General features: G+C 36.1%; 3 protein-coding genes across 4 annotated transcripts; 2 read left to right on the plus strand and 1 right to left on the minus strand.

Annotated features, from left to right (window-relative positions):
- Positions 1-10165: 10165 nt before the first annotated feature.
- On the minus strand, positions 10166-13210 carry LOC107787398 (SNW/SKI-interacting protein A-like). 2 transcript variants are annotated; one of them, XM_075220061.1, is made up of 2 exons: positions 13031-13210; positions 10166-12302 (listed from the first exon to the last, which is right to left on the minus strand). In XM_075220061.1, the coding sequence occupies exon 2, from the start codon at positions 12269-12271 to the stop codon at positions 10478-10480; it is 1794 nt and encodes a 597-aa protein (XP_075076162.1). In that variant the 5' UTR covers positions 12272-12302; positions 13031-13210; the 3' UTR covers positions 10166-10477. The 2 variants fall into 2 exon arrangements, with proteins under 2 accessions (XP_075076162.1, XP_016464446.1); XM_016608960.2 differs by having other exon boundaries at positions 10166-12305.
- A 1435-nt stretch (positions 13211-14645) lies between these two features.
- On the plus strand, positions 14646-27586 carry LOC107787399 (dolichyl-diphosphooligosaccharide--protein glycosyltransferase subunit STT3A). The gene is made up of 23 exons (XM_016608962.2): positions 14646-14840; positions 14980-15042; positions 16947-17002; positions 17108-17179; positions 17365-17470; positions 17623-17673; positions 18043-18138; positions 18266-18325; positions 18425-18538; positions 18767-18853; positions 19751-19854; positions 20010-20105; positions 20870-20990; positions 21091-21171; positions 21259-21378; positions 21471-21692; positions 23375-23518; positions 24524-24710; positions 24794-24891; positions 25943-26022; positions 26116-26203; positions 26980-27069; positions 27151-27586. The coding sequence occupies exons 1-23, from the start codon at positions 14718-14720 to the stop codon at positions 27208-27210; spliced, it is 2319 nt and encodes a 772-aa protein (XP_016464448.2). The 5' UTR covers positions 14646-14717; the 3' UTR covers positions 27211-27586.
- A 28519-nt stretch (positions 27587-56105) lies between these two features.
- LOC142163504 (uncharacterized) lies at positions 56106-56477 on the plus strand. Its single transcript, XM_075220798.1, has one exon. It carries the CDS (start codon positions 56106-56108, stop codon positions 56475-56477), a length of 372 nt encoding a protein of 123 aa, XP_075076899.1.
- Positions 56478-71668: the final 15191 nt, after the last annotated feature.

Consider the following 71668-nt stretch of genomic DNA (forward strand, 5'->3'; position numbering starts at 1 on the left):
AAATTTAAGTTCATTCCGAGTTGAATTAATGTGGTTCGGCACGAGTTTTGGAAATCGAAAGTTCATTAAATTTGAATTGGTGTGAGATTCGTAGTTTTGACATTGTTTGATGTGATTTGAGGCCTCGATTAGGACTGTGTTATGTTATGGGACTTGTTAGTATATTCGGACGAGGTCCCAAGGGGCTCGAGCATGTTTTGGATTGGTTCGGATCATTTTTGGTCTAAGTTGAATTTTCTGAGGCTGCTGGTTCTGGTGTTCCGCGCCTGCAATTGATATTGCGCAGGTACGGTGGTCGTAGAAGCGGAGCTGGTATCGCACTTGCAAAAAAGGGTTGTGTTTGGAGCTATCGCATATGCGAAAAATTGGGCGCATCTGCGTCGTAGAGGCGGGAAAAGGGCCGCAAAAGCGACGTGAAGTGCAGAAACGTGTGTGGTTTGTTGCACCGGTGTGTAAACAGAAGCAGGAAAATTCTGCAAGTGCGATGGGCTGGTCTTCAGTGTTCTTCCGCAAGAGCGAGATTTTGGTTGCCAAAGCGACGCCGCATAAGTGCAATTTGGTCTGTAGATGCAATCAAGCCTGGGGCAGAACTATATATCGAGATTTTTGGTCGTTTATTCACATTTTGGGATTTTGGAGCTCGGTTTGGGTGACTTTTGAGATGAATTTCAGCACACGAATTGGTGTAAACGTTCTTGACTCGTTTGTTATTATATTTCATGAATTAATCTTCGTTTTCGGCGTTTAATTATTGATTTTTACAGAGGAATCGGAGGAATTGTCTATAATTTCATAAAATAAGTTTCGAGTTTTGAACACCGATTCGAAATCGAATTTGAGTGAAACTAGTATGGTTGGACTCGTAATTGAATGTGTTGTAAGATTCCGTGAGTTTTGTCGGATTCCGAGGTGCGGACTCTAGTTTGACTTTTTGGTTGACTTCGGGGTTTTGATCAAAGATTCAACCTTTATTATTTAGAATTGTTTCGTTAGGTATTATTTGATGTATTTGAGTTGCCTTTGGTTAGTTTCGAGCCGTTCGGAGGATGATTGAGCCGGATGGCGCTTCTAGTGTATCGAATTGGCTTGTTTGAGGTAAGTATCTTATCTAACTTTGTTGGAAAAATTTTTCCTACTAATTGCTTTTTTGTTACATGCAGGGGTGATGCATATATGAGGTGACGAGTGTATATGCATGTGCTAGGGTTAATCATGCTCGGGGGTAAATTATATGATTAATTGTGCCTTATAGAATTACGTGACCTTCTTGTTTCATGTCTCACTTGACTTCTACATTACTAAGAATATGAAGTTAAATGTTAGAAACCGAGATTTAGCTTATTATAACTTTATAAATTTGACGGATTTTTGTGAAGCCATTGATATATTAAATTCGGTCATCACTATATTTAATCATTAATACATTGCTACGACCGTCATTCTTGAGATATTGGATTCCATAATTGAGTTAAAGATCAATTTTGAGACTTGTCGAAATACTTGAACAATAAAGTACTTGAGGAAGATATAAGCTGCGAGTGATGTTCATTTAGAATACTTGCTTAAATACTCTCCTTGATGTTATTCATACTTCCTACCTTGATTGTCAATGATATACATATGCTTGGTGAGGAAGAGTGTAAAGCACGAAGGGTGATGTTGTGCCATTGCATATACATTATCATGTGAGGAAGAGTGTAAAGCATGAAAGGTGATGTCGTGCTATTTTATTTACATTATCATGTGAGGATGAAAGTAAAAGCACGGAGGGTTATGCCATGCCGTTTCATTTATATTATCGTGTTCTCACTTACATTAACGTGAGGATAAGAGTAAAAGCTCGAAGGATGATGTCGTACCATTTTATTTATATTATCGTGCTTTTATATTATCATGAGTTCATGGTACGAATGGTGTTTCCGTACATGCGAGGACGAGGGACATGCATTATGTTGTGATATCTTTTCCTTGTGTATACATTTATGCCTTTACCCGGAGTTGTTACTGTTGCACCTGTGTTATCTACGTGACTTGTCGTTGTTGTTCCGTCTTTGTCCTCTATCTCGATTGTTGTTATGTTGTCCATGCCTTCTATCTGTTTAACTTGTAAATATTATGCCTTCCTTCTTGTTGTTATATCTACATCCATGTCGTTTCTATTTTATTGCACTTTAGTATAAGCCTTTTATCATGTTAATCATTCATGCCTCTATTTGTTAGCTCATAAAGATCATGCTTTTCCCTCTTATTTGTTATATCCACATCTATGCCTTCTACCATGCTAGTTAGGTGAAATTATGTTCTTCTTTCCTAATTGTTGTCATTACTCCTATACCTCCTACCTAGTCTATTACTGTTGTCCATATGTACTGCATTGTTCATTATTGCTACTTGTGTATTTTCTACTTTGTCATTAATATTATCAGCATTTCTTTCACCTGGTTGGTATTGTTATACGTATACTAGTGAGGATAAGATAAATGCACGAAGGGTGTTGCTGTGCCATTTAATTTGACGTCTTGAGTATATTCCTCACACTATGAAAGTATGGATTTACTATAGTGATTTGCTGGTTATCGCTCTAAGGAAAGGACTTGTCGTGATATTGAGGAATATTAACCATGATTTCTTCTAGTAATCATTTACAGCTTCGCATATTTGTTTCCTTGTACCATATTATGTTATGTTCTAATATTTTTCTATTGTTAGTTGACTGCATAGGTTATATCCGAGAGTATCTTTTAACTAAAAAGTTTCGTCACTACTTCATCGAGGTTAGTCAAGCTAGTTACTGAGTACATAGGGACGGTTGTACTCATACTACACTTATGCACCTCGCGTGCAGATTTTGGAAAGGAGTTGCGGTGGATGACGGGGGCTGACTCTGAAGATGTTCGTGCCTTCTGGATGTGGCTACCACATGTCTCTAAGTAGTTCTAGAGTTGAATTCTGTTATGTACAGTTCAAACATAAGTTGTATTTATTTCATATACGTTTTTACAATAATCCAGTCTTAGCAGCTCATATCTTGTATTGCCAGTCCTTGGGATATTGTATGCAATCCAGGTATATCAATTGTTGATCACCTTTATTTTATTAGAATTGTGTTAACTGTTAATTGCCTGACCTAACGGGTCGGGTTAGGTGTCATCACGATTAGTGTATCTTTGTTAACTGTTAATTGGCTGGCCTAACGGGTCAGATTAGGTGCCATCACGACTAATGGATTTCGGGTCGTGACGGCTAGGGATGGAAGTGGGTTAATCCAGACCCTCTTCGTCGAAATCAGGGAAAAACTAGAAGTGTGAATGTGGGTTCAACTTAACCTAATAATAATTTTTGCTCGAGCAATATATTTATGTTAAAAAATTCATCAGAATATATACAAATATTAAATTTTGATCCCAGTTATTAATACTTGAAGTTATCATCCTAAAATTCGAAACCCATAAAATTGAAATTCTAGCTTCGGCTCTAGTTGAAATACAATACTAATAATTAAAGTCAGACATCTCTATAACATCATCGCCATATAATAACCATTCATTATAAAATTTAAGTTTTTTGTTGGAACCAATTTTCATGTTATGTTATGACATATGTTTTATATAATAGCACTTTATTATACAACCAAAAAAATATGAAACAAACAAGGCTGTTATAGAAAGATTTATCGACACAATATGAAAAGTGAATGATTATTGGCTGCATCGATCTTTCCGTTGTGGTACTTTTTTCTTTATTACTTTTGCTCTTTTCTTTTGCCAGGTCTTGACCATTTCCTGGACCATACTCCAAAAAGAATTTTGAAAAAAGATTAAAAATATAATAACTTGAAAAGTTTACTTTGATTGGAAAACAAAATTGAGAAAACATGTGGTTTCAAGTAATTGACTAATAGCCCATTTGGTCAAGCTTCAAAAATCAGTTTATTTTGAGAAGTTTTTTTTTTTAAAAGTGTTTTTCTCAAAAGTACTTTTGGTGCAGTTTGTGTTTGGTTAATTAGTTTGAAAAGCACTTTTGAGCAGCAATTAGTGTTTGACCAAGTTTTAAAAAACTATTTCTAAGTGTATTTTTCATAAAGTGCTTCTCAAAAAAGTACTTTTGGAGAGACGCTATTTTTTTCTGTTTCTCCTTAAAAACACTTTTTTTCCTTCCAAAAGCTTGGCCAAACATCTCAATTTTTGGCCAAAAGTGTTTTTGGCTAAAAAAAAAGCACTTTTGGCCAAAAAGAAACTTAGCCAAACAAGCTATAATTCTTCTTGTTAATATGTACTGGTATTGTAAAATTTGTTTACACTTCTATCAGTATATAACTAAATCTTAATAGGAAGAATTTAAATTTTGTGCACGAGAAGAACAAACTCTAAACTATTCTTTACGTCATTAGAAGTTGTAATTAGATAAAGATTGACATAATTAACATCTACTTGTCTTACTTAAACTATGGGCTATCAGGTCAACAAAACCTACCAAGTCTGCTAATAACAGTTATAGACATCTTCTAGTTGTTTGTAATTAACGTTAATATTTTAACTGAAGCTCCAAAGACTCAGAAACAAAGTATCTCTGTTGCTGCATCAGGTTCCATTAATAAATTCAGCCACTAGCTATAGAATTGAGTGTTTTGTTAATTTAATTAATCATTAAGCAAATAAAAGTATCTATTACTAATAAATAACTATACAGGGTGTTTAAATTAAATTAAAAAGATCACTTCCTCGTGAAAGTGAAGTGCTATTGGAAGAAACCTAATAGATGCCTACACTCAATGTTGTGGTCTAATAGTCAATAAAGTGAGGAAGAATCACGAGGTCAGAGTTACCCCGAGGCGGAGCTAGGATTTGAAGTTTATGAGTTCTGAATTCGTCACCAAACCCATAGTTCATCGTAGTTACTGGGTTCGCAATTAAATATTTATTCAAATTTTATGAATTTTCTAATACAAAGACATGGTTTAAGCAACAACTACTGGTTCGTCCGATCCCGTAACTAATGCTCTCCCTCCACCCCTGGAACTACCTAACAGATATCGAATTAAATTGGTCGAGCTGCAAGCAAGCTGATTCGGACAACACGGTCACGAAAAAAATTAAAGAAATGACATCAACATCACTAGGGCACTTGATGTAACAATAATTCATGTTGGAGACATTGCTTTGTGACTTTTGCTTTAGTGAGGAGCAAACTGCAAAAGTATGTTTTGTTTAAACTCGATTCTTACGTGATTGGTCTGGTTAGTACTTATAATACTGTGGATTGTTTTCTTTTGGAGATACCAAAGATCCTAGGTTTTGTCATTCCACCAAACGGATATTTATTTTTGGTAGGTCTAAAATAGATACTACTTGATTAGTAATACTAAACCAATTTCTTTTTGATGCCTTCCCAAACCCTTCTAGTTAAATCTTAATTTTCTCCTTATTCCCTTCCTTGGGGGTGTCAAAACCTTTTAAAAATATGACCAAATCGATGGAACTGACTTTAGTCGAATTGAATTTTAGGTTATTCTTCATAATTGTATATATGATATGGGCCTATAACCATAGTGATTAATTAGGGAGAAATTTAAAAATAGCCAGATTTATAACTGGTCGTTAAAAACTAGCCCGGTTTCAAAAGTAATCGAAATTTAGCCACTTTTCATGTAAAGATAAATCTGTGCGAAAATACTGTTCAAAACCCGAAAAATACGCCAGTATATTATACTGGAGTTCCAGCATAAGTATGCTTGAACTCCAGCATAGTATACTGGAGTTCCAGGATAAGTATGCTGGAATTCCAGAATAATATGATGGATTTCCAGCAAGTATAATTGTCTAGTATAATATACTGGAGTTTGGAGCACCGGTGCTCCAGTCTCCAGTATATTATACTAGAGTCAGCAAAGTATACCGGTCCAGCATAATATGCTGGAGTTCATACACAGGTGTACCGAACTTCAGTATATTATGCTGGACCGATCTCTGTTACAGCGAAATAGTAGCTATTTTTCATTGACTTCGTAAACACTGACTATTTTTGAATGATCAGTTCGAAAACTGGCTATACCGTGCTATTTTTACTAAAAACTATGTATATAAAATATCTAATTTTATGAAAAGACCATGAATTCACGTTCTTCGCCCGTTGACGTATATTATTGGTGGTCACGGGCAAAAGACATGTTATTTTCAGGGTCTTTTTCTTAGTTCTCCCCAAATTAGTTCTTGGTAAACCTCTTTCTCCCTTAATGCATGCTTTCTTATCACCCATCAATTAACAACTAGCATTCACCCCCTCTCTTAATGCAGGCCTTCTTATCACCAATCAATTAACAACTTGCATTCATAGTCTCAACCACGAATATATTATTTTTCCAATTTCAATCCTTTAAACTTAAAGTTTTAAACAAATAATAGAATTTTGATGTTGAGTTCTTTAGTGAAGGCAACCTTGGATCGACAATAAAGATGTCTTCCATGCATGTAACCTATAGGTCACGAGTTCAAGTCCTGAAAACAACTACTAATGCTTGTATTAGAGTAGACTGTCTGCATCACATCCTTAGAATATGGCCCTTCCCCAGACACAAAATGCTTCGTACACTGGACTAACCTGCCAATATTGAGTTCTTTAGTAATGGTGTATGTTTTCATTGATCACCACGTCTCACGCATAAAATTGCCTCTTGGGTCCTCAATGAAAGATTGGTCACTTGGAACAAATTGCAAGTGCAATAACTACAAGATGTAAATGATTGATTGAAGGCGAAAGTATCATACATTTGAAATTGTGACTAAGTGGTGGAATAATTGTGTGGGTATCATACATGTGTCATTCTGGCGAAAGTGGTTGAAGAGCTATTTGAATGCACCCGAACAATTTTTTTGGCTACAATCTATACCATAATTGAAGTTCAAGTCAAACAAAAAAGGAACAAATTTTTAATTTGGAAAATATGTTTGTAAAACCTTTAGAATTCAAGTTTCTTTTAAAAAAATATACCTTGCAGTTTATTTAGGGGTGGTAATTTGAGCCCAAATTCATCCAACTCGCCCAACCCGTCCAGAGATTAATCGATTGAGCTACAAACATTTTAGCTCATGGGTTAATTTGGGTTGAGCCCAATTTAACACATTATTTTTATAGCCCATTCTAACTCATTAAGCAGCCCAAATACAACCCATGAAACTCACCCAAAACAAAGAGCTCTCAATTTTCTGTTCTTTTGTTTTTCTGCACTACTCACCCTACCCCTCCCTCTCGCGCAAACCCTCTCAACTTTATTTATTTTTTGTATTTTTAATTTTCTATTTTTTTGTTTTTCTGCACCACTCACCCCCTACCCCTGGCAAACCCCTCAAAATTATTTTTTTTACTTTTTTTTTATATTTTTAATTTTCTGTTTTTTTTCTGCACCACCCACCCCGCAAAACCCCCCTCCCCGAAAACTGTTTTTTTTTACCTTTTTTTGTTTTTTCAATTTTCTGTTTTATGTTTTTTCGTTTTTCTACACCACTCACCCACTCTGACTCCCCTACCCCCACCCCTACCCGCTAAATATTTTTTAACTTCCACATTTTAAGGTAAAAGGCTTTTTTATGCAAGATGAACATAGTTCTAAAATATGGGTCAAATTGGGTGCGTTAGGTTCTGACCCATTGTTTAGCCCATCTTAGCCCAAGTACACTTTGGGCTGAGTTGGGCAATGATCCATTTATTGACTTGCCCAAATTCAGCCCAATCTGCCCATTTGCCACCCACAAGTTTATTATACGGAAAGTGACCTATAAGAAGTTTACACCTGGCAATTACTTCATCGTAACCTTTGCATAGTTTCTTATGCTTCGATATCCCACAATAGCATTTAAAGCCAAAATTTTTAAGGTTTTTAACATGGCCTCTAGACCAAAAATAATTACAATCGTTAGTCAAATATATAAGATTCATTGAGTTCTTTATGGACGTACATTGTAAATCGAAATTGTAAGATAAACGGATCAAAAAATTGGAAATCAACAAATTATAGTACTCCACTTTTCTACAGCTAGTAATATTGATGAAGCTTTTTCTATGTAAAAAACCACTGCATCATTATAAACGAGGAAATGATCTCCTATGATCGGTTATAGTTTCAATATTTGAAAACAATCCTACAAAGATCTCCTGTGCTTTATTTATTTACCGATCTCTTGTGTTATATTTTACGACCCCTGTGAAAAAGGGCATATAACTGAAAGAACATCTCTAATGGGCCTTAAAACTGATCTCCTCTCATAAATTTGCCTCTATATGTGAAGAATTTTTAAGGGACTGTTGCACAAATACCCGGCCAGATTCAATATTTACTTTTTAGCCGGCATATATAGTTATATATTGATTATATACAGTTATACATATATTATTCATCTGTCAGCTATTATTAGTTTAAAAAATTAGGCGGGCAGCTATTTAAGTTAATTCTTCAATTTTGGAAGCACTCAAGTACTGAATGTAGATTTCTTTGGTCATTCTATAGTGGTATTCTGTTTATTTCTCACATGTGTAAGCTAACACATTAGATAATTCCAATTATGCATATTTCTTGTATGAGCAATTTTGAAAAAGAAAACTTATTCCAAGTTCCTCACCTAAAGAATAAAAGTTTAAGAAGTGTGAGCCAACTGTTTTTGTCATGTTATAATTGATCCTACTCTAATGAATTCTAATATATTAAACTTGCATTTGAAATGTCATATCTCTAAGCACTTCATCTTTAGTCTCAATACAAGAACTGTTTACAACAACTATTAAAAAGCATGAATAATACCACAGCTAGTAGCCGGAACAACAACAACAACAACAATAAATCAAGTGAATTCCTACAAGTGGGGTCTGGGGAGGATGAGATGTACACAACCTTACCCCTACTCTGGAAGGCAGAGAGGCTGTTTCCAGAAGCCCCTCGGTTAGCTAGTAGCCAGAACCAGAGAGTTAAAACAGTCAAGGCCAAAGTAGTTTTTCAGTTTATATTTATCATAGTTGTTTGCATCTGGTTGCTGTATCAGATTCGAAATTCTTACAATTGTGATCGAATCAGAAGTAGGATCACCGATGAAGGTGATTCTCAACATGAAGACACAAACATTATGAAGAAATCTGAATATGTTGTAAATAGGGCAGAAGTAGAATTTCAGACTAATGAAACAGAAATTTCTAGCTTTCATGACGAGAATGGAATTCCAGAAGAGGTTCGCAATGTAAAATACACGATGACTGAGTTGGATAATGAGCTTAAGATCAGTATGTACCTGGAAACAACATTAAGTTCGGATGGTGAACGTGTAAAAGCAAGCGTTGCTACCTGAGAGATCAGACAATTTAGTTTGAGTGAGAATGAGTTGAAAGAAGACAGGCATATTGTTATAACAGGAAACAGAACTTTGGCAAAGTATAGCAGTTATTGATACGGAAACTGGATTGTAGATTGCTAGAGTATCAAGAACAGAAAGATGACAACACTCTATTGAATCATATTCTGTCAGTTTAACCAACAAATACATCAGGTTACAGCTGAGAGGTATGTCTAACCAGTAAATACATGAGTCATTGTACAAGTATAATAAGGTTTGGTAATTCTAGTGCCAAAAGGTTTTGTGCTAGCAAATTTTTGCTACTTAACCCATTATTCTTTTCTTTTCTTCCTTTCTTTTTGTGGTACAACTCTATTGCCTTGCATAGGTTTTTGAGTGGTCTTCAACCATTTTGTTCAATAAAACAACCTTTCTGTTTGATTAACTTCATTTACTCAGTTGATTATGCCCTGAATCATGATACAAAGATGCCATAAAAACTTGCACAGGGTATTTACACCAAACCAAACAATTTAACTTTAGTTAAAATTAAAGTGACAATAGATAACGCTTAATCATGATTAAGTGATAATATGTGTATAAAAGACATACGTCTTATAATCATTGATTTGGTATAAACATCCAGTATGGATAAATTTTTCCTGAAAAGATACCTAGGTCACATGATTATTGTGCAAAGAGCGAGTTCCTTTGGACCAAAAGATCATTAAGACGAAAGCAAAGGCCTTACACCAGAAAACACAGACAATTTGCACTAAAAAAACAAAAAAATTCCCTGAAATTTCACATATCCAAACAAATTTATATATCCAACGGTCAAAATCACATAATTTAATTAAGCGATATGTATTCATCATCTTCCAATTCATCACTGGTTGTCAAGGAGGAAAGCAGTTGCAGCAATAATTGAACATGTTCCAACAGCCTGAAGATTGAGAGGATGACTTAAAACAATTTTAACTTCACACTGCAATAGCGGAGATATGTTACAACAGCATGAATATCAATAGTAGAAGAGTAATTTCATGCTGATGCAAATAGTAAAATGAAAGACAACTTGATGTTGAACTTCTGCAAGGCATTGGCAGAGATGCAGCCAAGATGGATCCAGAAAAATAAGGGCGCTATCACGGGAAGAGAACTCAACGGCCCTTATCGAAAGCAATACGAGTTCTGCTAGACGTTTCATAACCATCTCGCGTGGTGCCAGCACTGGCCCTCATGGTGCCTCCACTACCAACACTCGACATGGCTTTCTTTCCCTTCTTAACCTCTGTCAAGAACTGGTCCAAACCAAATGGATCAGCTTCCTCAACTTGCTTCTCAAATTGCACAGGTCCATCTCTTGTACTAGCCCTCTCGGATGTTCCAGCAAATGCCTTGTCAGGCTTAAAGCGATCTGTCTTCATGATCTTGTCCAGCTGCTCATCTGAACCTCCATAAATTTCAGAATCAACATCTTTCTTCGGTCTGTATAGAGTAGAAAGAGTGGGCTGAGCAGTAAATAGGCCCTTGTCATAGACGTTGTAGGCATCATCAGTTGCAAATCCAGAATCCATGCCTTTCTCCTGGTTAAACAATCTCTGGTCATACATGACCTCTCCTCTTGATGTGCCAGTAGAAGCCATCCCAAGAGCCACTTTTTCGCTGACATCACGGTCTCTATCTCTGGTGATCTTACTCTTCTTACCCATCGCAGCATCTTTTGCCTCCAATCTCTTCTCCCTCTCTCTCTCCCGACGTCGCTCCTCACGTATCTTGTCTCGCGGTAATCTCGCCTCCCTGTCTTCCCTTGACTCTTTGGGGTGATCTCTTGGACGCTCATAATCCACACTCATATCATCAACATTCATGGTGTCTCTCTCAGAAGGCACAGGTGCAGCAGCTGGGGGTGCTACACCAGTTCTCTCAGATCTTGCCTTGCGGGCCAACTCCCGAAGTTCCACTTCTTTCTTTTCCTTCTCTTTCATGATCATCTCTTTCTGAACCTTTGACCGCATTGCAACTGCTTCTCTGGCTTTCTGTTCTGCAACATACAGAGCCTCTGATAGTTTTGCAAAATTATCATTGATCTGGACCTCTTGAAGTCCCCTGCCATCAGCAGCAAGACGCTTATCCAGTGGGATCGTGTAACCTTTGGGGTTCTTCCAGTTTGATATACAAGGCGGAATTTTCCAATCCTGCTGGTCCTTCACTGTAACAGGACGAGGAGGAGAATGCATAACAGGCACAGGTGGAGAACCAGAGGCCTTAGGAACCCTTTTGTGTTTGAACTTCGGTGGCTCTATCGGGTCCACAGGCATCTCTACCATCCTAATAATTCTCTCCTTTGCACCCGAGTTAAAAGCTGCCGATTGCTGGGAAGGCTTATACTTAATAAACTTGGAGTCTTGAGATTGTGTGGGAACATTTTTGGGTTGTGCAGCACTCAACCGCACATTTACAATCTTCTCAAGTGCTGCCTTAGTCTCCTGCATTGTCTCATCGATTACTTTCTGCTTCTCGTCCAAATCCATCTCTTCTTCATCCTCGTCCTTCACAAACTTCGGGATAAGATCCTTGTGCTGAGAATAAACAATTTTCTTTGTGTTTTCGCCCTGCCTCACAATTGCATCATATCTTACTTCACCATGCTCGTCCACGGTAACAGGCAAAGTCTTTCCCCCAGCTTTCCAGTCTTTCTTTCTGCCCATATCGAGTGGATACTGAGCGTAATGGATTTCAGGGAATGCTCCTCCATCCCCAAAATCCTCGAGCTTAGATGGCTTAAAACCAGCCCGTTTTAGATAAGAGGGCACCGGAGTTGCCTTGATAACAGCAGATTTCTCTGCCTCAGTTGCACCGAACCTATTCTTGAACCACGGGTCATTTGTATGGTCATAAAATGTACTGGTAGCTGATTTTGCTGCTGGGAGAAGTTCCTTGAGAGACGCCATGCTGAAGACCCTGGATTTAAAATTCCTCCACCTACTGTACAGAGAGAAAAAGACAGGTACAAGTCAGTAGATCAATAAACTATATCTCAATGAACCTTAAAAAATATGCCGCTGATAAAAAGGAACCAACTAAATACTAAGTAGTACCAAATACCTAAACTTCAATATCACCATAAAAGGGGTTAATTACTTAATTATCGAAACTCTAACGTATTAACCTTAGCTTAACAACTGGTGTTGATGGATTGATTGGAACAAAGAGATATTATCAGGGAAACAGACGTGGCAACAACAACAATAACGCCTCGGTCCCAAACAAGTTGAGGTCGGCTATATGAATCATCACTGAACACGTTACTCCATTTAAACTCATCTGATGCCAAAATTATGGGCATACAGAAAAAAAGTATTCGATATTCTGTTAATTTTCTGCACGTATAAACCTATGAAAGGTTAAATCCCTACTAGGAAGCAACGGACCTACTGTAATAGTGCTAACGTCTAAAACTGCTTAAAACACACGAAATACTGATAAAGATTCAATCTTTTGGCCATATTCACTATTTAACTAGCAAAAATACAAAGCACTATACAAAGCATATTTGAGGCTATTATTTATGCACCGAGAGTATATACAAAGCATAAGATCTAAATCACAGTTCGTAATTCACAAAAATAATTGAATAAAAAAGAGATTAGGGTTTCGGCCTGAAGAGATGCGCATAGAAGCAAATACAGGGAGAGAAGAAAGGTGCTTACAATTCGATTTCACAGCTGAATTCGCCGGAGAAGGAGATGAAGGAAAGCACCCGCCGGAGCGTGGAGTGAACTCGCCGAAGAAGACGTCGGAATTGTGAGTACTATTTAATCAATCGGAATTTGGATTCTCCTTTTCGAAGCCGGTTTATTTTCGGCCAGTCCAACTCGTTTGAAGGAATGGGGGTTGTAGGTTTGAAATATTTATAAGGCCTACTTTATCCTATTCTTTTTTTTTTTCTTATATAAAAGGGAATAAGAAATTGACCCATTCTACCTTATATATAATTTCTCTAGTAATTGATACTATAAAAACATTTTTTTAATATTATTCCAATTAGGAGAAGTTATTAATGTAAGAAATATTAATTATGTGGCACTAATTGCATTTTCAAAAAAAAAATCCAGAATAAAATTTTCAATTAATTATCTTATTTGGTAAAAGATTTAATTATCTTATTCAAGTTAATGAATTAATAAATTTCATCCAATAACACAAAATTTAAGTGTTTTGTTATATATGACAGAAGTTTTATTTTATTTATTAATTTTTTTTACGAGAAAGTCACATTTAGTGTTTGATAATAAGAAAATATTTTTCGGGGATTCTTATTATTGTTGCATGGTACGATCTTCAATAACAAAATAAATAAATAATAACATAGTATGAGAAAAACATTTTATCTTCAATAAATGCTATTAACAGGTACTGCATGGTTAACCAAAAAAAAATTGATTCAAAGATGAAATAAATCAATAAAATCTGAAATAGAGTTTGAAAAATCACAAACTCTCATGAAATATATGCAGTTGCAATTTTAAGATTTGACCGAGGAGTTTCTGTAATAATACAAAGTTTTAGGAACCAGGTGCAATTTCACTTTCTGCAATGTAACATACTTTTCCATTTTTACCCCGGAACCAAAAGAGTAAGACAATTAAAAAAGCCAAGTAGCACTACCGAATAAAAGACTGCCACGTTGCTGTATGTCCGAGGAAACCAATTGAAACATTCGAACCAGGATGGGCGAAAAATATGGTCTCTTACATTTGGAAAAAGTTTAAATAGCCTTTTAAATATAATCTGAGCAATTTGATCCTTTAAATTTGCAAAAAATCAGCATTTTTAGTCCTTATTAAATATTTAACCGAACTTTTTTTTTAAAATTTAATAAGAAATATTAAAGAAAAGAAGATTTAAGGAGATCTCACATCCAGAGGTGCATTGCAATTTTTCCAGTATTTGGTCTATTTTTTTTTTTATATTTCGGTTGTATTTTTTTGAGGTGTAATTTATGCTATTTTTAATACTTTTAGTGTCTAATATAACTTTGGGTGTTATAATTTTTGGCATTTGATGGGTGGTATCTATTATTAAATTATTTCTTTCACAATTTCCTTTAAATTTAAAATTATGAATCTGTTAAATATTTGACCGAGACTAGAATTGCTCTCAACTCAAAAGGTCAAAACTGTTCAAAAACATACTTAAGGGACCAGTTTGTCATTTTTCACCAAAATGGCGATAAGAAATTAATGGCTTAATAGACATTTTAGTTAAATCGGGAGGACTAATCCGTCTTTTCAAATGTCAGCTTCTACAAAGTCTCCTCAAAGACCAAAAACCCTGCGCGCAACTGTACTGTCACTCTCTTTAGCTCCAAACTCCAAAGCTTTCAGTTGGCCGTTAATGGCGGCCTCTTCAGATACCGTAGTAACGCCGTCAAGCCTCCGTCAGGCTTTCGGCAATGTCTTCTCATTATTCATTCTCATTCTCATCGGTGTTCTCGCTTTCTCGATCCGTCTTTTCTCCGTAAATTCCTTTAATTCAAATCTGTTATTTGAAGTTAATTTCCTAGCGTGTAATTTAGATCTGATTTTTGATTTTCTTATTTTCCAGCATTTTTACATTTTCATTTGATCACGTGTGATTGATTTGTGCTTTTTAACAGGTGATTAAGTATGAAAGTGTTATTCACGAGTTCGATCCTTATTTCAATTACAGAGTTACTCAGGTTTGGCTTTTATTCTTTATTTTTTAGAAAAGTGTAAAGTAATTAATTTTATTTATGTGGTACTATATTTTTTGTTATTTTGTTTTAAATGATGTACTGCAGCATAAATGTACTTATTAGAGTGATAGAGCGAGGACTGGATCGTACATTTTGGCTCCTTTTTAGAGAATGATTACAAGAACTATTTGAATTGAGCTGAATTTAGGGTTAAGGATGCATGAGAAGAATTTAAACGATCAACGACAATAGATCCGATGACTTGAAAAAATGAAATGTATAATTAGGTGCAATATAAGCAGGTTGATGCATTTACGTTATGCATTCAAGGGCACAGTTACCCTGTACTTGTGCTGGTGGAGTAGCATGTTCCTAGTGGAGTACACTTAAGCTGGCCCGGACACCATCGTCACAAAAAGAAGTGGATATACATTATATATTGTCATTGTTTTCTGTGGAGTGCTTTGATACGGTATTAAATAGAATAAATGTTACTAAAGAAAACATGAAGATAGAATACGTTATGTTTTCTATCCATGATCATTCAATCAACTATGCCTCAATATACGCGTTACTTAATGAAGAACCCTTTTTTCTCCCCATTTTTTTTTTTGGATTAACTGAAACTAATTCAAACTCGGTGGATAACCAACGCAGCTCACCCATCTACCCCCTACACTTAAATACCAGATATGGTCTTCTTGTGGGGCGGTTTCATTGTGATGTTCTATCCCAATTCAAACTTCAAACTCATGACATGTGCCTAGCACACATCTCGTGTTGTACTACGTTAGTAGTACCTTTAATGTTAACCGATGGCGCTTTTCTCCACACTCTTCTATATGCTACAATATCTTCTCAAGGGTATCATGGGTGAGCTTTTATACCATACAAAGTTAAACCCATTCAAAAAATGTTAACTTTATTTTTGGATCTATTCTATTTGAAATGTACTATGATATTTCAATCCTGTCTCAATAACCTTGCCCAATCCTTGGACAGTTTAATGGGATGGGCGAGTAATTAGAACTACATTGACAAATTTTAGTGGCATCCTTGCGTACTATCATTAATGAGAAATTTGCGAAAGTTGTAGTGTTTTTGATTTACTTCCAGGATAGACAAGATGGTAGCTCGTAGAAGATTAAATTTGCTTTACTTACCATATCATGCGAACACCGTAAAGTTTTCAAAGTTGATAAGTCCATTATGTATATTTAGATGCCCTGGAAAGCTACATAAGTCATATTATTTGGTCAATTTACCTTCAGTAGGTGTTTGTTAGAATGTCTAGTTCTGGGCGCAAAAAGTGGGACTTCCTTTCCAACATTTACACTATTATTCATGGAAACCAGTAAATTGGGTACTTTAGAAGAACTGGCAAGAGAAAGCTTATTTCCACTTTGGAATTAGTCAATTTGTAAGTTACATGAGCTTTTAACTATAATAATATGTTGGTATAGTGCAGTTATTCGTACTAATTTTGACTACCCAAAAAGAACATACTGATTTTGGGAAGTATGGTGTCCGTTGATACTGAATTAACGTTGGAGTAGGTCAGATGAACTTTAGTGCTCCTTCTGAGTGTTTTGATAAAGCAATCCTGTAAAAAGTTTGTTTTAGGTCATCACTTTTTGGATTCTTATGCTCTAGATTTTTCATATTTTACACTGTCAATTGTGGTGCTAATCTTGGATCTCTTTGATCATGAAGCTTTGTTTTTGCTGCTTACTCAATTAGAATTTTATCTCCCTCGGAAAAGTTCTATCTTGTCTCCATTCTTGTAGAGCATTTCCCTGGATGATAATAATTATCATATAATTATTGTTATTTTACTAGCATTCATATTAAATGTTTGTCGGTACCACAAAACAATCTGAAGTATAACCACGCTTTGCCAACTGCAGTTTCTGACAAAGAATGGAATTTACGACTTCTGGAATTGGTTTGATGATCGGACCTGGTAATTTCGATTGTAGGAGTGAATTAGTTATTCCACACAATGTTGTCATGACTTATAAGTTCTTAATTGAAAATGACAGGTAATTAAGTTTTCCTTCTCTGATAGGTACCCACTTGGACGAGTGATTGGTGGAACTGTTTACCCTGGACTGACATTGACCGCTGGCACCTTGTGGTGGTGTGTATTATGGATCATTATTCTTGAGCACTCTTTTCTAGTTACCAGTCTTCAGATTATGGGAATCTTTGTTGTGTTTAAATTTATGAACTGATCAATTCATCCACCTCGTTTTCCTTATCTTTGAGTGTTATGATATTCAGGCACCAAGGGAATAATGGTTTTATCTATATATTTATTGGCAGGATACTTAATTCTCTGAATATTCCTCTTTCTGTGGAAACTGTTTGTGTATTTACTGCTCCTACATTCTCTGCCTTTGCTGCTTGGGCAACATACCTTCTGACAAAGGTTCGTTATCTGGCTTGATTAAATCTTTTTTCACTTTACCAAATTGACATAGATGCTTCTTGTTGCTTTTGTTCTTTTGAAAGTGTAGCAACCTAGACAAATTTCTCTGTTGTGAAGCGAGAGCTCTAAGTCCTACGACTCTGCTTTTGTAGGAAGTTAAAGGGCCTGGGGCTGGACTAACTGCTGCAGCTCTATTAGCCATGGTAAATTCTTTTGCATGCATTTTCATTTGATGATTCCAAAACGTGAGTTACATGACCCTTGGATGGTTTTTAGCTTTTATGTTGGATGCATTGGGTTCAGAAAGAACACAAACTATTGGGTGCGTGCCACTGCACAAATGTGTACTCAAGCCCTCAGCCAACTTTATTATACATTCTTTTTAATCTTCATTATACCTTTAACTTATTATACTCTTTTAGGACAACGTAGCATTTTTCTTTGTCAAAAAGAAAGTAGCATCTTGTTTTGGCTTTACAATATATTTGGTAGTCTAGACTTACCTTTTATTCGGGAAAAATTGCTTGTCCACTTTGTTACAATGGTGAGTTTCATTTTCATGCTGCCTGCAGGTTCCGTCCTATATATCTCGATCAGTGGCCGGAAGCTACGACAATGAAGCTGTGGCCATATTTGCCTTGATCTTCACTTTCTATCTCTATATAAAGGTTCAGTCATGTTCAGCTTTTAACTAAGTTGTGTTACATGCAATATTTCCAGTGTCTATCCTTCTATCGTTAAGATTTTGGCGTTCCACTTTTATTTTGGTGGAATGATGGTGATTGTTTGGTGCAGACACTGAACACGGGTTCCCTCTTTTATGCTACTCTAAATGCCTTGGCATACTTTTACATGGTAGGCATTTACTTCCTCATGGTGATTGCTTATTTTACCTCATTCTGTTCTTTACTATATCTTTGCTTTTGAATTTATCGTAGTTCCATGTTCTTTCAGGTTTGCTCATGGGGAGGATATACCTTTATTATCAACCTTATTCCAATGCACGCCCTACTTTGCATCGTAACAGGGCGCTATTCTTCACGGCTTTACATTGCCTACGCTCCATTGGTAAGCACTAGTACCTGGGAACCTTATGCTTTATTGATAACAATTTGCAGTGGTGATTCCAAAGTCAATTTGTTTGCAAAAATATTCATAAAGTTTTGTGTCATCTTAAAAGGAGTGTTTTAATGAGTAAATTTCCGCATTAAAATCTTCTGGTCTCAATACATTGCCATTTACAATTTTCTACAAAGTTGAGTTTGTTTTATTCTTCTAACTATCATACGGCTGCAGGTTATCTTGGGAACGCTATTGGCTGCTTTGGTCCCTGTTGTAGGTTTTAATGCAGTCATGACATCAGAACATTTTGCTTCATTTCTGGTAAGGTTCATTTCTACTCTTTTATCTCAGTAGTTCAGTCGTGGTCGAGCATACATGATTGATGATGCATTCTTGCATATTACCAGCCTACTTTAAGATATTCTCAACGTACCACATTCGTCGAGATTAGCCTTGGCTGTCCTTATTTCATTATTGAAGTGTGAGGATATTAGAATCCTCAGGCTGAAATCATCCTGTTGCATTGGGATTGCATGGTTTTGGGTTGTATGATTATGATTGTAGTGCTACTATTTCATTACCACTGCCTTCCTCTCCATCCAGTCCCCACTTTCTTGCTTAGTAGATGTCAAAATTCTATCTACTTAATGTAAAGCCTTCTAAACAAATAACCAATACATTTTTCCATTTCATTTGAAATGCGGCATCACTTGATGAGATTAAAAGTTTAAATTCATTGAAAGTATAGACTACTTCTACTTTGGTCCCACTCACAATTAATAATATAATAAACTTGAACTACTTCAACCTCTTTCTAACTCAAACTAAGGCCATTTTAATATGTTTGTAGGAGCATTAGATTAAACACATATACACTATACCAGTCTATGTCTTATTCTACTATGCTTTGTGATTATCAGCTTTTATAAAAGGGGCAGATTAGGCCTAGTTTTCGTCTTTGTTAGAAAAAGGAACTAGGAAGTTCTTTATCTTTATGAAAAAAGATTGCTGGAATACTAGAAAAGTAGCTTAGTTGCCTTTATGGGGGTGGAATAGTTAAATGGATGACAGGAAACACTTTTAAATGAAAATGAATGATTATATTTGTGATGATATCTAGAATACAAACCAATCTGACCATGTTTGCAATTGTTATGGACATTTCCGGGTCCTCATTAAATTAACACGTGCGCTGAAATTTCTGATGGCTGTGTACAGGTGTTCATAATTCTCAATGTTGTGGGGCTTGTCTATTACATCAAAGGGATTCTCACACCAAAAATGTTCAAAGTAGCTGTGACTCTTGTTATATCTGCAGGCTTGTAAGCTCCTCTAATTTATATGAATAGCTTGCTATACTCATGCCTAGTGGAGATTTAATGAATTTAATTGGATCAACCCCTTTTCAATAATTTATTTCTGTTTTTGAATTCTGTTATTTGCTCCGGTGATGATTGCTTCTTTTTTCGTTATTCAGGATTGTTTGCTGCGCTGTGGTAGCTGTGCTAATTGCACTTGTTGCCTCTAGCCCAACAAAGGGATGGAGTGGACGAAGCCTTAGCCTGCTTGACCCGTAATCTCCTTGCTTTATGATTCGTGTTGTCATCTTCTATGGATACTTTACATTTTCTTTAGTTTCCTACTGCAAAAAGAGGACACAGTGATTCAAGTGAAAAGCGATCTCGTTTTTGAATTTGACTTTAAAGGTGAAAAAAAGAAGAGAAAATAGGAGAAAAAAGCTTTTGCTATCTTTGTGTTAGGACTTAGGACTCCTCTCCAAGTATGCTTTAGTCTTCTACTTGTTATCATTGTCTTCTTGTACTTTGTTTGCCATTCAATGACTCTTCGTCTACTGCTGTGTCTCAACGTTTTTCTTTGCTAGTGTACAATCCTCTTCTGTTACTGTTTTGAGAACTTACCTTTCTATCGGCTTGTTGAAGTAGCGTTTTATTGATGTATTTTTTGGACTGTTGGATGTAGAAATTAGTAATATTAATGGGATTTTTGATGTTATAAGTACTCAATTCATGAATGATCTGTAATTTTTAATTTTCCTTAAATTGTACACGCACCTTCTTGCTTGTAACTAAAGCTCTTGCTTCTAGTCGCTCTTAAAAATCTTGGAATCTCTACTTTGTGCTTTTCGGGCTTTTTGTCCTTTGTTAAATTCTGGGGGCGCTGCTTCTAGGAGATTTAAGATTCCACAATTCTGACTAAAAATCTCATTGATTCTTATTTTGTTATGATTCTGGTGCCATTGCTCCTTTTATACTTATATTCGCCCATGCAGCGTACTGAAGCAACTTTCTGTCTGTTCTTGTCTTTGAATTGAGACAGAACTTATGCGAGCAAGTATATACCAATTATTGCCAGTGTTAGCGAACATCAACCACCTACTTGGCCTTCTTACTTTATGGACATAAATGTATTAGCATTTTTGGTCCCCGCAGGCATTATTGTAAGTGTCAATTTTCAGTTCCATTTATCTTGACTTTCTCATGTTGTTAATTTTATCTTTCTCTAGGCTTTGAATCAATCTTTCCTTTTGCCATGTGCAGGCATGCTTTTTGCCGCTGACTGATGCTAGCTCCTTTGTGATTCTTTATTTAGTGACTTCAGTATACTTTTCTGGTGTTATGGTAAGGGATATCAAGATTTTCTGGTTTGTTTTTTCTATTTTCTTTAAGCTTCCCTTTTGAGCATCATTCCATTTGCTGAAATCACAGGTCCGCCTAATGCTTGTACTGGCCCCAGCGGCATGTATAATGTCTGGGATTGCTCTGTCATCAGCTTTTGGTGTTTTTACTCGATCAATCAAATTTGCATCAATTGGTAAACAGGTTGATGTAAGTGTCTTTGTTGTTCTTTAGAAGGTTATGCCAATCGTTAGCTATTTGATAATTCCGAACTAATACTTGTCATTTTGTTCGCTATCAAGGCAGGGGATACTGGTAATGGTGTTACGCAGAATGATGTGGTGAAGCCTGATAAAACTGAAGAACCACCAAAGGAAAAAGCTTCAAGAAAAAAGAAGAAAGAAAAGGAGAATGTGGAAAAAACTCCTATTGTTGCTAAAAGTGAGAGGAGGCTTTTGATGTTACCCATGGAGGCTTCTGTTGTTGCTATTCTTTTACTTATGTTGCTGGGTGCCTTTTATGTGGTATGTACCTTTGCTCTGCCATGATGAATTACCTATGTACCTTTTACTTACTACATTCCCATGTAGTAATTCCTTTATTATGTTTACATATACTATGAATTAAATTCTTTTTCTTTCCTGTCTGATAATGATACCATTTTTAGAGGAAACATGTCATAATAATTTTGCTTGGTTGAGGTGGTGCTTTTGCCAGTAGATTAATTGTTAAATAAGCGACCATTTTTTAGTTCTTTTAACGGTACAATTCTTGATTGCTACCTTTTTCTGTTGATTCCCTGACAAAGGTACTTGGAGAAAGCAAGCTCTTAAGACTAGTCAAGCTTCAAATTCAATAGCTAGATGATGGTCCATGCCTTAGGTCAGGGTGTCGCATTACTAATATTTGGAGGATTCTATCCCACTGCTGAAAACAAACTCTTTTTCTTTTTTCCTCGAGAAAGGAATTTTCCCCTCATTGCTTGGCAATCTGGATGCTATCTCCCTTTTCATTCATGTATCAGCCATCATTTTTCCTAGTTGCTGTTTCTGAGAATATAAGGGAAAGAGTGGATAGGGAATTAATGCTGACCTATCCTGAATAGGAGAAAAATAGAGATCAAATTCTATACAGGAAGTCCTTCCTCAGTACAAGTTAGTTAACTTTGGTAGTGCATTCCTTTATTGATAGATTGCTGCTTTAAGGCTGATGAGTAACTTGGATCAGTAAATTAAGTGCGCATACACGCATATGCGCACACACAGACATTGGTGAGAGAAGGGACTGTAGGATGATTGAATTCCTCCGGACACATGAAAACAACCCAACAAGCTAACCCAACTTAGCTGTGGCTAACAGTTGCTTTCAGTGGGAACTCTTCCCTGGGGATGATTAGGAACATATGTCCTGGGTTGCTTGCATGCTTTCCATGGGAACTGTGCTCTTGAAATGATTAGGAGCATATGTCCTAGGTTGATGATCCCTGCGTGAGCTACCTTTTTGTTTTGTTGATAGCAATATAGAGATAGAAGTAGCTGCAAATGAAGGATGATCTATTATGTCGGAGGTACACTTCTTTTATGGGTATATGTCATAGTAAACTAATAAAATAAATGAAAAGTTCCAGGAACTCACTGTTGGCATGTGCTGCAGTCCTCATTTCCTAGTGAGGGAAACATCTTAAACTTACGGCTCAGGAAATGACAAAAACAGAAAGCTCTAAATTCTTTTTTGTATGTACTTGCTGAAATGCAAACCTGGTTTTAAGGCAAGAGGAATACAATCTCCTATAGCAATACATAGTCTGTCAGTTTGTAGATGAAATTTGATCTGTCTTTGATGAATATCTCAATTTGATGACTTAGAACAAATTGCTTGTCCCGTTCATGTGTTGTGTTAGTTTTAGTTGTACACAACTATCTCAGCGCCATCCCAAACTGAAAATGGGGGGGACACGGCATCTCAAAGTAAGCACAGATTACATGACAACAATTCAGCTGATAATTGTTACCTAAATTCCATAGGAATCAATGGAAATACCTTATGCCATTTGCATTTCTTCAAGTACTCATATTCCCTTGCAATGTAGACCTTTCTTTTTTAAAAAATTCTCCGTTATTTCTTTGTTGACTTTTTTGAGAAAAAGGTAATTGTATTATAATTTTATTTCTCTGTTGACTTGATCTATAACTAAATTTCCATATAGGTTCATTGTGTCTGGGCAGCTGCAGAAGCTTATTCAGCTCCATCTATTGTCCTAACATCACATTCGCATGATGGACTTCATGTATTTGATGACTTCAGAGAGGCTTATGCATGGTTGAGCCACAATACTGATGTAGATGATAAAGTAAGTTCTATTGCACAAATTTCTGGTTTACTTTTGGAATGGATGTGGTGACGGAGCAGTTATTTGATATATAGTGGTGCAGTAGGATATTGTACTGGTGGCCAAGAATTTGCTTAAAGTATATTTTCATATGGACTCAATTCAGCTAGTAATTTATTATATTTGCTTGTCTGAGAGTTTGATGTCGCTTGGTAATTTGTACCAGCTGAAAATATCTTTTTAGAATATTCTTAGGTAACTATTTAACTTTCTGAGATTATTGGTGGAATACTAGCCAAGATTCTATTGGGGTTTGTTTTCCAGAGAGATGGAATACTAGAGAATGTGTGATCTGAAGATTGTTGTTCAAACCCAGTTGGCATTCGATGAGTAATTAGACCCTCACAGCTGATATTGGAACACGAATTTGGAGTTGGCTTCATAAATTAATGCAAACCTTTGCTGCCAAAAGTTTACATGAAGCATGCTCGCCGTAAGGAGAGGCGGAGTGCAAATTGGGGCTCCGATGACTTATGTAGTGCTTTAGTGGAGCGCTGAGGTGTGCATCTTAGCAAAAACCAGCCAACCTACAATTGTTTTTTTAGTATTAGATGAATTCATAAGGTCCACAGATTCCTTCTTGAAATTCTTATGAAGAAGGTTCCTTCTTGAGAAAGAAGGCACACAACAATAAGGCAAAACGATATATTTTAGAAAATGCTCTGGATGCATATGTTAATGATTGGTGTGATGCGAAATTAGAAATACAGTGTGAGCAAGCTAGTCACTATATCTAAATTTTAGAAACTTAAACTTGTTCATTTGAATCAAAATTGAATATAGTTTTATATGTGATCAAAATGGTTTTTTACTTTGTAAATTATACTTCGTTGCTTTATTTTCAATTCTTTTACCCAAGTAATTATTCAGTGTTTGTAGTTATTTTCCTGCTACATGCATACATAATATATGTGTGTGCGCGCGCTCAAACACTGATGTATGTGTCATTCTGCTAACTCTTTTCAGGTGGCATCATGGTGGGATTATGGCTATCAGACGACTGCCATGGCAAATCGCACTGTTATTGTTGATAATAACACCTGGAATAATACACACATTGCAACAGTTGGTACAGCCATGTCCTCTCCTGAAAAAGCAGCCTGGGAAATCTTCAATTCTTTGGATGTAAAATATGTTCTTGTTGTCTTTGGAGGTTGGTACTCCTAATGTTGCTCAAGCTCAACCAAGACTTCTTATTTTTTAGCCTTCAAGTCTAATGCCTACCATCAACTTCAGGTCTTGTTGGGTACCCCAGTGATGATATCAACAAGTTCCTCTGGATGGTTAGAATAGGTGGGGGCGTCTTCCCTCATATCAAGGAGCCTGATTATCTGGTGTGTGATTTTCCTTTACCAACTTCCTTCTTGGCCTTCTGATTGACTGTTGTTTGTTTCTGAACTTGATGTAGTGGCCATTAATATTTTACTTTGATATGCAAATATGAGCATACCTGTAAAATATTACCCCGACGTTTCAATTACATGACATACTTTCCTTATTAGTTCGTTCAAAAAATAATGACACATTTCTATATTTGAAAACAATTTAACTTTAAATTTACCATTTTACTCATTTTACCTTTAATGAGAAGCTTGTATAGTGACACCAATGTCATGAAATGTGTAATCCCATAAGTTACAAATCTCTTATAGCCTCACAAATATTATGGCATGTTTAAGACCAAAAGTTTGAAAACTCTTCCTTTTTTTCTTAAACTCTGTGCTGTGTCAAACTACGCCATAAAATTTGAAAAGGAGGGAGTATATTTATATGACAGCTGAGCAGTACTTTCTTTTTTCTTTGGGAGGGCCCAACAGACTGTAAACTTGTGCTGTATATCCCATCAAGATTTTTTTTTACCATGGAAATCTCTGAGAATGTACCCTGATCTTTGATGGGTAGTTCTTTTGTTGCTTTTTTTTTTGTTGATAAGGTAAATTGTATTAATCAAAAGGGAGAAAACTCCCGTATACAAGAAGTATACCAAAAAGTAGAGAATAGTTCTTTTGTTGCTTTCTTGATAATATATTTTACGAGGCCAGTTCTAGGCTGATTAAGGATTCTTCCTTCTGGAACATTCACAGGCTCTTGTTTTCTTTTTGTTGAGAATGAACATTCACAGGCTCTGATATCGTTATCATAATATGTGGTTGCCTTTCTTTAAGTTTTAACCCGTTTTTGAGCCATTTATGAATTGTTTATCAAGTTCATGCTCTTGGTCTTGGGCTGTAAGAGCTACAACAATGTTTCTCAGCGTGTTATTGTGCATCAAATATCTGTTATCAAGTTCTTGCTCTTAGGCACCAAGAGCTACACAATTGATGTTTGAGTTTATCTTGGAATCATAGTTTCAATTCCATTAATCATATCCTTCTTTCTTGAAAGAGAGACGGTCAGTACCGGATTGATTCTATGGCTACTCCAACCATGCTGAACTGCCTTATGTACAAACTATCTTATTACAGGTGCTAAATTCTTGAGAACACGCCCGTTTATTTTTTGGTGGCTTTTGGGCATGAACATCAAATTATTCACACATTCTCTATTTTGTGCTTTAGGTTTGTGGAGACTGATGGGAAGGGTTTCGATAGAGTTAGGCGGACTGAAATTGGAAAGAAACATTTTAAGCTCACCCACTTTGACGAGGTAAGCATTACAGCATATTTTTATTTAAAGCTTGCCTTTGTAGTAAATGAAGTAGTGCAGTTTGTAGTTGTGAAGCTATGTTGCATTGAATCTTTGCAGCTCCAAAAATGCCAAATGAATTGTCTTCCAATTATAATTTTGATTTGTGGGCTGCGTGGTAGAAATTGATTGTGAAACAACAAAAGTTTGCTAAAGCATTTTTCTGCTCACGACTTATTTGCTTCATCGGGCTTATCACTGGCCCTGTTTGTATGCTTTCAGAGGATGGGTGAATAGGAGCTCTGTTAAGGATATTTGTCCATCCATACCCCTATCTTTGGAGGTAGAGAGGCTGTTTCCGATAGACCTTCTGTTGAGGAAAAATGTTTTAAAAACAGATTTGACTAACACCCGCATACATGAAATAATCCGTTGATGAGCTATTCAAGATCATATGGATATTATAAAATAGTCTAATAGATGAAACACGGAAGTGCATAGGATATTTTTATTAGTACTTAGATGTATTTTAATGTTATTGCTCCATCCATATGTCAGAATTGTCAGATAATAATTCAAGAATCAATGATTTCTGATATTCCATGATCATCAGTAGATAACACTTAGTGCAATGTAGATTCTAGATATTATGGAATATCATGGAAGGGGCAAGGATGTTGGCTGTATAACCTGTTTACAGGTGTAGGAATTGCAGAAAAATAGTCCGTGCATGACTTGCATTTGTTCAACCTTGTGTGGACTACTTGTCATTTACCTTATATACGTATTTTATGCAGGTGTTTACTACTCACCACTGGATGGTCCGGATATACAAACTAAAACCCCCTAAGAACAGAATACGTGGAAAGACAAAGAAGTCTAAATCGGTATGTGTGTACTCCTCTGTTTGACGAATACATGCATCTTTAGATATCTGAAACAAGTATTTTTCTTGTGAAAATTGGCAGAAATCTAACTCAGCTAGCTCGAAAAGAAGTGCAACACGAAAGAAGAATCCCTGGCATTAAAGGGCTACTCATAACGAGCAACTTTTATTTATCAGCTTCATGATAGGAATTCTTCATACGATGAGCTTTCATGTGAAAAGGATTGTGCTAAAACGCTGCATCTTTTTTCCTCTAATGTACGTGAAATTATCCCATATTCTGTAGTCCTCTTACCTTTTCCTTCAAGTTTTGAATCGCCTTGATATTATATAGAGAAGACATTTTCCCGGAGCTCCTTCCTGATATACTTGCAAGGAATCACATGTATCTATTGCTCACTGGACCAATTAGTTTACTTTCCAAAATGCTCATCTGAGTCCATCACCTTTAGTTGTAATTGAGACTTTTGAAGTGTTAAAACTATTCGGGTGATATTAGTGATAGACATTTTTTTATCTCTGCTACTCTCAAGTAGAAGTACTAATTTTTCCAATTTTCCCAGGCTTTAGAAGCTGTTTTTTTTTCTTTTTCCAAAATACAGTTGGTGTTCTAGTTTACACGCACTTTGATTATCCCACTGCGTACTTGCTACCTCTCATGTACTGGGTAACTCTGCCCTGTTATTACAATATGTTTGTTTTGTTTTCTGGTTGCCCCCCCCCCCACCCCCACCTACTCTAGGCTCTGTCAAATTCGAATGAATTTATTGGTCTTCGACGATTAAACAGTTGTCAAATATAATTTCCTGCTATAATTAGAAGTGTGCCTTATTTAGGACTCCCCAATTATATAAAGAGGATCTCATCCATTTGTAAATCATTCATGATTGACTCAGAAGAATACATACATTCATTACTTTCTTGCTATTTCATTTTACTGTTCATTAGAGCTGCTTTATAATTTGCTATTCCTATTCTCACACCTCGAGATAGGGGTGTTCATAAAAACCCGAAAAATCGAACCAAACCGAAAACCAAACCAAACCGACCAAAAAAACCGATAATTTTTGTTTGGTTTGGTTTGGGTTTGGTTTTAATTAAAAAAAACCCGAACCAAACCGAATATAGGAGTAGCAGAAAAAAACCGAACCAAACCGACTATAGGAGTAGCTATTTCAAATTTATTATTACACCTATATATATGTATATTATTATACAAAGTTTCAAAAAATTTATGGTAAATATTAATAGTTTGCACTTTTAATATAGTTCTTTACCTTTACATTCTAGTTTGATTGGTAGTTTTTTTTTTTTTTTTTTAGTGTAAGAATCCATTTCGTGTTAAACATAACATATTTTTAATTGAGTTCTTAAATTATTCATCACTATTTGATTCAATTATCATCAATATATTTTGGTAAATAATAAATTTTTCAAAGGGCAACTGATTTAATGGTGTTACATTGAAAATGTGGTCGCTGGAATATGTGTTTGGTAGTGTATGTCTTATATTTAAGAAAAAACTGACAAAAAACCGAAAAATCGACATAAACTGAATCGAGAAAAATCGACTTAATTGGTTTGATTTGGTTCTAATATTTGAAAAACCGACTTGGTTTGGTTTTTTTTTAGGGAAAAAATCGATCCAAACCGAACCATGAACTAGGGGTGTACAAAGGAAACCGACAAACCGCACCAACCCGATAATCCGAGTCAAACCGAGAAAAAAAAATCGACTATGGTTTGGTGTTGGAAAAAAAAACCCGACCATAATTGGTTTGGTTTGGTTTTAACTAAAGAAGGTCAAACCGAAACCAAACCAACCCGACATTATGTATATAGAAATTTTAGATATATTTAATCTATAAATATACTTATTGTGATGTAATTTATAAATATTTCTTAAAAGATTTCATAATTTTATCTTTTGAGGTATTATTTCAAGGTTGGACTTAGAACTTTTGAATGTTCCAATAAGTTTTCTAGCTATCAACACTAGTAAATTAAATAGTGCTAATAAAAGCCCAAACCAAAATTTAATCAATACTAATGCTAACAAAAAACATTCAATTCAATACTACGAACGTGAATGTATTGAATATCTATTTTTTGTTTTGTAATAATTTAGATAAAAATGCATAACCTATTTTTATTTTTTCTTTAGCGTTTAGTCATGTAATTAATACTCCCTTGTTAGTCTACTTATTTTAGCATAACTTAGTACTTTTAGATTATGTTTATTTTTATTATGGCTCTTTAACTAACAATATTTGTATTACATAATTTTATTGTCTTTATTGTTGAATATTGTAGGATAATGCCATGACATATCTCATATTTTGTATTGTTTTCTTGAAAAATACTTTATATAGTTGTATCTTACTAGGACTAAAGAAATACTTTGAGCACAATTTATATGTTTTGTTCTACGAAGATTTTACCGGAAAAAATCCAAAAAAATTCGAATAACCCGAAACCCGAGAGTGAAAAACCCGACTTTTATTGGTTTGGTTTGGTTTCAGATTTAATAACTTGACACAATTGGTTTGGTTTGATAATTGTAAAATCCGAACCAACCCGACCTATGTACACCCCTACAATGAACACCCCTAATCCTAAGCTTTAGCTAATGGGCCAAAAACTTAAAAGAGTGTTGCACTTTACTTCCTTCTGCTATGACTCTGTGAACGGGCTTGAGTTTTTGGCCATTAATACACTTCGTCAAGGGCTCTTGTCAAGATAAAACAACGGAAACTATCAGCTATGTCCATTTATAAGTAGCTCATTATAAAAATTGGCCAATTTATAAAATATTATTAATATTAGCCAATTAGCTATTTGTAACAAAAAATGGTCAAATTGTTGCTTTCTTTGAGTGATTGTTATTAGAATAAATTGAGTATATCTTAAGGAGCTTGAATCTTAGTTTTAGGATGATTTGGTAAAGTTTTGAGGTGGTTTGAATTGAAAATTCGAAGTAAAAACTGAACATGAAAAAAAATAATGAGTATCACACTGTGTATCATTTGTGTATCACATGTGTATCATACTTGTATCAATTGTGTATCACATGTATACCTGTATGTGAGATACATTCGTGATACATGTATCGCAGAAGAATTTTTTGAACTCGATTTAATTACGAATTTTGATACAAAACCAGTCCAAATCACCTCCAATCTTCCTCAAATTTTGTATATTGACTTATCTATATGTTTTCAATGAATTTCAACTATACTCATAGAAAAAGTTCATTTTTTGCTTAGATTTTTGGAATATTATAATTTTTTTTGTAATTCATCACCTTATTTGCTACCTCATCCATGAAATTTCCTTTCCGTCTTGGATCTAATGTTGCTAATTATGCTTAAAAATATGGAAGGAGAATTTTGCATGTGATTTTTTTAGAAAAAGAATCTTATTTATTTGGTTTTTCAATTTTTATATGTGCTTGGCTAGTTTTGGTAAGTTTATGACTAATGGCTAGAGGTTGGTAAGTTGAGACTTATTTGGGACATTTGTGTAAGTTCCCATCAAACAATAATCTTTCTTTGTTTTGGGCCTTTATTTGTCTATGAATAAATAAAATTGATCGTAAAACAGTCACTAACCAGACAAAAAAAGTGTTCTAGTTACACGCAGAAATGGTTATTTCACGGGAGAAATTCAAAAATAGTCAGATTTACAAGTGGTCATCCAAAAATAGCCACAATTTTAAAAATAATCGAAATTTAGCCATTTTTATGTACAGATAAATTTGAACGAAAGCACTGTTCAAAATCCGAAAAAATACTCCAGTATGAATATTGGAGTTCTAGCATAAGTATACTGGAACGCCAACATATTATAATTGAGTTCCAGCATAACTATATTGGAACTCCAATATATTATAATGGAGTTCCAACATAAGTATACTGGAACTCCAGCATAATATACTGGAGTTCCAGTATAATATACCAGTCCAGCATAATATGCTGGAAGTTCATACACAGGTGCACCAATCTCCAATATATTATGCTGGACTGGTCCGTCCTGTTGCAGTAAAATAATGGCTATTTTTCAATGACTTTAAAAATGCTGGCTATTTTTAAATGACCAGTCCGAAAACTGGCTAGCCCGTGCTATTTTAATTTATTCACGCTTGCTGAAATGTGCTTTATATTATATATAACAAACAAGCTCTTTGTTTACTGAATATTCTTCTGCAAAAAGATACATTATTAAAAGTTTAAAGTGTGTTCTGCCTGAAATAAAATCGAGACATTTCCTGATATGTAATTAACTTTTATTCTTGTCATGAAAAAAAAAGAGGAACCGTAAACATAAAGGACGCAGTTACTTTGTAGAGGAATACACAATGAAAGAAATGTTCTTTTGTTTCTTTCTATTATAAAACTAGAAAAGATTATGCTATAATTTCATAAAGCAGTCGCAACCAAGAATGGAACTTAGTGGTCAATGAAGTATGATGAGAATTATGAGGTGTTGAGTTCAAATTTTAGTAGAGGCAAGGATCACTTGTGGATTTCTTCCTATCCACCTAAACTTTGATGGACAGAGTTATTCAATACCTATACAGATGGATGTCCGTGAAAACTATTTGAAAAAGAGTCAAATACACATAATCACCATTTAGTTTTGGCAAATATAATGGGCCGGTAACATTGGACCCGTGAATAATACATTACTTTGGACCCCTAGATCGCTGAACTGTCTCACTCAACTATATTAAGGGTGTTCAAAATGTAATATAATCATATAAAATATTATTTGACTTATATATACAATGTAGTTTTTCAATAAACAGTGTTCGCTTGACCACCGTTGACATAGTATAGCTACGCCACTAATAGAAGTTAGCAGATACACCATGAGATGAAATAGTTGTCGGAGGTAGCAGATATTCGGTGTAATAGTTGAGGCATGCACAAACTGACTCGAACTTCACCGTGATAAAAAGATTCTTAAACATTTTTTTTTTCATTATACAAGTGTTGAATAATGAAGCACTACATATCTTTTTGTGCTAGAGGTTTGTTGATTGATTGGACAATGATATTTTTGCGGCTTTCTCTTTCTGATGTCTCTCTCTGCCTTCAATAAGATCTCAGAAATAAATCTTGTAAAGGAAAAAGGAAGACTATATTATGTTAACCTTTTTCCAACTTTTTTTCGAATGATAAAGATGAAAACTACAATTCGATATATCTCTTAATTGGCCAATAAATGTTTTGGTTTCTTTAAAATGAAATGCATAATTTAAACATGTTTTGGGACAAGGGGAATGTCCATATCATGATAAATAATTTTTAAAAAAGCCTATAAAAAAAGCTTTTTCTCCTTTTTGTCTTCCACCACCAGCTCGTGGGGCTGCCATCTTTTGTCTAAATCACAGTATTCAATATGCATGATGTAAATTTACTTGAAACTTGAAAGCTCAAGGGAACCAACGCCTTAATAACTCTTAAACGACATCCCGTTGCATTAAGTATTTCATATTTACGTAGGGTTCGAAAAAAAATCGCACCCTAATGTGATTTAGAGATATTAACCTATACAACGTAGTGTTGCTCGAAAAAACTAGAGTTTGAATTATAAGGGATTGTTTGGTTCACATTCTAGTCATGCATGTAGAGATTATAATGTGGCGACTAATAATATAATAATTTGTTAAGTGAGCAATTAGTAATAGTGAAGAAGTTTGGGGTATTATCATTTTTAGCACGCGCCAGAAAACTATTTATATTTGGTAGCCGAAAAATATATAAAATTTGTATATAACATACAAAATGTATATGTATACGAAAAAATATACAAATTTTGTATATTTTCGACTATTATTTTTACAGCGGCTATATAATGTCATTTTTCCAAGAAGTTTTCATACGGAGGATAATAATACTTGGATTATGTAGTAATTACTTATTTGAAGGACATTTTTTTCTTGAGATACCTATGGTCTATGTTTTGCTCATTATACATATATTCTTTTGAAATCATACATTTTCTTTTTCATGTTAGTCCAATCATAAATTAATTCATCTTTGTACCTCAAAGTCATTTTGTTTATCAACGTATTGTTTTCTCTCTTTCTATTTTACGATAGGATCTTTACGCAATTAGTCAGTCGGGTTCATTCTTTACTTTTTTTTTAATTGACCAATATAGATTATATACTAATTACACACTGTTATATATGTTATACATGAATTATATATTGGCCCGCTATTTCTGAGCGACTATTTGAGTTAATTCTTCTTTTATGATATGATGTATCCTCTTGAATTCACTTTAGGACGAGCTATCAATTTCAAAGTGAATTTATTGGACGAAGAGGCAAAATTTTTTTCTCTTTATTTTGTCTCCTAAACAGCTCATATAATACTGCCATAGAAACCTTAAAAGAAAAAGGGACCAGCAATATTAAAAAGGTTTCCAAACCAATGATCAATCCCCTGAAAAATTGAACACACACGTGAATTGACTATAAATAAAGATATATATAATAATTAATATATAAAGGAAAGTTAAGTGCTTGATCAGATTCAGTCAGAAATGAGGGCGGAATATCATTTGTGTCTGAGAAAATGTAAGCAATGCAAATCTAAAATAGTCCTCACCAATATGTTCCTAAACAAACCACCACCCACGGCCACTTTTTCGACGTCGAGCCGGAATTTGAAGTTTATGATTTTAAAAACGGAGTTAGAAGATTACGTACAAATAGTGATGAAGTCAGAAAATTCAATTACACTGCGCAAAGGAGAGAAATAGTAATTTGTATATAATCGATAACAAGTAATATTTTTTCCTATATATAGTTAGACCTTTCTATAACAACCATTCACTATAAAACCCAAAATTTTCTCGGAATTGATTTTTATGTAATGTTATACTATATATCCAAATATAACAGCACTTCACTATAACAACAAAAAAATATCGAAACAAACAAGACTGTTATAAAGAGATTTGACTGTACCGTATAATTTTTCGGCGAAGGGTATTTGGTTGACCACCTTTTGACCATACATAGCTTCGTCATTGCGTATGAGTTTGGTAAAACGCAATAGCTTTAGTCTAAATCTTTTATTTGTATTACAAAATTCACTAAAAATGTACAAAAATAAAATTTAGAACCCGATTACTAATACCTGATGGTGTTATTCTAGAATTCAGAACTCATAAAGATCAAATCTGATTCTGCCTTTGATGAGTTCTGAACTTCGAATTCATAGATCGTTTTAGTTATTGTATATGTACATATTTAAAGAATTTTTAAAATAAATATAGAGTTTAAGCAAAAGCTACTGAATTTATCCGAACCCAACGAACACCGCCAATTACACCGCCCCTTGCCCCACTCACAACTTTATTCCAGATACAAACATTCCAAGCCTTTATATTCTTACGTCGGCCAATATATGCCAATTCAACAGTCAATTCAATGAACAACCATGCAATTCACATACCACTATATTTCTCAATTTCAATGTCGATATTGAGTAAGGATTTGACTATCTTTCTGCCGTCACTCGAATTTATATTTTGTTGAGTCGTACATTCAAGATTTAAATATAAAAAACTCAACTTTAAATTAATGTTTTAACACTGTAACTTTATTGTACTTTTAAAATTATATCTTCAAATTTAATATTTATTCAAATTTTAGTGATTTTCACCACACATATATATCTTAAAACTCCATTCAAAAATATTGGGTTCAGTTGAACCCGTAGCATAATGATTGTATCCTAACTTTAGAGGTAGATTCAGAATTTAAAATGTCATAACTTCAACTTTTAATATTATGACTTATGAGTACTGAACTCATAATACTTTTGAAATTATGAGTTAAGAATCTAGTATTTGTGTTACGTACGAAAAAAGTTCTTGGTTCATTTGAACGTGTAGCTAACACAAAAGTTGTATCTGCCACTGATTCTACAGAGTTTAAGTTATGTGTAATGATCGTGTATAACTTATTTACACTATTGAGTTGAACTACAACTAGTGTACCTTTTTTTAACAAACTTGATATAGTAACGTCAAAAATAAGATAATAATATGCTATAATATATTGAATTTTGATAGTATAAAAATTCTTTACAGTATCGTATCTATATAACTTACATGCATCTCTTTCTATATTAATTGTAAATACTGCATCAACATTGCTAAAAGAGCAGTCTGATGCACAAAGCATCTCACATTTATGCAAGGTCGGGAAAGGGCCGCACCCCAAGAGGTGTGATGCAGACAGCCTATCCTGATGCAAGTATTAATGATTGCTTCCGCAGTTCGAACTCACGACCTATATGTTACACGTAAATAATTTTACTTTTGCTCTAAGGCTCTCCGCCAACGCGTCGACACTGCTATTTCAAGTATTTTGGTCATTTCCTCCTCTCTCCATGTCTAAAAATTGAAGTGGTGAAAGTAGGTGTGAATGTGCTACCTTTTGAAATTGTTTCCTACTATTAATCTACATGATCTTATTTTGATATTTCGTACGAAATGTGGGAATTGTAGACCCTTTATCTGTTGGAAACCTTTTCATCTCAAATAATTGAATTATAGGGACAAAACCAGATGGCTAATAAATAGTCCGTACTGTCATAGTTTTGTAGGTTTTGTCGGTTCAATGTTTTAATGAAGAAGAAGGTCATGACACAAAAGAAGATTTTCCAAACTTCACAATTGCATTTACAACCACAAGAATGTTGGTACTTTTTCCCTTTTGTCACGAAGGAAAAAGTTAAAGGACGTATGCGTTTGGAATACATACTTTTTCGATTGGGTATGACTTCGATTAAGAAAGAAGTTATGGGTTCGAGCCGTGGAAACAACCTCTTACAAAAATGGAGAGTAAAGTTGCATACAATGGACCCTAATGGTCCGGCTCTTACAGAAAGAGGAGGTTTCTTTATTTATAGTCTCGAACCTCTAAAACCTATGGTTATACGTATGTGTGGTATAAAAGCTTCACTAAACAAGGAAAAATAATAGACTTAGAACCCAATAAATCGAATGGATAGGGCTAAAATTCCAAATTTGTTACGACCCAAAATCCATTAATCGTGATGACACTTAACCCAATCCGTTAGGTCAGCCAATTAACAGTTAACACAATTCTAATAAAATAAAAGTGATCAACAAATGATATATCTGGATTCCATACAATAATCCAATGATTAGTAGTACAAGTCATGAACTACTAAGATTGGATTATTGCAAGAACTGATATGAAATGAATACAATTTCCGTTTGAAGTGTACATAAACAGAATTCAACTCTAAAACTATCTAGGACAAGCGGTAGCTAGATCCGGAAGGCACGAATGTCTTCAGAGTCAACTCCCATCATCCCCCGCAGCTCCGCTCCAAAATCTGCACGCACGGTGCAGAAGTGTAGTATGACCACAACATATCCCATATATCCAATAAGTGTTTTGCCTAACCTCGTCACTGAATTCATAATATTTGAATCTCGAATCTGCCACTAATTAATAAAGCATATCAGATATTTCTTTAAAGCTAAAGTTAAATGGCTAATATATAGTCCGTACTAGAGGTGTACATGGACCGGGTTGGTTCAGTTTTTATCAAAACCAACCCAAACCAACTATATCGATTTGGATTAGTTCGGTTTTGTCGGATTTTCCGGGTTTTCGAGTTTTTTTATTACATGAATATTATTTTAATCTTACTTTGTTAAAATTATAGATAAAGCTTTGATAAGTGAATATATGTTTAGTAAATATGGAAAAAAATTGATAAACATATGATCTATTAAAATATTCTAATGGAAGAATTTTTTTAGTAACACATGATAGTTATTTTCTTAGTCGTCTAACAATAATTTTTCATTAATTTACGCTTTCAAGGTTAATACATGAGAGGATCCCAAATATTTCTACATTTTCTAAAGACAATTCACTAAAGTCTTAAAAATATAAATAAAATTTATATATTTATATGTCGGTTTGGTTCAGGTTTTTTTACTCAATACCAAACCAAGTCAAACCAAACCTAATCGGGTTTTTTAATCGATTTGATTAAATTTTTCAGTTTGGTGCGATTTTCCAGTTCGATTTGAACACGCCTAGTCCGTACTATCATAATTTTGTAGGTTTTGTCGGTTCAATGTTTTAATGAAGAAGAAGAAGGTCATGACATAAAAGAAGATTTTCCAGACTTTACAATTGCATTTATTACAACCACAAGAATGTTAGTACTACTTTTTCCCTTTTGTCGCGAAGGAAAAAAGTTAAAGGACTTGAGCGTTTGGATAACATACTTTTTCGATTGGATATGACTTCAACTAAGAAGGAGGTTACAAGTTCGAGCTTAAAAATAACCTCTTACAGAAATAGAGAATAAAATTGCGTATAATGGATCGTAGTGATCCGACTCTTATACAAAGGAGGTTTCTTCATTTATAGTCTCAAACCTCTAAAACCTATGCTTATACGTATATTTAAAAGCTTCACTAAACAAGGAAAAATAGTAGACTTAGAACCCAACAAATCGAATGGACAGGGCTAAAATTTCAGACTTTATCACGACCCAAAATTCACTAATCGTGATGACACCTAACCCAACCCGTTAGGTCAGCCAATTAACAGTTAACACAATTCTAATAAAATAAAGGTGATCAACAAATAATATATCTGGATTCCATACAATAATCCAATGGCTGGTAATACAAGTCATGGGCTACTAAGACTGGATTATTGCAAATACTAATATGAAATGAATACAATTTCCACTTGAAATGTACATAAACAGAATTCAACTCTAAAACAACCCAGGGACAAGTGGTAGCTAGATCCGGAAGGCACGAACATCTTCGGAGTCAGCTCCCATCATCCACCGCAATTCCGCTCCAAAATCTACACGCAAGGTCTAGAAGTGTAGTATAAATATAACCGACCCCATATATCTAGTAAGTGTCTTGCCTAATCTTTTGAACCTTAGATCTGCCACTAATTAATAAAGCATATCAGAAATTTCTCTAAAGTTAAAGTTAAATGGCCCATCCCTACGTCACTATAGAATAATTCTCTTCATGTTAAACATTTACGTACCTTTTTAGACCCCTATGATATATTATCTAAGTTGCTTGGTTTTTAAAGTAATAAAAGACAAATCTGATAATGATGTTTCAAAGTAAAAAAGCACTGCTTGAAAAAGTTTGTAATCAATCAAATGCAGAGTCAGAATTTGAATTTCATGACTTCTAAATTTTATAATAGCAATATTAGGTTTTAGTTATTGAATTAAGAATCAAAATTTTGTATATACTTAGTAAATTTTTTAATATATAAATAAAATATTATGAATTAAAGCTACTGGATTTTGCCGAACTCGTAGCTCCGCCTGGCCTGCTCTAATTTAGATTGAATCAGCTAGTGCCCTTTTTCTTTTTTTCTTCATTATCCTCTTATTATTGGACAAAAATGTACTAACTAGTTATGATGTGGACCATCTTTTGCATGTCCAAATTAAAGAACCTTATAAACTTTCTTGATTAATTAATCATATATATGATCCGTCATTAATTTGTGTATGGAGAACATAAGTGTTGGGTTCATATAATCCTAGCGTTTTCTACACGAAACATAAATATTTATATAAAAATTATTAAGATTAATTTAATAAATAATAGATTCTTAACTTATAATTTCAAAAGTTTAATGAGCTCAGTAATAAAAATATAACCTAAATGGCTAAATCCCTTCAATCAAAATCTTGAATCCTTCTTTAGTCTTTATCTTTTTCGTCATATTGCCAGAACTAAAGAGAAACACTAGTGGAAAACCGTACGTGGAAAAAAACATGAATTTTTATGTCTCGAATAATAGAGCATCACGTAATTTTTTAAATTTGTTTTCCTCGTGGGATGATATATATTACCTGTAAAGGAGGAGATAATTTTTCCAATATCTTATCAATTCTTTTTGAAATGGAAAAGATGAACATTATGAGTCGACCCATCTCGTAATTTATTAGGCAGTCATTGTCTTAAAATTTTTGATGCCTCGAATAATTAATAGATCATTACGTAGTTTTTCTTTTTTGATTCCTACATGGCTTCTGGTATCCGTATTGGGCCCGACTAAATTTTGATTTACACCGAAAAGTCCCACATTGGAAGGTAAGACGCTCCCTCATAAAGGCGACTCTATACCCAAGGCTCAAACACAAGACATCTGATTAAAGATGAAGGAGTATTTACTACTCCACCACACGTCCACAACCCTTGTTAGTTCGTACGTAGCGTTTTTCGTGCTACCAAATGATGCATGTAAAGAAAAAAAGAGATTAACTTTTACTGTGTATCAATTCTTTTTCAAATAGAAAAAGATGAAAACTACGAGTCCAACCACATGCATCCCTCAATTCAATAGCCAATAATTAAGTGTTTTGGTTCTTTGAAAATGAAATGCATAATTTAAACATGCTTAAAACAGTAGGAATGTCAATATCATGATTCACCAAATAAAGCCTATAAAATGCTTTTCTCCTTTTTGTCGTCTATATCATAGTATTATTCAATGAGGTAAATTAAGAGTTCATTACTCAAATGGTCACTTAACTATTCCAAATTATCTCCTAAAGTCACTTTACTTTCGTTTGTAACAACAAAGTCACTGAACTATGCCTATTGCACTCAGAAGGCCACTCAACTAGATTTTCCAAATTTTGGATTGCCAAATACCTATTTTACTCTCTAAATTATAAATATTTATCTTCTTTTTATTTTTTTAAACTTTTTAATATTATGATTTTCTCTTTTTAATTTATATTATGGACTTATCTATAGAATAAATAAATATTATTTATAAATTAAAAAATAAAAAGTATTTAAGCATGTATAATGCTGGAATAACAAAATAACGAGCTTAGTAAAAAAAAGTTAATTAGAATAATTTGTTAGTAATAATAATTTTAGTATTAACAACAAAACTTCAAAAATTTATTTACACAATTCAGAATGAAAGAAAATAAAAGTTGTAAATATATATTCCATGCACATAATACAAAAATAATTATTTAAATAAAGATATTTTTATGATATACATTATAAATTCTTGAAAGTTATGCTCAATTATATTATTATGTTTCTATCAACTTTCCGATGACACAAAATTATGTCACCGGAAAGTAGGGGGACTATCTGTATAGGGTAAAATATATTATGTTAAATCGTGCATGGAATATATATAATATAATTGAGCATAATTTTCAAGAATATATATGTATATTATCAAAATAATTTTATTTAAATAATTATTTTTATATTACATGCATGGAATATATATTTTACAATCTTTATTTTCTTTCATTCTGAATTGCTCATTATTTTATTATTCCAATATTATAGATTATAGATGCTTAAATACTTTTTATTTTTTTAATTTATAAATAATATTTATTTATTCTATAGGTAAGTCCATAATATAAATTAAAAAGGGAAAATCATAATATTAAAAAGTTAAAAAAATAAAAGAAGATAAATATTTATAATTTAGAGGGTAAAGTAGGTATTTAGCAATTCAAAATTTGAAAAATCTAGTTGAGTGATCTTTTGAGTGCAATAGGCATAGTTCAGTGACGTTATGTTACAAACGAAAGAAAAGTAACTTTGGGAGATAATTTGAGAAAGTTGAGTGATCATATGCGTAATTGACTCGGTATATTAATTAACGTGAAAGCTCAAGTTCACCAACGCTTTAATACCTCCCATATATGTAATTTAATAAGTACATTAATTGCAATACGGTTGAACATTTGTTTAAAATGATCTCAAATCAATCAATATATTTGTAATAATTAGAATAATTAACGTAAACAACCATCCACACAACCGCTTAAACTAAAATAACTGACAAATATATAATACGTGTATTGATCCAAGTATAATATGTATATAACTATGTATAATCAGTGTATACCGGCTAAGAAAAATAAATAATGAATCTGACAGGCTATTTGAGTATACTTAATGAATATGTTCGGTAGAAATAATTATACATGTAAATGTGCATGCTAGAATGAAGGCGGATGTAAAATTTAAGCTTGATCCATTTGACTTTTAAAGTTCTTTGTTTACCCTTAAAAATGGATAACAATTGAATTTATACGCGATTTTAGGGATATATGGATTAATTCAATACAAGTGGTCAATAACGTTAGACAAGAGAATTAAAAATAAAATAAATAATCAAACCAATGGTGGTGCTAAGTCCGGGCTCAGATCTGAGCTTAACAATCGTTTTGCCCTTGATTCGGAGCAGAGAAACAAACTTATGTTGCCTTGATATGCATGTTATCGTGTTCAATTGAATAAAAATCGCCTCCTTTATATAGTAGAAAAGTTTCATCTCTAATACAATTCTAAGTAAGGTAAAAATTTTCCTTTTCATTAATCATTGATCTGCTGCCGGTACGGTCGAAATTCACGCCGTGATATCCGGTTGGGCGCGAATATCATGGGCCTTCGTTAGTCGTGTACAACCGTTTGACAGTGCTCTCCGAGGTCTTGGAGCTCGAACCGACTAACGAAAGTCTGCTGTGATGGTGTTCTATGGGGGCAGCAAGTTAGAAAGGAAAGTCTGCTGAAGGGACTAGCAAACAAAAAGGGGAAACCGTTAAGGAACCTGGTTCAACAAGGTCTTTGACCTGTGATGGTGTTCTGTGGTAGCAGAGATTAAAAACTCAAAAGGTGTTGTGGGGTCGAACTTTTGATCCAGCAATTTCGGAGATGGCAGGCATGAGGCAAATTCTGGAGATTGTGGAATTTCAATAATGGGAACACCTGTTTGAAGGGAGCATGCCTCTAGTGTACGAAGATGCAGTGCAAACCTTCTACGCATCTCTCTTCACTGTTGAGGGGGATCACATTTGTGCGCTTGTAAGTGGAGTGGATATTGTACTTGACACTTCAACATTGGAAAAAATTCTCAGAATTCCGTGTGAAGGTGTGTCCTCAGTTAAGGATGTCCTTGGAATAAACTTTCGGAGAGCTATCATGAAAGAGCAAGCTATTCAACAGGGGGAACAGGTTCATAAGAAGGTATTGCTTCCTGAGTACTAGCTTCTCTTTGAACTGGTTAATAAAGTACTATTACCCCGCTCTGAGAGACTTTTGATTGCTATAAAATCAGATTTGGTCCTGATAGAAGCACTTGATGAGTTTGTACCGATCAATTTGCCAGCAATCATGATAGATCATATGCAGAAGGTGGCAAATTTTAAGGGTGGAAATCATGGGTTACCTTATGACTTTCTCCTCATTCAAGTGTTCAGATTCTATAAGGTCCCTTTGGGAAATCCTAGAGTGGGCACACGCAAACAAACCTTTTCTAAGACCACTCTAGAAGAATGTGAATGTATAAAAAAAGTTGGTGGAAGCATCTCGACCATTTCTCAGCTGATAAACGCTCAAAATGTAGCCTCTGAGGAAATAAGAAGATTGAGAGCTCGAAATGCCATACTGGAAACTCAGCTTAGCCAAGCAGCTAAGGGACCTGATTCTGTACATGATGAGGTTGCCCAACTGAGAAAAGAAAACGAGAGACTTCGGGCTCAATTACTTGAAGAACAACTGGCTGCAAATGCTAGACTGGACCTGGTTCTCAAAACCATTGTTGTCTCTTCCTCCAAACCTCCTTCCTTTAGTATCCCTAGGATCCTACCTAGTGTCAAGCTATTTTTTGCTCCAACATCCTGTGGCTGCTGTTTTACTTTGTATACTTGTTTTTGATGGCATGTTGAACTTAACCATTACTGCTCCTGTCTTGCTCAGTCCAATGTAAACATTAATAAAACAGCTCCACTTTTTTTGCTTGTACAATACTGTACTCCTCTGGCTTCTCTTTTCTGTCATGTTGTGTGCACATATGTGGCATGAGCTAGATATGTTAGACTTCTTTATGTTTATTTCCTGCTTGTGCTCTTCGACATACTTATTATTTTTAATGATGCCAAAAGGGGGAAGATAAGGAGAAGTTGAAGGGGTAACATGGAGTAATATGGTTTATGAGGGGGTAATATGGTTTAAGTCTGAGATTGAGAGGGAACTAAAACTCTCAAGGAGGGAGATCTAAGATTAAGGGGGAACTGGTATCTTATCTGGTTAATTCTGATCTAAACAAATGTTTTCCATGCCTAAGTTTGTCATCATCAAAAAGGGAAAAATTGATGGATTTTCAATGTCTTAAGCCTTATGATTCTTATGTTTTAACGATCTAACAAAATTTTTATGAAGAACTAGATAGAGAATCTGTTCCACAGGATACATTTTATATGAACTTCTCAGCAAACGGACAAACAACCAAAGAGAGGAACACAATAGGGACCTGGTTACTTGGTCCCTTAGGGTTCTCCGACACAAACAAGTCAGTGACTATATGCAATCAATATAAATAGGAACACAACAGGGACCTACTCCCTTAGGGTTCTCTGAAGGAAGTACAAGTCAGGTGTACAGCTGGAACGTAGCAGAAGAAAGTGACCATCTGGCAACTGTTACAGAAAAGGAACACAAGTAGGACCTGGTCCGTTTGTATGTCCTGGCAGAAGTACAAAGTCTACTATCCAGTTGGAACCCAACTTTCCAGAAGTGGCTGTGCAGACAGTGCAACAGTCACTTCTCACTGGGAAGAAGTACACCAAGAGTTGACATCACTATCCATTGTGATATCTTTTGTGATAAAACAACCTGGTGCAAGACACACCATCACTTGTGCATTCAGTGATATTCTCTTAAGAAGAAGAAGCATTCATCTGGCATTGAAGTCACTGGTGTGTCAAGAACAAGAAGATAACTCCACTAAGGATCAGTTTCTGAACGAGCTTTATATACATCCATAGTTGAGTTGTAATCTTGTTAATTGTTCAACATTGTAATTCCTAGTTTGCTTTCTTTGAAGCGTTATCTTAGGAAAAAACCAAATTTGTAAACTTTAGAGTTTATGTTGTGACTAGGAATAGTCATAAGTTAAATCCTCTGTAACTAGGAAAGTTATAGAGTGGCTTATGGTGGTTGCATCACAAATTAGTTTGAAGTATTTGCAACAGGGTGTTTGCAAAGTGGCTTGTAATAGGTAGATTACAAGTTAGTAGAGTTAATAGCCTACAAGAGTAGGTCATGTTTTTTGATCCCCTTGTGTGGGATTTTTCCACGCAGAAAATCTCTTGCCTTCTTTACATTCAGTCTTTACTGCATTCTACGTATCAATCTCATAGAGGACCAGGTACTCTATATTTTGGTGGACTCACATAAACTAACAATTGGTATCATATTGGGTCTCTTCTATCAGGCTAACACCTAGGAAGGATCCTCAATGGTTGCTCCACCAAACTTTGAAGAAGGACAATTAACCTATTTACCTCCCAGATTTAATGGTCAATACTACGGATGGTAGAAGACCAGAATTCATGATTTCATGATGGCAGAAGATTCAAGCTATGAGACATCATTTGTGATGGTCCACATGTTCCCATGAAGAAACTTGAAGAAATAGGAACATTGGTGCCCAAAGGGAGAAGAGAGACAACGACATTGACAGAAAAGCTGTAGAAAAGAACTATCGTGCCAAGAAATCTTGATGTGTGGCCTGATGAGTACAACAGAGTATCAGCTTGCAATACTGCCAAAGAAATATGGGAAGCCTTATAAATTGCACACGAAGAAACTACTCAGGTAAAACAATCCAAGATCGACATGCTCACCACTGAATATGAGCTCTTCAGGATGAAGGATGATGAGTCGATACAAGATATGCACACCAGATTCACCTTCATCATAAATGAGCTTTACTCACGCGGAGATGTCATTCCCAGAAACAAGCTTGTAAGGAAAATTCTCAGTGTTCTACCTGGGTCTTGGGAAAGTAAGGTAAATGCCATCACTAAAGCTAAAGATCTACAGACTCTGACCATGGATGAGTTGATTGGTAATCTAAAAACATATGAGATGAGAAGAAAGAAAGACAGTGAAAGAAGAGAGTCTAAGAAGGAAAAGAAACTGGTGCTCAAGGCTGGAAGCAGTGATTCAAGTGATGAAAATAGTGACATGGCCTATCTTACTAAGAGATTTCAAAAAATGGTTCGAAGAAATGGTGGCATACCAAAGTGGGGCAGTTCAAGTAAAACAAGGAACAACAATCTCTGTCACAGATGTGGAAAGTCAGGGCATTTCATCAAAGACTGCCCACTCGCGAAACAGGAGCAATACAAGCAAAATCGTGACAAAGCAGGAAAAAGGAAACTGGTTCCAGATAAACGATTCAATCGAAAAAGTGATGCAGACAATATCATTAAGTAGGCTCTTGCTGCTTGGGGTGACTCCTCAAATGAATCCGAAAGGGAATCAGATACAGAAAATAGTTCCATGATGGCAGTGAAAACTGAAGCAATAAAGTACAATTCACTATTCGTGCTGATGGCACAGTCAGATGATGATGATGAAGACGGCGAGGTAAGCTTCAGGGATGTTCAGAGAAATCTGAAATCCTATTCTTCTAAGAAGCTAAGGTCTTTATCTAATTTCCTAATTGATACCTATTATAGCCTTGTAAATGATAAGGAGACTCTGACCGTAAAACTAGGAGAGGCCGAACAATCTAGAGATGATCTAGTGGTCTGTGTAGTGGACTTAAATGAGAACATAGCTAATCTTGAACAAGAGAAGGAGGCCCTGAATGAAAAAATAACTAGTGTGGAAAATGAGAGAGACGATCTGATGGTAATAGTTGTTGATCTAAAAGAAACAATAGAAGGTCTTAGCAATGAGAAACACACTTTAGAAGAGAAAGTCACATCTACTGAAGAGGAAAGGGATGACCTACTAGTGATATGCACTGATCTAGAGGAAACCATTGAGGGACTCAATAGAGAACACATGAATGTAAGTCTTGGGAAAGGGAAAGAAGTAACCAATGAGTCTCACATCTTGCTTGAAAAGGAGTTAACTGTTGTAAAAACAGTCTTTGCAGTGAACTCGAGAGGAATCAACAACTCCAAGCTGAGTTGGAGAAAGTAAGAAATGATCTTGAAAAATCCCTGAAGTGGACCTGGTCCTCAGATGCGGTCACTGCCATGTATCTCAACAATAGTGGGAACAAGCAGGGTATCGGGTTCCAAAGGGAGAAAACTCCTTACAACCACACAACAAGTATGTCACTGTACCTGATAACTGGCGATGTACCCACTGCAGAAACAATGGGCATTTTAAGGAAAATTGCCAGGCCAGGGTTCAGTCTGCTCAGAAGAATAAAGCATTTACTGATAGAGTGACTACTAGCAAAGGACCAGGTACTACTCGCAAAAAGCGAATGCTGCCTACGTGGACTAGGAAATCCCTCATTCATCCTTTTTATTGTAACAAGGGACCCGAAATAGTTTGGGTTCCTAAATCTAACCATTGATGTGCATGATCAGGGAGCAGTGAGAGGGAGCGGACTGCGATGGACTATGGACAGTAGATGCTCAAAGCACACAGCTAAAAAAAAATATCATGAATTTCCTCTCATTAAAAGTCCTGCAGGAAGGGAATGTATCTTTGAGAAGAAAGTAAAGGGTACATTCTCAGTGAATGAAAAAGGCAGAAAGGTTCCTTCGGCACTTGAGTAGGAACGAGCACTAGGTGAATGACCTACAAAGTGCAGTCATTAATCTGATAACTCGACAAGTAGTATCAGTGAATAGAGGAAACAAGAAAAGTCACTCCTGCTAAACATCATTCTCCACAAGCTGGTGGTATGAGATGAGTGAAGTCACAACCATGGGATGAATGAGTAGTACATGTAAATTTCTCACCTCCGAAGAAACTATCTCAGCCGGACCTGGTCCGTGGTTTGCCAAACTCAAGTGTCACCTGGACATGAGTTCACAAAAATGATGGAGGAGGGGGAGAAGGGATCACGCACAATTTCTCAAGGATTCCACAACCAAAATGGCATAGCTGAAAGAAAGAACGGAACTTGAAAATGCTGCATGGACCGTGCTCATCGTCTATGGAATCGCCAAAAAATTCCGGGCAAAAGGAATGAATACTGCTCTCTACTTTGAGAATAAGTGTCGGACCAGGTCCCTCCTAAATCAAAACTCACCAGGAGCTACCAAATTGGAAGAAAATGTCTTGTTCTTGACAACAGGAAGGATTAGCTTGGGAAGTTCAATGTAAAAGGACGAGCGAAAGAATCCTTCTGGGGTACAATCCACATAACAAGGCCACAAGGTCTCCAACAAAGAAAGCACTAAATGGTAGGAGATGCTCATGGGGTATTCAACAAGACACTCTTCCTTACCAAGAAAGAAACGGTGAGGAGCAATATGATGAACCAATCTTGTCTCTGGGAAATATCTGAGGCTTCAAATAGGGAGTATGTTACAGTGAGAAAGATGAAGGAGACTGGCTAAAGTCAACGAGCAGAACACAAGTATGGGGAAATCAAATTAACTTCCATATCTCTCTCTGCAATCAACTTCTGTCTCAAATTGGAAAAAAGTGCACCTGTCATGATTCATGCCTTATCCTCTGGGATATAAGGAAGCAAAATGAAAATACCTCATCAACAACTGAAGAGAAATTTCAAGCATATTGAAGGGTGAAATCATCTTCTGAGGGTCAATATGAAGAAGGGGTGGTTCAATGAAAAGCATTGTAGAACAGAAGACCACACTCCAGATATCTGCATCAAAGCGTCAAGTAAAGAATATTCCGGATAAATCAAGGTGAAGATGGAGTTGCAAGAAACTAATGACGAACCAATTCCTCCATCTATTGGTTGTTTAAGACACCGTCAGGTAAAGATAACTAAAGTATTTTCTGACCAAGTCTAACTCACATCAATACCGTTGTAGGTAAACACGCATGACGATCATAGAAGCTAAAGGAATCGCTATGAACTTCGAGAGGGGAGCTGCTAAAACTGTGTTCAAAAGACTGATCTGATATCAGGCTCCTGTATCTCAGGTTAGTAGTAATGTTCTTAATTCTGCATGCCCTCTCTAAACAAAAAAAAATCATTTTGTAAAACAACTGCCATATTATCCGACTTTTCAACGTCCGTGTGTCATGTCTTGTCTTTCAAATCCCTTCATCCCATCTGCTCGGTAACACTTCTCCACAAACCTACCGCCGTTTTCAGGACTATTCAGAACCTGTTTCGCTCTCTACTCATCATTAGCCCCTCTTCCAATAAAACCTTCTTTCTCTCTCACGGCAAGTCATGAACCTTCATCTCTTCTGTACAACTAGGATCTTCTCCCCATCTCTCTTTGCTCGTCTACTAAGTACTCATCTAATGGCGATCGAACAATCTTCTCATTCCCCCGCCATTAACACCTCTCCCACTTCATCATTATCTTTGAAGTCATTACACCGCTCCGCCATTCACGCCTTCTACCACCTTACCCACTTCTGGTTCCTCCTCCTCCGCTACAGTTTTTCCATTTTTGATAAACCCTGTTTATCACTATTTTGAGAATCCTATGTGTAGTCAATCCTACGATCTCATCAAAGACCACACAGGAGGTCTTACTCCTCAAGTATCAGAAGCCCTTGAAGATGATCCTGACCAGTACCTGAACTCCTCCAGGTTGGACTCAATGACTCTCAATGAATCACCAGAAAAAGAAGCAGCTCATAACATCATGGCTGTAGCTGATGAGAGTCTGATGAATGAAGGAGCATATCTCTCTTCTGAGTATCAGGGGGAAGACATTCCATTCCTAGGAGATGTAAGAACCACAACACTCCTCGAGTCCTTGGCTCATGAGATATTCTCAGAAAAACCTTCTGATGAACCTGACTCACTTCCATGCAAGCTCACTCCTGCACCTCCTCTTCAGTCCAAGCTCTTAGAGTCTTCCTCCAAATCACCCATCACCAGGTCACTACAGCAAGAGAATTTTGAATCCTCATTGCTGAAAAGTAAAAGGAGTGTCAAGACGAGGAAAAAGAGGAAAATGAATCCAAAAGATTTCATCAAGGGAGTATCAGTAAACCAGACAAAGATGCTTCTAGGGAACCTGGTGCCTTAGTACACCAGTCTATAACAATTAAGGAAATTGTTGAAGAACAGAAAGGGTCATCCGTGAAGTACAAAAGCAAGTCTAAACGGAGTCAAACTGAGCCAAACGTGTCTGAGGACAATACTGTGGGGGCAGCAAGTTAGAAAGGAAAGTCTGCTGAAGGGACTAGCAAACAAAAAGGGGAAACCGTTAAGGAACCTGGTTCAACAAGGTCTTTGACCTGTGATGGTGTTCTGTGGTAGCAGAGATTAAAAACTCAAAAGGTGTTGTGGGGTCGAACTTTTGATCCAGCAATTTCGGAGATGGCAGGCATGAGGCAAATTCTGGAGATTGTGGAATTTCAATAATGGGAACACCTGTTTGAAGGGAGCATGCCTCTAGTGTACGAAGATGCAGTGCAAACCTTCTACGCATCTCTCTTCACTGTTGAGGGGGATCACATTTGTGCGCTTGTAAGTGGAGTGGATATTGTACTTGACACTTCAACATTGGAAAAAATTCTCAGAATTCCGTGTGAAGGTGTGTCCTCAGTTAAGGATGTCTTTGGAATAAACTTTCGGAGAGCTATCATGAAAGAGCAAGCTATTCAACAGGGGGAACAGGTTCATAAGAAGGTATTGCTTCCTGAGTACTAGCTTCTCTTTGAACTGGTTAATAAAGTACTATTACCCCACTCTGAGAGACTTTTGATTGCTATAAAATCAGATTTGGTCCTGATAGAAGCACTTGATGAGTTTGTACCGATCAATTTGCCAGCAATCATGATAGATCATATGCAGAAGGTGGCAAATTTTAAGGGTGGAAATCATGGGTTACCTTATGGCTTTCTCCTCATTCAAGTGTTCAGATTCTATAAGGTCCCTTTGGGAAATCCTAGAGTGGGCATACGCTAACAAACCTTTTCTAAGACCACTCTAGAAGAATGTGAATGTATAAAAAAAGTTGGTGGAATCATCTCGACCATTTCTCAGCTGATAAACGCTCAAAATGTAGCCTCTGAGGAAATAAGAAGGTTGAGAGCTCGAAATGCCATACTGGAAACTCAGCTTAGCCAAGCAGCTAAGGGACCTGATTCTGTACATGATGAGGTTGCCCAACTGAGAAAAGAAAACGAGAGACTTCGGGCTCAATTACTTGAAGAACAACTGGCTGCAAATGCTAGACTGGACCTGGTTCTCAAAACCATTGTTGTCTCTTCCTCCAAACCTCCTTCCTTTAGTATCCCTAGGATCCTACCTAGTGTCAAGCTATTTTTTGCTCCAACATCCTGTGGCTGCTGTTTTACTTTGTATACTTGTTTTTGATGGCATGTTGAACTTAACCATTACTGCTCCTGTCTTGCTCAGTCCAATGTAAACATTAATAAAACAGCTCCACTTTTTTTGCTTGTACAATACTGTACTCCTCTGGCTTCTCTTTTCTGTCATGTTGTGTGCACATATGTGGCATGAGCTAGATATGTTAGACTTCTTTATGTTTATTTCCTGCTTGTGCTCTTCGACATACTTATTATTTTTAATGATGCCAAAAGGGGGAAGATAAGGAGAAGTTGAAGGGGTAACATGGAGTAATATGGTTTATGAGGGGGTAATATGGTTTAAGTCTGAGATTGAGAGGGAACTAAAACTCTCAAGGAGGGAGATCTAAGATTAAGGGGGAACTGGTATCTTATCTGGTTAATTCTGATCTAAACAAATGTTTTCCATGCCTAAGTTTGTCATCATCAAAAAGAGAAAAATTGATGGATTTTCAATGTCTTAAGCCTTATGATTCTTATGTTTTAACGATCTAACAAAATTTTTATGAAGAACTAGATAGAGAATCTGTTCCACAGGATACATTTCATATGAACTTCTCAGCAAACGGACAAACAACCAAAGAGAGGAACACAATAGGGACCTGGTTACTTGGTCCCTTAGGGTTCTCCGACACAAACAAGTCAGTGACTATATGCAATCAATATAAATAGGAACACAACAGGGACCTACTCCCTTAGGGTTCTCTGACGGAAGTACAAGTCAGGTGTACAGCTGGAACGTAGCAGAAGAAAGTGACCATCTGGCAACTGTTACAGAAAAGGAACACAAGTAGGACCTGGTCCGTTTGTATGTCCTGGCAGAAGTACAAAGTCCACTATCCAGTTGGAACCCAACTTTCCAGAAGTGGCTGTGCAGACAGTGCAACAGTCACTTCTCACTGGGAAGAAGTACACCAAGAGTTGACATCACTATCCATTGTGATATCTTTTGTGATAAAACAACCTGGTGCAAGACACACCATCACTTGTGCATTCAGTGATATTCTCTTAAGAAGAAGAAGCATTCATCTGGCATTGAAGTCACTGGTGTGTCAAGAACAAGAAGATAACTCCACTAAGGATCAGTTTCTGAACGAGCTTTATATACATCCATAGTTGAGTTGTAATCTTGTTAATTGTTCAACATTGTAATTCCTAGTTTGCTTTCTTTGAAGCGTTATCTTAGGAAAAAACCAAATTCGTAAACTTTAGAGTTTATGTTGTGATTAGGAATAGTCATAAGTTAAATCCTCTGTAATTAGGAGAGTTATAGAGTGGCTTGGGGTGGTTGCATCACAAGTTAATTTGAAGTCTTTGCAACAGGGTATTTGCAAAGTGGCTTGTAATAGGTAGATTACAAGTTAGTAGAGTTAAAAGCCTACAAGAGTAGGTCGTGTTTTTTTGATCCCCTTGTGTGGGATTTTTCCACGTAGAAAATCTCTTGCCTTCTTTACATTCAGTCTTTACTTCATTCTACATATCAGTCTCATAGAGGACCAGGTACTCTATAGTTTGGTGGACTCACATAAATTAATATAAGTTATTCAGTAGCTTTGTATTTCACCTAAGGATTGGTTATAGCTGGATACTGATAAGACACTTGAGTTCTGTATTCATTCCTTGCAAGTTACTGCTTTATTTTGTCCTGTCCTTCTTTCTGCTTTTATTATACACTGTATGCATGTTATAGTGTAATTGCCCCGCCGTAGCCTCATCACTACCTCGTCGAGGTTAGGCTCGACACTTACCAGTACATGGGGTCGGTTGTACTGATACTGCACTCTGCACTTTCTATGCAAATTTTAGAGTAGGTAGTGGCTGATCGAGAGATCGGGCGCAGATATTTTCAGCTAGGAGACCCAAGGTAGTCCTGCTGGCGTCCGCAGGCCCTAACGTCCCTTTCTATGCTCCTATATTTACTGTTTTTACTTCCCTTCATAAACAGTTGTATCTTCTTTCGAACAAATATTTGTAGCAAATCTTAGTGTATTCGTGGATTGTGACACCGGATTCTGGGTAATAATAGCAATAATATTGGTAATAGTATATAAACAAAGAGGCTATTTACTTACTTCCGCATTTATTTCTACTTGTTTTAGCTTGTTTACTTTTAATCACAGAAACGTAAAGGAAAATGATTAATAAAACTCTACCGTTAGTTTGTCTAGCAAGTGTGATGTTAGGCGCTATCACGGTCTCGATGGTGGAAATTTCGGGCCGTGGCAGAAAATATACTGGATATGTTGTTGTTGTAATGTATCGTTCTGTCTCTTTTATTTACAATATATCGGTTTGAATTTACTTTTAACCTAGCAAATAATTTGTCAATAACTTCAAAATGGATTTATTGCAAGAAAAGTATATCATAATCAAAACTTGAATTCACTTTCGATCCATTTCCTCATAAGTTGTCAACTTCAAAGTGAATTTAGTGGGAGAAGAGTGCATTACAATCAATTTTTTTTCTTTATTTTTTTGTCCTAAATAACTCATATAATACTGCCATTGAAATCTTTAAACTTAAAAAGGACCATACCAAAAAAGAAAAATTAGGTAGGGAAAAAAAATTAGTTGGCCAAACCAATGATCAATCCCCTAAAATAAATTTGAAAATACGTGAATTGACTATAAAGAGATATAAGGAAAATTGGTGTGTTCAAATTTAGTCAGAAATGAGGGCTGAAGATAATTTGTGTCTGATAAAATATTAGCTCTGCAAATCTTAAAGGGTCCTCACTATGTTCCTCAACAAACTACACCACCCACGGCCAATTGCACCACCCATTGCCCTAATCAACAGCACGGCAGACAAAGTATTTCGTGTTTATGCAAAATCCACGGAAGGGTAGCATCCCAATAGGATATAATGTAGTCAGTCTATTCTAATGCAAACATTGATCACTAATTCGATTCCACGGCTCGAAAGCGAATTCAAATTTTGAACTCTACCATTTTAAACAAGAGGGGGTCGCTCAGATGGTTATCACCCCCCTATAACCCCAGGGCCGTGAGTTCGAGTCATCAAATGAGCAATAACTCCAACAAAGATGATCAAAGGAGAATCAAAAGGGAGGAGAATTAAACAAAAAAAAAAAAGTACCATTTTAACTTTGAAGGTTTTTAACATTGATAATATTTTTTAAAATTTATTGATTCAGATCAATTATTTGTTGTAATTTCAATAAATTTGTATACAAAATTATTGGATTCTCTCTGCATTTTCCTCTGGCCCCACTCTCAACTTTTTTTCCAGATACGAACATTCCAAGCCTTTATATATACCTATGTCGGCCAATATGCCAATATAACAGTCAACTCTATGAACACTATTTCTCAATCTTCAATGTCGATATGGAGTAAGGATTTGACTATATATTTCTACCGTCTTTCGAATATATATTTGATGAATTCGTCGTACTTTTGAAATTATGAGTTCAGATTTAATATTCATAAAATTTTTAGTAATTTTTCATATATATATTTAAATTCTATATCGAAAATACTAGGATAGTTGAACCTGTAGGAGAAACTGCATCACTATTACATAGGTGGATTCATGATTTAAATTCCTGCTTCACCTTTTAGAGTTTTAAGCACTAAACTCGTAATAATTCTGAAATTATTGGTTTAGAATCGAGTATTTGTTAAATTTTTAGTAATATTGCATATATAGGTGTTTCGTGCCGAATACTTGATCCATTTAAACTCGTAGCTACCAGAGATTGACTCTATCTACCATTAATTAAGTATAGGGTTTACATTTTTTGCATTGATCATGTATAATTTTTTATACTATCAAGTTAAACTATAACAATATGTAATTTTTACAACAACTAAAAAATTAATATATGGTAACATGGAAAATAAGATAATAATGTTCTATATATAGTAGGTTAAATTATGATTATATAATTTTTGTTATATTGCTAATGTTTAGAAATTACATCCCTTTCTATATTATGTGTAAACAGTGCGTCGACACTGCTCTCCTCTCTCCATATCTAGAAAATTGAAGTGGTGAAAGTTGGTATGGTAAGATGGATGTGTCAAATAATTGAATCTATATAGTACGTACTAGATTTTTTTTTTTTCACTCGATGTTCGGTACCCGTATTGGAGCCTTACTATATCCGGATTCGCGTCGCGTAAGGCCCCATTCAGAGGGAAACACTCCCTAATAAGGATTTTTCCATACTCAGAGCTCGAACCCGAGACCTCTGGTTAAAGAAGGAGCAGTCTCATCCACTACACCGCGTCCTTTGGTGGTGTATATAGTACGTACTGTCATCATTCATCTTTTTCGGTGGAAGAATATTTTGACTTTACTTTATTTACATCCACAAAAATATTAGTAGTACTTGGCCCTATTTTTTTGGGTTTTCTCGCTCGCTAGTGTTTGGTACTTATATTTCGAACCTGTTTAATTCAGATTCGCACCGTATAAGTCCTTTAAAGTCCTTTAAAGGGGAAGAGCTCATTATTAAAAAAAATTCAATTCCAATGCTCGAGACCGACTCTCTGATTAAAGAGGGTAAAATACTCTCTGCTGGAAATTGAGACATGTTTATGTAATATATATGCATTAAAAATATTACCTAACCACATAATATAATTTCCGACGACGAAGGAGTGTCACGTGATACTCTTTGTATAAAGGTGGCTCCCCCAGTTCCTGCTCTAATCTAAGTAAAAGCTTTGTATATTAGTAGGAGAATGCTTTTTCGTCTTTCTTCATGGTTTGTTTCTTCCATAAAGCGTACGTATATTAGAAAATTTCTCCAACTTTATTAGAAATTAAATTAAATGGTTAGCCCCCACAAATTGACTGTAAATAATGTTAATTTTTTATTTATTCTGTAGACCCCAATCATATCTCAGGTTGTTTGATTAGCTTTAAAGTAATAAAAAAACAAAACTGAAAATGACGTTACAAAGTAATAACACCCTGCATGAAACTGTTTAATCACTCAAAAAGTATAGTGAATCAGCTAATGTTTGCTTTTTTCTTATCGGACAAAATTGTACTAACCACTTACGCTGTGGATCACACTAAAACTAGACCTTATGTCAAAGGCTTATAGTGGAATTGATAGTATCTTTCTATTCTTGATTAGAGAATAGAGTTCTCAGTTGGATTATTGTGTATGAAAAAAAATTTGGTAGAAAAAACTTCTCTCTTTAATAGACCTTATACAGGTTGAATTCGAATTAATCGAGACCTAGTAAGGACGGATCTATGCCGTATCATTAAAGTTTCACTGCACTTAGGGCAAGATATTAGAAAGCCTCGTTCGGCCTATGCGTGGTATATGTATACATATCTAAATAATACTATTATTTACACAATGTAAATGATTTTTTGCGAAGTAGTAAAAGAATGACGCAATTACAAATACGTACATTATATTTATATCATTCTTAATTAATTCCAATTGTTATTTTTCTTCTGTATGTAGCTTCGCCAATTTAGTTGTGTGTTAGTAATTTTCCTTAGTCTGTCGTAGGTATAGTGGTTGTGGTCCAGGATGGTAGAATAAGGTCATGTTCCGGGGAGGGGGGCAGGGGACAAGGGGTGGGACGGGAGGCACGAGAGGTAAGGGGAACAAGGGAGCCTATAAGTTGAGAATTGGGTCATGGAACATAGGAACATTGACGGGTAAGTCTATAGAGTTGGTGAATATCCTCCAGAAGATGAAGGTCAATATAGCGTGTGTCCAGGAGTCAAGGGCAGGATCGAAGGCGAGGGATGCAAACAGGTATAAGCTTTGGTACTCTGAAGTCCGGAAAGGTAAGAATGGAGTAAGTATTTTGGTGGATATAGAATTTAGAGAGTGTGTGGTTGAGGTTAGACGGGTGAATGATAGATTAATGACTATTAAGTTGGTAGTTGGAGAGTGCACCTTCAACGTCGTTAGTGCTTACACGCATTATGCGAGCTTGGATGAGGAGGTTAAAAGGCGCTTCTGGGAGGGGTTGGATGAGATTGTGCGTAATGTTTCACCTGCTGAGAGGTTATTTATAGGGGGATTTCAGTTGACATATTGGGTCGACCGTAGGTGGTAAAGGCGAGGTACATGGTGGCTACAGTTTTGGGGATAGGAACGGAGGAGGTACTTCACTTTTGGATTTCGCTAAGGCTTTGAGTTGGTGACTGCGAACTCTAGGTTTCCAAAGAGGAAGGAGCATTTCGTTACTTTCCAAAGTGCGGTGGCAAAAACTCAGATTGAGTATCTCCACCTCAGGAGATGTAACAGAAGGATGTGCAAGGATTGCAAGGTTATTCCGGGTGAGATCCTCGCGATGCAGCATATGCTATTCGTGATGGACGTCGGTATTATGTTAAAGAGGAAGAAAAGGTTTGTACGAGGACGATCGAGGACATGACCCTTGATAGGAAACTGTAGAGGTCGAGTATTAGGGGTGTAGGTTAGGAGGCAGATGAGTCTACTACTTCGTACCTACGTGAGGCTAGTCTGATAGGGTTTTTGTCTTAGACAACTAGTGGTTAATGTTGTGTTCTCACTACTCTTCCATTTTTTAGTGCCTGTCGCGCCCCTTTTTTTCTCGTGGAGTCCGGGTTTCGACATGTGGGACAACTCCTTTCCTTTTAGAATTGGGTAAGAGATTTGAAGAGTCGCCACCTAACGGATTAAGGTGCGTTAGGGCACCTAGAATAAATAACTCATGAAACCAGTTTACATCATCAGAGATCGAGTAAGGGCTTGAAATTACCTTGAGGGGAAGGTGTTAGACACCCCTCGAGGTCTACCACGATAGGTCCCTGCCAAAATCAGTCAAGCGAATTAGTCTTAAAGGAAAGTTAAACAATTTAAAACAAATCAATAATTACTTTAAAACAAGAATTAAAGAGTTCCTACGTTTTTTAGCCTATAGGATCATTTCCATGCAATACTTGGTAACTTTTCCCAAATTGGGGTGTTATGCATAGCATTAGCGCACATGTCATCATCTCCTTTACTACCCTATTACTATCTTTCAGTTGTTACCTAAGTGTTTTAGTAGCTTTTAATGCGTACCTTATGCGTGCACTACCCGTCCCTTGCCTATAGTTCTGGAGGTGTTTAAGACTTCTATTTAAGATGGATCTAGACTTACCAATGTTGCTTAAAAATGAGAAAACTAAGCGACAAACAAAATTCAGATAGGACTACCATGTAAGGAGCAAATAAGGGGCTCATGTTAACCTCCACAAATAGCCAACTAACGCACGCAATTCAAACAAACAAAGTTTTATAGTTTAGGATCCTATAGACAAGATATCTAGATGAACATGAACAGAATATACAACAGCTTTATTAAAGCGAGCAACAGTACCTATCAGTTTGCCTACTGATTTTTGTTAATATTCATAATCTGGGCGTGTTTTAAGCAGCAAGAAATCACAGTTTTTTTTAAAACCCAGAATTTTTAATCACCCTACAAGCTTGCCTAAGTGAGGACCGGTGCAGAATCCTATAGGCATGGTATCTAAAACTGTTAATTAACGACTATAATTTATAAACCAGTTACTGATTTTAACAAACAAGTTTTATCTCTTTAGATCCTATAAACATGCTTTCTAATTTACAGAATCTGTTAGCTCCTATAAACATGATTTCTAGATGTTGGGACTGATTCCTTCGTTATTCCTATAGGCATGGCATCTATTAATTTAAATCCTATAGACATGATTTCTAGGTTTTTGAAATTGATTCCTTCTTTATTCCTATAGGCATGACATCTATTAATCACATGTGGGCAGAATTTTAAACAACTTGCTAGGAAAGTTATTATTCGAACAGATAGGATCCTATAGACGTGGTTATTAATGCATGTAAGTTAAAAAAATGTGCATGGATCATATGGACATGATTTCTAATGCAAGGGGACTATAAACAGAATTTCTAGCATGCGGATGAAACACAAAACAAAGCACTCAGAAAATCCTATAGGAATGATCTCTAAACAAATAGTAACATTCACATAATCGAACCAATAAACCTATATGCAATATTTCTACCCGAGTTTCAAACAAAGATACGAAAAATCCTTCCCAGCTTTTACTAATAAATCCCAGATCTGTTCATTACAGAGATTATTATAGCCCAGAATGAATAAATTACATAATATTAGCTATTACACTATAGGGAGCTTAGCAGGACCAATATGAACCTAGGAACCAGGCCTTCAAACATAGCAACTTTGAGCATAATGGTAATCCATCCATAACATATAAAATTGGACTCCTGGCATGTCAAAGTTCCCAAGGGTCTCAGGGACCCCCGGGCAATGCTCACACCAGGACCACACTCAGAGAAATAGTTCAGAAAAAGACTAGAAAACCAACCCCAATGTGTTAGTGTTCAGAGGAGTCTCAAGGACCCCAGGCAGTGCTCACACTGGGGGTGGTAGGAACCTAAATAACTAAGAGTGAAAGTTTGAAAACTAGTGCATAGGGGGTAAAGGGGAACAGAATTAGAAATCAGCACATACAAAACAGTAACAGAACTGCACCAGAAAACAAACAAACTCATTTTTAGCATATAGTTCAATTAAGTTGATATTTTTTCCGACTAGATACTCATACCAACATTTAAAGTAATCATAAAGTAAAGATGCATGAACTAACATACAGAATTAACCACACATTACATGCTTATAATATCTAACAATAGTCAGAATAGGGAACATATAGCTGAATTGCACAAGGAACATATAACTGAAAGTAACTTAGTCTAACATTATCACTAAGTGGGATCATGTAGTCATAGAGAAAATAGAAGCAGGCTGAAAATTTAAATAGACTAACCGAATAAGGCATATATAACAGAATAGAATAACAAGGGTTAAGGCATACCAGTTGAGAAGAAAGAAAGTAAAGATGCCATAGCAGTTAAGTTCCAGAATAATTTGGCCTTGACTTTCAGCCGGCCAAATAATAGCCACTTAATACAGAAATCAGAACAAGAGCAAGAGAGAGAGCTTAAGTTTTTTGTAGTGAGAATAGGAGAGTTCCTGTGTTCTCTAAAGGGGAAAAGAGAAGGGTTTTTATAGCATACAATAGAGTAAAACCAAATAAGGAGGAGAATCAAAGAGATCAATTAATCAGTCAATTAGGGCTAACAGGAATCAATTAATAGGACAGAATCGAGCAAGTACCACTTAATTTAAGGAAAATCTCACATGGAATCAATCAACATTAAGAATAAGGTTAGATAAGGTAAGAACTAATTCCAAAATCAATTTTAGGAGTTAGAACACAAAGTCAAGCCAGTAATACGGAGAGTTAATCACATAAATAAAGTAAGAACTGGTAAAATCTTAATAAAGAAATACTTGTACTAAAGGGAAAGCTGATTCCCAAACCCTAATTTAGGTAAGTAGAATTAATTAACACCTAATTAACAAAATCAAAGGTAAACAGGCAAAAGACAGTAGAATAAATAGTCAAAGAATCAAAACCCTAAGAGATACAAAGACATATATATGGAGCTTGATTAAATCAAGTAAAAATCAGTCGAAAAAGTAAAATAGAAAAATCAGAGATGAAAACATTTAAATGCTAAAACCTTTTTTTGCAGAAATCTATCAGAAATCAAAACCCTAGCTTTTAGGATAAATGAAATCGGTCAATAATACTAAAAACGGAAAATTTTAAGGGAGAAATGCCAAACAAACATAGAATCGTTTCAGATTTAAAGAGATCTAAACGGATTCAACCAGAAAATAGCTAGATTCATAAAAATAGACTGAAGTGAATCAAATCTGGTTTGAACCAAAGATTTGATTCCTCAAAAATACGAACAATACTCGTACTCACAGGTATCAGAATGAACATAGATGGAATAATCGAGAAAGGAGAGACTTTGAACTAGATTTGGTTCGAGTCTCTTGAGATTCACATCAAACAACATAGAAATCGTGTAACAAGTAGAGGGATGAGGCTAGATAAGGCATGAGATCGAAGGAAAACCTCATGAATCAATGGGGATATCAGTGACGATGGGCTAAGGTTAGAGGGGGTGAGAGAGAAGAGAGGAAAGAAGGGATTCAAAGGCAGCGGGTTTGGGGAAATGACGGTAGGGTTAGGAGGTTTAGTTAATTAAAAAAAGGAAGGTAGATCTTGGACCGTTGATCTTCTGAGATCAACGGCCAGGATCAATTCCAGGCTGGGGCGGGTTATGGAGGGTAGGGTAATTGGGTCAGGGTAATTGGGCTGGGAGGTCCGAAAAATGTAAGTAAAAAAGGCTATGTTTTAAATACCCATTTAATTTAATAAAATAATTTTGTAAAATAATTTATAAATGATAAAATGTCATTTGTGCATGAAAATAATTTAAAATAATTACTTAATATTATAAAAATATAAAAAGCCATTTTTCGTGTAAATAACATAATTATGCATATATGGGCTATTATTGCAAAGTTATTGTAATTATAGCCTAAAGATACAAATATAATTCATGAAATGATTAAAGCTTAATATGAATATAAATAATAAAATATCAAGTAATAAACCATTATAAAATTATTTGTGTTGTAACTAGTAATAATTTAGATAATAAAATGCTGGAATAAATTAATTAAAATTCTTTTTAAAATTATAAAAAATTATGAAAAAATACTGGTTGATGTTCGTGCACTATTTTGATAGTATATATGCATTTAAAAATATATGAGAGAAATATTGGGTATCAACAACTGCCCATCTTTACCCGAAAATGATGAAAGAGTTGTCGGGTAAAGAAATGATGATCGATTTTGACCGAATGGGGTGTTTTGAAAATATAGGCCACACCCTGGTCTCTAAAATGCCTACATATCCTTGTTTTTACAGGAATCAGGCCATATGTAGTTCTGGATCCATCAGTGAATGAGATCAATATAGGAATGGTCGTGCGTTTTAGAGAAGTTCTTTTGGGAAGAATAGTATCAGATGGATTTCTGTGGTGTCATGAATGTGAATCTGAATCTGAATCGTAAAGGATGTGTTATAGAGCAGGTATATGAATAGCCATAGATAAAAGTGAGTAATTGACGGGAGTCTGTTATGTTTAAAACATTTGTAGAATGTGTACGATGTGAATGGAAACCGAAGCGAAAATTGCTCCCGTTGGAAGAATGGTTACCTCCTGGATTACCTGCAAAATTTTAAAACACAATGCATGCAAGTATATAGATTACTGCGAGAATTTAAACATGATGCAAAATTCCCTTTGGACCATGAAGGTTGTCTTTGGACAGAGGGGATGACGTCCTTAGACCATGACATCATGGGCCATGAATCATGAGATAAGAGATTCACAGGCCATGAAATAATGTTCTCGGGCCATGAAAATGGTGCCTTTGGACTATGATACCTTTGAATAATGATGTGAAATATTGAGAGATCCTCAGGTCATATGAGATGGTGTCTTCAGGCTATGAGGATAATGCATTCGGATTATGACGCCTTCGGATATTGCCATGATAATGGGTCATATAAGTAAACAAGACAGAGCTTAGTTTTGCATATAATCGGGACAGAGCTTAGCCCCGGAAAAGGCAAAATGGTGCTAGGTTTCAGATAGTGTAACATTCAGCATTAGACAAGGAAAAGCAGAGCTTAGCCTTATGTAGTTGGGGAGGCAGGGCTTAGCCTCATGCAAGGAGAGGAGACAATGCTTAGTCTCATGTAAGGGAAGACAGTGCTTAGCCTTATGTAAATAGGGAGGCAGTGCTTAGCCTCATGCAAGATTTGAGATAGGGCTTATCTCATGCAAGGGAAGGCAGTGCTTAGCCTTATGCAAATAGGGAGGCAGGGCATAGCCTCATGCAAGATTTGAGACAGGGCTTAGTTTCATGCAAAAAGAAGGCAGTGCTTAGCCTTATGCAAATATGGGGGCAAGGCTTAGCCTCATGCAAGAATTGAGACATCGCTTAGTCTCATGCAAAGAGAAGGCAATGCTTAGCCTTATACAAATAGGGAGGCAGGGCTTAGCCTCATGCAAGGAGAAGGCAATGCTTAGCCTTATGCAGATATGGAGGCAGGGTTCAGCCTCATGCAAGATTTGAGACGGGGCTTAGTCTCATGCAAAGAGAAGGCAATGCTTAGCCTTATGCAAATATGGAGGCAAGGCTTAGCCTCATGCAAAGAGAAGGCAATGCTTAGCCTTATGCAAATATGGAGGCAGGGCTTAGCCTCATACCTGATTTGAGACAGGGCTTAGTCTCATGCAAAGAGAAGGCAATACTTAGCCTTATGCAGTGAACAAGTAGAAAATAGGAGTAGAATATTTCTTAGCTGGAGATATATTTGCGTCTGGTGGCTTGATTGTTATAAGGATAGTGATTTTGATATGTGTATATCTGCGAATACTCTTGTTATGTTCATTGTGCCTGCATCCAAAGAAAAATCGTGAGTTTTGTGTGTGTGTGTGTGTGTTCTGTGGGGAAGGTTGGTTTCGTGCCTTTGTCTGCTTGTTTTGCTTTTCTTTGCTCTGGAGATCTTGTTCGAGTTACCCTGGGTAACACCTGGCTACCATAAAAATAAAGTTTTTGAAAAATATGCACTTATTTGATAAAATAAAGTCATTTTAGTAACATAGTGGTATATAATATCAAGTAAATTAGATGAACTAATGATTGTAACGCTTTAAGAGACATTGCGGCTTCCTTGCTTTAGAATTTTGAGGGTCCTCATCAAAATTCTGCCCCAGTTTGATCCTTCGGTTGTTCTGCGTGCAACGAAGTTTGTTGGATATGCTCTGGAATTTTGAGAATCCTTCTCAAAATTCTGCCCCAGTTACTTAACCGATTTTTGACTGTCTGGCATATGATGGCGTCGGCTGGACTTGTTCAGGAATTTTGAGGGTCCTCCTCAAAATTCTACCCCAGTTTCTTGTTCTGGAAAATGAAGAGTTTATTAAGATATGACCGAACCCACAGGGCTGCCTACGTATCCTCTCTTAAATGGGAATCAGGTCAAGCGTAGTTCAATTACATCAAATGAAGAAATATAAACAGTCTAAACATAGTATCTCTTGACTGCGTTTGGATTGATAGGTTTTGGCCAAACTTCTCCGTCCATTTCTGCATATATGAGTGCTACTCCTGTTAGAACCTGGTGAACCATGTAAGGACCTTGCCAGTTGGGTGAGAATTTCCCTTTGGCTTCATCCTGATGCGGGAAGATCCGCTTCAACACCAGCTGTCCCGGTGCGAATTGTCTTGGTGTAACTCTTTTGTTGAAAGCTCTGGACATTTTATTCTGATAAAGTTGTCTATGACATATTGCATTCGTTCTTTTTCCGTCTATGAGAGCTAGTTGCTCATAGAGGCTCCTTATCCATTCTACATCACTGAGTTCAGCTTCTTGTATGATTCTTTAAGAAGAAATTTCTACCTCGACTGGAATGACAGCTTCGGTACCATAAACCAGTAAATAGGGAGTTGCCCCGATTGATGTGCGGACTGTGATGCGGTACCCCAATAGGGCAAAGGGTAACTTCTCGTGCTATTGTTTGTGATTTTCTACCATCTTCTTCAGTATCTTCTTGATGTTCTTGTTGGCAGATTCCACAGATCTGTTCATTTGAGGCATGTATGTTGTAGAGTTTTTGTGCTTGATTTTCAAGGTTTCACACATGGCTTTCATCATATCACTATTGATATTGGCGGCATTATCAGTGATAATGGACTCGGGAACCCCGAATCGACAAACAAGACGATCCTTGACAAAATCTGCGACGACTTTCTTGGTTACAGCTTTGTAAGATACAACCTCTACCCATTTTGTGAAGTAGTCAATAGCCACTAAAATGAACCGGTGCCCATTAGAAGCGGGGGGCTTGATCGGACCGATGACATCCATTTCCCAAACAGCAAAAGGCCAAGGTGCAGTTGTTGCATTAAGTTCATTTGGTGGTACCTTATCATGTCTGCATGTATCTGACATTGGTGGCATTTTTGGACGTACTAGATGCAATCTGTTTCCATGGTTATTTAAAAATATCCTGCTCTAAGTATTTTTTTGGCTAGAACAAAACCGTTCATATATGGTCCGCAAGTTCCGGCATGTATCTCCTCGAGCAATCTAGAAGCCTTTTTTGTGTCAATACACCTTAACAATCCTAGATCCGGATGTCTTCTATACATGGTCCCTCCGCTTTGGAAGAAGTGATTAGACAGCCTCTGTAGTGTGCGCTTCTGAGTATGGTTCGCCTGTTCCGGGTATTCTCTTTTTGCCAAATATTTTTTGATATCATGGAACCAAGGTTTTCCATCCATTTCTTCTTCAACATGAGCACAGTAAGCCGGTTAATTATGGATCCTCACCGGGATGGGATCGATGGAATTCTTATCTAGATGTTGTATCATTGATGACAAGGTGGCCAGTGCGTCTGCAAATTCATTTTGAATTCTAGGCACATGTTTGAATTCTATGTTTGTGAACCTCTTCATCAATTCCTGCACATGATACAAGTATGGTAGTATCTTGGTGTTCTTCGTAGCTCATTCTCCTTGAACCTGATGTGTAACAACCCGACTAGTCATTTTGAGCATTTGCACTTTACTCGGTAGTTTGGGGGCACGAATAGCTTCGTATGATGTATTAGCACTTGATTGCAAAATTTGAGTTTATTTCGAGTTGATTTGATATATTTCGGCGCAAGTTTTGGAAGTCAAAAGTTCATTAAGTTCGATTTGAGGTGTGTTTCATCATTTCGATGTTGTTATACATGATTTGAGGTCTCGAGTAGGTCCGTATTATATTATGGGACTTGTTGGTATATTTGTACAGGGTGCCAAGAGGCTCGGGTAAGTTTCATATAGGTTTGGGCTGTGTTGCGCTCGTTTGTCTTATGTTCTAACGCCGTTTCTTCAAGTATAAATAGTACCACATTGAACAAATGAGCTCCGATTTGTGTTTTGATTAAAGCATTAGATCCGTATCGTAATTACGGAGCCATAGCAAAAAGAATCGTCAAATTTGGACATTGTATGAGGATTTTATGGTCATTTTACTAAGAATTGGGTTGCCAGATTTTTTCAGATTAATTATGAAATTGCCAATGCTGCGTATTTAAAAATCTGCACTATTTCTAAATATTGAAACCAACATATCACCTTCAATATAAGGTCAAATTGAGTGATTCAAGAGCCTAACTTGACTATAATTTCATAAGGAATCCATTGGAGGCATCAAAAGGGAGTTTCAAGATCTTTTGGTATGAGAAACGAGGAAAAACAGTGTAAAAATAAGAGGATTGTTCATTTAACATATATAGAGTTAGGAAGCTCGGAATTGGGCCATTTTTGAGGCAATTTTTAGTATATGTATTGAGGTAAGTGTTCTCTACTCGGTTTTGGTTATACTTTATGAATCTATCTTCGATTTTAGTTTTTGGTTGATGAATTTTAAAGAAGAAACTGGGGGTTTTTGCCTAAAGTTTCATAATATGAATTTTTGAGTTTTGAAAACCAATTCAGAGTCGGATTTGAGTGAAACTCATATGGTTGAACTCGTAATTGAATGATTTGTCGGATTTTATGAGTTTTGTTGGGTTTCAAGGCGCGGGCCTGAGTTGGGCTTTTTGGCCAATTTTGGGCTTTTGATTAAAGATTCGACCTTTTTCGATTGTGATTGGTTCCTTTAGCATTGTTTGATGTATTTGAGTTGTTTTTAGTTTGTTTCGAGCCGTTTGAAGGTTGGAACGTGCGGGATGGCATTTTTGGAGCATCGCTTGGCTTGCTCGATATTAGAATTGGCTTGTTCGAGGTAAGTAACTCTTCTAAACTTAGTGCTGAGGGTATAAATTCCACCAATACGTGTCATGTGATTGGTATTGAGGTGAAGCACATGCTAGGTGATGGGTGTGTGGCCGTGCACCTTGTGAATTTGGACTCTGTTGTTCCAATGGCCCTATATAGTGGCTCTATTTTGTTGATATTTGTGTTTTCACCATGTGATAAAGTAATTGAGCTGTCAATCATGCTAAACATCATGTTTAGACTTAATGTGAAATTGTTTGTACTTATAGTGTTTATTTCTGGTTGTCATCTTACTGATTTCCATTGATATTTTTGTACTCAATCACATTCATTCATTCATATCATATCTCAGTCTCCGTTGTTGTTATTGATACATTATATCATCATTGTCGGGCTAGATTCATGACATTGTGTGCCCGTGAGTGAGACTAGAGAGATTGATGACTGAGTGAGGCCGAGGACCTGAGTGAGAGTGACATTTTATTTTGGATTGGACTGCACGCTGCAGCATATTATATCTATTATACTTTATGGGATTGGGCTACACGCCGCAATTATATATATATATATATATGTATGTATGTATGTATTTATGTATGTATGTATTGGACTAGACGATGCAACATATTATATCTATTATACTTTATTGGATTGGGCTACACACTGCAATGATATATATATGTATTTATGTATGTATATATATATATATATATATATATATATATATATGTATATGTATGTATTTATGTATGTATGTATGTATGTATGTATGTATGTATGTGGATCGGGCTGCACACAACAACGATATATGGATCAGGCTGCACGCCACAACGATATTGGGTCGGGCTGCACGCCGCAGCAATATAGCGTTTGGGATGAAGGAGACCCTCCGGGGTCTGTACACCCCCAGTAAGCGCAGTCGACTATATATATATATATATATGGATCGGGTTGCACGCTACAACAGTTATTATACATCGCTGAGTGATTTGGTATGCTGAGTATTGAGCTTCGTGAGAGAGGATGCGAGGCAATGAGATTGAGTACTCTGAGAGTGTGAGTACGCATTTCAGCTCTGAAATACATGGCATTTACATGCATACATGACATACAGACATAGAGATGCATTTTTCTCATACTATATAATATCACATCATTCATGACTTATTATACACATTGATATGTGGGTATGGAGAGGCACTTTATACTTGTTATTTGGAAAGAAAATGAAATATTGTATTTATTGTGAAAAGGATATTTGGAAAATTATAGTTTTCAAACTTACTCGTACTTTTGGCATTTTTGGTAAGAGAGTCGGGATTTTCTTTCACTGAGATATTTGAAAAGCATGACCATTTTCTGGAACTGTGAATGAGCTGAGTATTTTACTTTTGAGATATCTCTTTTATAATTGCATTTATGTTGTTATGAACTGTTGTGGAAAATATTGGCATTGGACCCGATCCCGTGTTAGGTTATCACTGCTTTCAACCTAAGGTTAGGTCTATTACTTACTCAGTACATGGGGTCGGTTGTACTAATACTACACTTCTGCACATTGCGTGCAGATGTCGATTGTTGTTGTTACTATGCTCGATGGTTGCAGGACTTGAAGATGTACCGGTGTCCCTGTTGTAGCTGCCTCCTTTGTTCGAGGTAGCCTTAGCTTATAAAAATCTATTTGTGTACTTTTCAAACAGACTATGTATTTCTTCCATTTCTGATTTGTAAACTCTATTCTTAGAAGCTCATGATTTGTTCTACCAGTCCTTGGGATGTATACGACGTCCCTGTTGTAGCTGCCTCCTTTGTTCGGGGTAGCCTTAGCTTATAAAACTCTGTTTATGTACCTTTCAAACACACTATGTATTTCTTTCATTTCTGATTTGTAAACCCTGTTCTTAGAAGCTCATGATTTGTACTACCAGTCCTTGGGATGTATATAGAATTCTGTAATTTTATTTTTGTTTAATCGACTTAATAAGATTATTGAAACTGGATAGCTTTAGTTGGCTTACCTAGCGGGTTGGATTAGGTGCCATCACGACTGGTGGATTTTGGTTATGACAAGTTGGTATCAGAGCTCTAGGTTCATAAGTTTTACAAGTCATGAGCAAGTGTCTAGTAGAGTCTTGCGGATCCGTATGATGACGTCCATACCTATCTTTGAGAGGCTACAAGATATTTAGGATATACTTCCCATCTTTCTTTCTTTACCATGCGGCATTGATTCAGCTTGAAGCGTAACTCTTTGAATTCCTTCCATGCATTCGTATGCGCATGTGAGGGCTCGGTATCAGTTGTGCATCAACGGCTTGTGATTCCATGGTTGAGGTGCGAAATATGATTTTGGCGTGTTGATGATGGGCCAGTCTAAAGGACTTGAGGCTGAATTTCGATTATAGCTTGAGCACAGAGGTGTTGATTGTGTGAGCATGTGCTTTTGGATTTATATATCCGGTAATGTCCCTATTAGTGGAATTTGTGGCTGGATGGCTATGTGATGAGTATGATTTGATTACGAGATGTATTCAGATCTTTCGAATGTGACAAGAAGAGTTTGTTGGGGATGTAGCAAGGATTATTGGGTATTTGACTGCTGTCTTGAGTTGGCGTATGGCCTCGAGCTATGGGTGTGTTGAAGGATCTTTTCATGTTGTTTAGTCGAGGAGTGAAGTAGATTTTCATGTCGTGATATGAGTTCGGACTCAGGAAGATTAAGTGATTGCATAATAGTTATGACTATAGAAAGGTATAAATAGATGTTAGTTTGAAGCAAAGCAGGTGAGTTATCTCCTGCGGGGTGTCCTAAGATTTGTTTGATCCCTATGTTGTTTTGTAGCGAGTTCTCTTTTACTAGTGAATGACACGCGTTGCAATTTGAGTTTAGATCGCTCATGGAAGTTGGCCTAACTATTATAATGGTGAATGCGGGATTTGCAGATAATTTGAGGTACTAGATGGTTTGCGTTACAGGAGCTCAGGAAGGATTTAGTTGAATCTCTCTACGGTATGACGACAGTAATAGAGTATGACCATTGTGATTTATTGTGTGTTTTTATCTATAGCTTTGAGCCAAGTGGGGGAGTCCGCTATTGATAAGTTGATTTCACGGTTATGCGTTGTATTGGTTTCGGTTTGAGGTATACTTGTGAATGAGTTATGTTCTGCAGAGTGGGAGATCGAGGATGACTTGAGTAAAGGAATTTCTGGGTACGAGTTGTATTAGGCTTTATGAGTATATGAGAATTACGGAACGATTTGAGTTCTGATTGGTGAAGGATATAATATGCATGGAGCAGGAATTTATTTGGTTGCATTAAGGTGGAGTTACTTCCTTGGGTGTTGGAGTGCTAATGGAGCACATGTCTTTCGGTCCATTTCGTCAGTCTAATTGAGATTTGAGCAGAGTGGATGACTCTCGAGAATGGTTCCAATGAATTCAAGATTTATACGTGGCAATTGGGAATCTTCAGGATATGTATTTAGCTAGAAATTGAGATTTATGGTAGAGGATGTCAGGACTTGTGGTATTTCTATATCATTATGGATTCTACATATTAGTATCAGGAAGGCGAAGGTAATGGCTTTAAATTCGCAGAAGGTCTCTTCAAAGCGGGTACCTCGGTTGTGGTACTTTTGGGGGTGCTTAAGAAGGAATACAACGGTTTATGAGCATTAGGGCGGTGTGGTTTATGCTAAAGTTCATGGGGCAAGTTTTAGTTAAGGATAGTAGTGCACTAGCACGGAAAAATATCAATTTGTAGGTAATTCGGAAGGAACTCGGAGAATTAGGATTGCTTGGCAGTAGGTTGGATCGGCATGATAATGGATATGATCGGTTCTTTGGGTGCTTATGATGTGGTAGGTTTCTACAGGTGTTTCGTGCCAATGCTCTTGGGTTTTGGTGACCTGCGTAGCTTGGTTGAGTTAGAAGGATTCAGTCCTGACGGTTTGATTTTGTGCAAATGGGATTCAGAGAGTTCTTTATGGTTTCTACCACAACTCGAGGAGTATATTTTCTACTGGCGTGAGGAGCATGTGATGTATTGTGATTTTTTCCTGGATAATATCAAATGAAAGGTTTCTAACTGGTTGAGTAAGTAGTTTATTGTGACTCGAAGTGGATTATGATATTTTCGTACTTTTCATACGATGGCATGGTATATGCGGTGTGTGTTGTGGGATTGAGATTTGCAAGTACAAGGCCACATTTCAGTTTTGAAGGGAAGGTCATGAATTTTTAAATAACATGGACGGTTTCAGATGACTAGGTGAATGATGTTACTATTTGGTATGGATTGATGAGAGTATACATTTCAAAAGGGGGTAATGTGTTTTGATTGATGGATTCTTCATTGGTATTGTGGTACTCGTCTAATTGATCTAATACTCAAATTTTGTGATATAGCACGGAAGAATCAGAGAAGCATTCCTCGTGGGATGATCGTGTATAAGAGATGTGTTAGATATTCGGTCGGTGGAGTTGGGATCAAATATGGTGATTTGTGTGTTCTATGGATTTGGAGACTATGAGTTCTCATGAGTAGATTATTTCATGGTTGTGGACTGTGAAAATGAGCTAAGGTTAGTCAGAGGGTAGTGTGTGTTGTCATTCAGTCACTGTGGACTTTCAGAGGGTTATTTGTCTGTTGTGGGTGACCAGAGTTGATTTGAGGTTCATTGGTAGGCCCAATATGGATGTATGTTATGCACCAGATCGGATTTGTTGGCTCCGAAGTGCTATTTTTTAGGGACGTGCCATTCGGTTGTTGTTGAGCTTATTCGTGTTCTGGAGTGATCTATGAGTTACTCTTCTATGTTACGACGAGTTGTGATTTGTCGGTTATATGCACATATGGTTCGGTTCTATTGGGGTCTTATAACGGAATTTGAGCGGGAAGAGTATTGGGTATTGCTTGGTGGATGGCGTATTAGTTATGCTCTTTCGGGTTTTGTGTGGTGTTGTGTCATTTGTTTCTCCGTTGTTATGTTAATGCACTTTGAGTACTTGATGTCAAATTGCGCGTGGTTATTGATTTTGAGCAGGGTGGCGTGAGGTATATGCCATGGATTAGTGTTTGGATGCGGAATGCATTGCACCGAAATTATGTTGAGGTATGAACCTTTGTGTTAGATTTGTGTGATGCTCCTACGAGGTGTGATGGTTTTTCAGCATTTCGTTGTGGCAGTACTTATTAAACTTGCAGGACAATTCTCTCGTTTTAGTCATTTTTTCATGATTTGAGTACATTTGGATTGTTGCTTATTGGTGCACGGATTGCACGGGTTGTGGCTTTAGATTGTGTTGATGTGGCATGTCACTAGAATGATTGTGTTGGATGAGACGAGGTCATTGGACCTAGAATGGATACTATCGTAATCGATTACAGCATAATTGGAAGGATAATATCAAAAATCGGCTTAGAAATTGGCTATAGTTCTTGTTGAAGGAGGGAAAATTCCATGGCTTGTTGGTCTGATAAGTGGTTACGAGTTTC

This window comes from Nicotiana tabacum, chromosome 8 (genome assembly GCF_000715075.1).
Source record: "Nicotiana tabacum cultivar K326 chromosome 8, ASM71507v2, whole genome shotgun sequence".
NCBI classification, from domain to species: Eukaryota; Viridiplantae; Streptophyta; class Magnoliopsida; order Solanales; family Solanaceae; genus Nicotiana; species Nicotiana tabacum.

Coding starts and splice junctions, on each gene's coding strand:
- LOC107787398 (XM_075220061.1), bottom strand. CDS start 12,271: ATGGCGTCTCTCAAGGAACTTCTCCCAGCAGCAAAATCAGCTACCAGT.
- LOC107787399 (XM_016608962.2), top strand. CDS start 14,718: ATGGCGGCCTCTTCAGATACCGTAGTAACGCCGTCAAGCCTCCGTCAG. Junction 17,180..17,364: donor ACCGCTGGCACCTTGTGGTG/GTGTGTATTATG, acceptor ATTTATTGGCAG/GATACTTAATTCTCTGAATA. Junction 18,139..18,265: donor CTTTCTATCTCTATATAAAG/GTTCAGTCATGT, acceptor TGTTTGGTGCAG/ACACTGAACACGGGTTCCCT.
- LOC142163504 (XM_075220798.1), top strand. CDS start 56,106: ATGAAGGTCAATATAGCGTGTGTCCAGGAGTCAAGGGCAGGATCGAAG.